Source organism: Mercenaria mercenaria, chromosome 11 (genome assembly GCF_021730395.1).
Source record: "Mercenaria mercenaria strain notata chromosome 11, MADL_Memer_1, whole genome shotgun sequence".
Lineage (NCBI taxonomy): Eukaryota > Metazoa > Mollusca > Bivalvia > Venerida > Veneridae > Mercenaria > Mercenaria mercenaria.
In genome coordinates, this window is record NC_069371.1 from 39,272,805 (window position 1) to 39,344,893 (window position 72,089).

General features: G+C 33.8%; 3 protein-coding genes across 3 annotated transcripts in view; 2 read left to right on the forward strand and 1 right to left on the reverse strand.

The window, feature by feature from the left end:
* LOC128546533 (uncharacterized) overlaps positions 1-156 on the forward strand; it is a 17,548-nt gene extending 17,392 nt beyond the window's left edge. The window contains exon 19 of the mRNA XM_053517196.1: positions 1-156. This exon is cut by the window's left edge and continues 1,532 nt beyond it. The gene's annotated coding sequence lies outside the window, so the exon portion shown is untranslated.
* A 16,034-nt stretch (positions 157-16,190) lies between these two features.
* On the forward strand, positions 16,191-39,988 carry LOC123532913 (cartilage matrix protein-like). Its single transcript, XM_045314525.2, has 15 exons — positions 16,191-16,329; positions 19,757-19,816; positions 20,668-20,756; positions 32,967-33,068; positions 33,395-33,496; positions 33,934-34,179; positions 34,590-34,745; positions 34,985-35,140; positions 35,315-35,350; positions 35,639-35,677; positions 36,705-36,844; positions 37,040-37,148; positions 38,242-38,418; positions 38,614-38,751; positions 39,900-39,988. The coding sequence occupies exons 1-15, from the start codon at positions 16,268-16,270 to the stop codon at positions 39,986-39,988; spliced, it is 1,701 nt and encodes a 566-aa protein (XP_045170460.2). The 5' UTR covers positions 16,191-16,267.
* A 22,092-nt stretch (positions 39,989-62,080) lies between these two features.
* Positions 62,081-72,089, reverse strand: part of LOC123530900 (uncharacterized) — a 10,939-nt gene continuing 930 nt past the window's right edge. Inside the window, exons 2-4 of the mRNA XM_045311677.2 lie at positions 64,354-64,436; positions 64,050-64,137; positions 62,081-62,332 (exon numbers count right to left, since the gene is read on the reverse strand). Of these exons, the coding sequence (XP_045167612.2) occupies positions 62,106-62,332; positions 64,050-64,137; positions 64,354-64,436 (398 nt within the window). The 3' untranslated portion in view covers positions 62,081-62,105. The remainder of the gene's footprint in view (positions 62,333-64,049; positions 64,138-64,353; positions 64,437-72,089) is intronic.

A 72,089-nucleotide genomic window follows, 5' to 3' on the forward strand; every position in this document is an offset into this window, starting at 1 on the left:
ACATGTAGCTCATATAACCCAAGTGAGCGATCCAGGGTCATCATGGCACTCTTATGTTTACGAGTTTCTTTTCATTTTTCCATTTCCTTCTATTCATATGCAAATTCGGATCTGTATCGTCGTTTCTTTTGGTTGTAAATAAATTTGTAAATATTGTACTGAGTTGTTATATCATTAGGATTAGCTATATTATGTATTTCGTGTCCTTCCATACTGAAATTGTCGTTTGAAAATTTTACGAAAACGATATGTTATTCGAACATTCAGAGGAAGGAGAAGTCAGAACCGAGAAAGTTTCTATTTCCAGTAAACTGTTTTGACTTCTGTTGTAATATTGTTTTTTTTTTTTTTGTTGTTTTCTTTTTCAAAATACGTTTTATAATAATGTATTTTATGAAAGCTTTGTGAAGAGCAAAGTTCCTTTTCGTTTCTTTTTACAGTTCGAAGAGCAAAAACAAACATGCTTGATTTCGAGAAATTGATCGATGATCAAGTTTGACCAGTAAATTTAAAGACTTCTTCACCTTAAACTTTACAAAAAGAGCTGTGAACGGGGTGCTGGTGTTTACGTTCGTAGCAATTTTTAAGTTATTATGTGCTAGGAAAAAGTTATTTTTTATTAAGTACAATCAGATAAAATTCTGCACATTTGTAATTGGAAACATAGAACTAATATGAAAGTGTGTACTTTTGACGTATATAAAGCAAAGATACTTCATAAATGCACATTCACACTCACAGATAAGACAGAAGCTGTATGAAATTATCTTATAAATTTTAAACGTTCAGTTGGTCAATGATGTTAAACCCTCACGTATTGTCGAAACTTCGTCTTATTTATTGCTTCTACTTGCGTTAAATACAAACATTACTATTTTGCCGTTGTCAAAGGACGTAACCTCATACATATGTCTTGATCAAGTGTGAAATTTATTATGAAATATTACAAGTTATAACCATTGTATCATTTTTTAATAATCTGTGTAGAAACCTGATATTTTGATGCATAGTATATTGATTTCCTGTTTTTAATATTTCTTTCATAATTGAAATATCTTCTACATGTATAACAATATTTTATACATTCCGTTTAATATCCGCTTCTCCCATAACTTCCGGTTAGTCCATTATTTTCAGTCAGAAGGCATTCCCATAATGAAAACGGAGCCTCCGCGGCCGAGTGGTTAAGGTCGCTGACTTCAATCTCTTGCCCCTCATCAATGTGGATTCGAGCTTCACTCGGGGCGTTGAATTATTCATGTGAGGAAGCCATCCAGCTGGCTTACGGAAGGTCGATGGTTCTACCCAGGTGTCCGCTCGTGATGAAATAATGCACGGAAGGGCGTCTGGGGTCTTCCTCCACCATCAAAGCTGGAAAGTCGCAATATAACCTATAATTTTGTTTGTGTGACGTTAAACACAACACAATAAAATAAATGAATGAAAACGCTAATAGTTTATTAATTTGAATACTGTCCAGCACAATGTAAAGATATATACCGTTGTAATTCTAACAAAAGGTTCTCATTCTTGGATGTGTCATCCATCGTCTCAGTACCTGCAAGTACGAAGTGAAATATTTGAAAGACTGAAGTCACTGTGGCAGTCAATAAAATGACAAACTAACATTACATTAAATGTTGTACACTGTAGATGTCAAAACATTAACATCTTTCCCTTTGTAACTGCCATGTCATTATCCATATCCAGATTATCTAAAAAAACAACAAGTTTTTATTACAACATTTTGGAGTGCGATGCACAATATATCGCTTTGATTTTAGGATGAAGTGAAACCTCATATATATAGCACGTCCTGTATAACCTTAATGTTTATCATTCCAAGTGGAGTTGTACTTGATTCCAACTATAACTGTATTTGACAAAAATAATTTCAGACCAGATTGTTTGATTTACTGAACAACATCTATGCTCCAGATTTCAATGTCCTAACTAAATCTATAAGAAGATTACTTTGAAACACGGTATGTGACCATTAAAAGTAGTAAATATCGTAGTTTGAATGAGTCTGTTCATAAGAGCTTATGAAAGGTTTACGACACCTAGCACTGGCAAAATGAAATTCTAATAAACATATGAATTAACTAGATTCAAGGACCCAAGAGAACCAGAGTCCAAGTTCCGGGTGACATTTTACTGCCGCTATATGGCATCTTAGTATTGTGACAGTAAAACAACTTTAAGAAGACCTTTTGGGAGACAATCACCAGTCATATGGAAATTTTTCAGCCTTTGATGGCGGCGAAAGATCCCAGGGGTACATCCGGGTATTATGGTAGGTACGGGCCAACGTTTCTCACTTGAAAGAATTCTACACCCTTAACAAGGTTTCGAGCCCACAGCAGTAGGGGCAAGAAATTCTAACTCAGCGAACCTAACCACACGACCACTGAGACCCTGAATAAATAAGTAGAGAAAACCTGTAACATTTATATCTGTAGATGCTGTTACATTTATTCAAACACAAAACTGCTGTTCTTGTCACTTTTCGAGGATGTTTTAACAGGAGAGAAAACGAGTGTTAACAGAGAGATTCCTGCGCGCGAGTGCTGTTAAACACTTTTTTCAATTGGCGTGGAAAAGCATAAACGCAATACGCACCCAAAACGAATAATTCAAAAGGGAATGACGTCAATGTGAAAAAAAAAACATCGCAGACATTCCCACGCGATTCACTAAAATTTAATGATTAAAAAAAAAATGAAAATGTTTATTCAAGCTAGACTCAAAGCTGAATTGTCCTATATTTTGGAACATTTTAGAGATTACATGAAATGTGTATATACCTCTACATATGACGCAATACATATTTCACAATATCTTTTCAAGTGAAAAACGTGTAGCTCATCAAAATCATCCACATAATATATATATATAGAATCTGATTATTCTCTTTTGCAAGAGCAGTCTAAGTCAAAAGCATACCTAAGTGCTGACTTAGCAGTTCCTTGTACAAACCTAATCCTGCAATACCAAAGAAACTATGGTGCCTAGATTTTGAGAAAAAGATAACATATCTGATCCACTGAGGCATTTATGTTTGAAGAGTAACCTTTAGTAATAAAAAGGGTATATTTGGACAATTCGCAAATCCTTGTGTTCTCAAAAACTCTATTGCGGACCCTTGAATAAAAGAATAATCGCCTTATTGATTACTATAGTGCATATAAACATTTTCGCAGAATAGAATGTTGTTTTCAACATAAACATCGGCCAAGTTTGGTCATTATGTCATTATGAGACATGCTCTGAAAAGTATAGGGTTTGATGTACAAAGGTAGGTACCTTCCAATTTTAAATGGGCCACGCCTTAAATTAACAGATTCAAAATTGGGAGTTTAATGTTGAAAACTAAGCTCGTTCAAGTTAAATTAAACAGTATTTCAAACAAAAGTCACAAACCAGTCTAGACGGAAAATCCTTTAGTAAAGGTCATTAAATTACAAACTCAAAAAACATTTAAATAGCAAGCGACCCAGGTATATGTACCCGCTGTTATTTGTTGGCGATGTTCCACAAGTAATTTTTGAATTCTTAACCAACTATAGTCTGTAGAATAGTAAACTGAGAATAACAAAATCAGAAAATAACAATTTCAGGTTAACTAGTCATTACTTAACAGACGTAACGCACGGAGATATATGCATTTAAAAGCTAAAAGGACTATTATAGAAATATAATTAAATCTAAACTTGAAAATATACCAAAAGATAAATTTATGAAACAGGTACAGTAGAACCCAACTAAACCGGGCAGATTTGGGCCTAACGTTTGGGCGGTTTAGAGGGGAATCCGGTTTTGAGGATTTAACATCTTTTCAAAAGAGCGACTATTCTAGACAGACTATATAAACTGCAATAATATGCTCTATTATCTCTTCTTTAAGGAAGTAAATTTTATATTAAGTCTTGTTTGTAACTTTAAAAATTGACAATTTTCCTCATTTGATACAATGTTAATCATTACTTTTAACGGGAGCGAGATTCTCTTTGCAAAGCTTGCATTTCATATAATTTAACTTAACCCATTCGTTTTTCAGAAAACAAATCATGCCTTCAAGCCTAAATCATTTTAGTGAAAAGCAATCTGTTATAACATAACTCAACATCCTATGTTATGCAACGGCTGCTGTGCCGTTTAAGTAGCAATTCAAAAAGAAATAAATGTGGTGTCTTCATACGTTCCAAGATGCTATTATATGAAAACATATTTAAATAAATATTATGGTTCGCGCTTACAAAGCAAATTATGTATTATAAAAATAATGATAAAGCCAAAATGAAGTTGCAAAAAGCTTTCCTATGACATGTTTGCTCAAAAGTCTCATCGTAATCTAACTGGATCTTTGTCCCATGGAATAGATAAATAATGATCTTTGTTTAATATTTCCTTCTGTTCTTGAGATGCTAAGTAAAACTTTGTCCCTAGGATGGCAAAGACTTATGAAATATTTGTATATGGACACAATTATTAAAACCACCCGTATATGTGTCCTTGGTGAGATGATACGATCTGCAGATGTTTGGGTCAGTAGGTCAAGAGTCAAGGTCATAATTAAACTGAATTATCGGTTGCTAGAAAAGTCTTCGACCAATCTATAAAACACACATTGTATGTTCATCAGTTATTTACAAAAAGTAAAAGAAAACCCATAAAATAATGTTCTATAGATTGAGTTATTAAGTCTTCCTTGGTTTTGTTTCTGAATAGATAAAACAACTTGTATATGATTAATTGACTCGATAGGCAGTTCTTAAAACCACTATAAAAGTCCGGAATAACATTAATATTTCCCCCAGAGCACGCCAATATCGTCAAATACTTATATAAATAGTTGTACTAAACACTGCGCGTAAATGTAATGAATTAAATCATCATAATTGAGGATATTTAAAGAGAATTTCTATAGTTTTCTTCCTTTCAAAGAATGTTTTTAAATTCACATATATGATAGGAAAATTTGTGCTGAAAACAATGAACAAATAAAAACAATAGGTCACCAGGCTTGTTTTTGTGAAAAAAAATGTTTTGAATACACCCACTGTTGCTGAAATGCCAGCGATTTTCAATATTTTCATAATTTTCTGCTTTTTTATAAATACCAACCAAAATATACATCAAGACAGCACAATACGTTTTTTTTTTCTTTTTACAGATTTTATAATATACTTATTTGATAACATAGTCATATTTCTAATGCTTAATCCTTACAATAATGGGTACAAATGAAAAAAAAAAAAGTTTCATATTTACTTTTGTGAACTTTTTTCAATGAAAAATACCCACAGTGAAGAATATTTTTTTTAAATTTTGAAAAAACTCTTTCATAGAATTTTTTCTTATTTTCCTTGTGTATAGATAATTGTATTATGAGCATAAAAATGGCTTAAAATGTATGGGTCACCAGGCTAAATTTTATGTTAAGACCGCTAGAATACAACACCTCTTCGGACGGAAAATGGCGCGAACCTGGCCAAATTGATTACATGTATGTCTGCTAGACGTTAAAAAAAAGTTATAAAAATTCTTAATTTTTTCTATAATTGAATACTAAGTAATCTGAAAGGCGATATTGTCTTATCAGTACTAAGTTAATTATCTTACATTATATGAACAACACTGTCTTTGTACTAAAATGCGATGTGAAAACACAACCATAAAAATAGCAAGATACCTGTCAGGCATGATAGTTGTCAATACAACATAAACTAGTATCAACATTTGATTACTGTTAAACTTATCAAAAATGTTATTTCATTCAAGATTCCTCATATTTAAGATTGTCTGTAACATGTTTCAACAAATGTTGACTTCAGTTCAGTTTTACATAGAAAGTGTCGGCTGCGCAGAAAGATGCGCATAAAAAACTATAGGAATTCCCTTAAAATGTCAAATAATTTAAGCTGTTGTTTACATCAAAATGACAATTTCAATACAACGAGTGATAAATCCTACAAGTTATATGATTTTAAATTAGCCTTGCAAGTGATCATTTTGCATACTTTATCAACATGTAGGTCACTTACCTTATTCATAAGAAATAGCCTAATATTATAACAAACACCATTGTTTACATGCAAATAATTAAAAGTGAGAAAAACAAAAACTAACTATTTACTAGTTGGAAAATGAATCTTCTAAACACCAAACACTTTTCACCTAATGACATCACTGGTTACATTTTGAAAGTATCTTTAAACGATTCAAAACATGTATAGTATGTTAAACGATTAAATTGTTTTTGCTTATGTAGGATCCAACAAAGAAGAAACATAAACTACTTTAGTCGAATTATTCATTAAAAATGGCGAATATATACCTTTATAGACAACGTATTGGCGAGGTTAAGTATGTATATACACGGTAATGAAACGTTGCCTGCGACACAAAATGTGCCCCGCTGAAATGAAGGCATCGCGCTTCCTGCGGTGCAGGCATTGAGCATGATGTTGACAGAAATAACGGTGAGTAAATATGAATGTTTTTGATTGTTTTCTTTTTACAGTAAAAACGTTTAAGAAATCGGGGAATACAGCGGGATGTAGTTGCATCTTGCCGACACATCCATGCCCAGTTTGTGAAGAAATATATAATATCGTTTTTTTGCGAGTGTTTTTCATCGGGTACAGTAACGTAAAAATTCCAATAGCAAGGAATATTTAGAGTCATTTTACCTCCTGCTAAAAAGGAATGATGTATTTTTGTCATATATTATATAAATACATGATATCTGATCGACTGAGATAAAATACATGTCCATGGAAAGGCATATCCCCTCGTTCTGTCGACTTTTTAGTTAAGTGCCGCAGGCATCTCGATGGTGTCGCAGGCATCGTGAGGGGCGCATGCACCTCGAATACTATTGTAGTCAATAGTACATGTAATTTCGTCCAACTAACATGTATTTAGGTACAAACAAATATATAAAATACACAGACATGTAGGTATGTATATACAATAAAACATGTAAATGGTCATTCAACGTGCATTATACGAGACTGCATATTCCACAAACTCTTCAATATATTTTAGTATAATACTGTTTCTGTAAAAGGTATATGATTTTATTGCTCTGTCATATATCAGATCATAACATTATAGTTCACTTATTACGATTTATTGTAAATGTACTCTACAGAGGATACGCTTCCCGCTGATCACGCCCACAGCAATCCACCCCAACCACCAGGTGAGTACCCCGAAAAATAACAAGAGCTGTCTGATGACAGCGCGCTCGACTTTTTTCAATGCTTAACACTGAATAAGAGCTTTGCCAGTAAAAACTTAATAAGACTTTAACCAAATAATTCTAAGTTAAAAAGGGGCATAACTCTAAGCTATTGTGATTGCCTCTCCTGGCGTAGACTTTGATAGTTAACAACTGCTTCCAGCTTCAAGTCAAAAGCTTTGATAGTAACTAGGATATTAGACTTTATCAAAAACTTTAACTAAAATATCTAAGTCAAAAAGCGGCATAACTCCGTCAAAATCCAAACAGAGCTATGGGGATTACTTCTCCTGGTGTAGACTTTGACAGCAAATAACCATTCTAAGTTTCAAGTCAAAAGCTTTGATAGTAACATGGATATTTAACTTTAAATCAAAAGCTATAGCAAAAACAAAACACTTTTAAGTTAAAAAGGGACATAGCCCTGTCAAAACTCAAATCAGAATTATGGGGATGGTTTTCTTGGTAAAGACATTGATAGTAAATAACTATTTTAAGTTTCAAGTAAATAGTTTTGTTAATCACAGAGATATTTGTCTTTATCAAATACTTTACTACTACTAAACAGAAAATTCTAAGTTAAAAAGGGCATAACTCCGTCAAAATTCAAATCAGAGTTATGGGGATGTTTCTCCTGGTGTAGACTTTGACAGTAAATAACTATTTTAAGATTCGAATCAATAGCTTTGATAGTAACTGGGATATTTGACTTTTGACAATGGCGACGCTGACGCTGGGGCGAGTGCAACAGCTCTATTTTATGAGAAGTTTGCAGTATGTTTTCTCTGTTTTGGGAATTAGGCCTGTAAAAATCACGTCATTTTGTGTCAAATTGGAAACGATTTACCTCCTAAAATAACAACATTTAATTACCAAACGAGCCCACTGGTAACCAATATTATGCCTACTAGATTAAAAGTAAGGTGTTAAAACTAGGATTGGAACACAAAAATTGTCTTAACTTCCCGGTGATAGACCGGTGAATAACCGGCTAGGGTTACCGTAACTGAAGTAAGAAGAAGGCCTTCCGCCGCACTCGGAAAAAATGTTTGGAAGCGACTCTTATTACCTTATTATATTTTAGTAGATTAGTTTAACATGATATCACATCATTAGAAAACTGTTGTATAGAAACTGAAAATGTTTGTCAAAGGTATCATTTATCTAAAGTTTATAAACTAGATGAAATGCTTGCCATGTGCGAGTGCTGTTTCATGATTTGTTATATAAAATGCTTCAAACTGCACACTGGCCTCGTCAGGTAACAATGTCATTTAATCGCATGTTTTATATCAAAGTAATCTTCATATTAAAGTGATATCATAATGAATCATTCTTGAAACCGTAATAAGTTTGATTAAGAACAAGAAATAATCCAACAGTAAAGTGATATGACCGTTTAATGTTCTGATTAGTGATAGTCTAAAGATATTTATCTAATACGAGTTTTCATTTTTTTTCTGAAAATCTGTTTTAGGGTGCAATGGTACATAATAACTAGGTTTTTACATGATAGTATGTGGTTGCTCTCAGTTCTAGAGAACATAGGTTTGCAAACTACCGTAGGCACACTACATGTAATTCCCAGAATCTATTTTGTACATTGTTAAGGTTTGCTTTCTTAAAGGAACTACCAAGATAATGTCATTTAAACGATATTCTAATTAACATATTTGAGTTGTTAACAGCATCATTCAAAACATGATCTGGTACTAAAACTAAGAGAGAAAAGGTAGATTTCCAGAAAGCGAAGAGCACAACAAACACAAAGAGAGCAAATGTCGCCAAGTAGGTCAGCTTGTGATTTTACGTTGAGAACCAACAAACTTTATTTCTGTGGTTGAGACGATCAGCTCTTAACCAATATTTTGGAATGAAAAGTTTCTAAAATTTGCACAATATGGAAAAATAATGACTGGCTTAGGTTCTAAAAAAACTTACTATCGACAAAAACCTAGCATTTCAGTTTTGAAAATACTGGTTCACTGGTTCTTAGTTGAGAAAAATGCGCCAACGGATTGTCATAGAAACATAGAAACTTTGATTCCAGTGATGCACCATTTATTATTATGATAAATTTCGGGGATTTATTGTGTGCTAAAAGATATTGACTAACATTGTGCAGGGACGGAGGAAGAGAGGGAGGTCCTGACCCAAAGTTTCTGTGGCTGAAATATTTGAAAAGACAATGCACTATCCATTCAAAAACGCGGTGGTCCAATATTAGCCGAAGATAAGACTTATCTTCCATGAACTGATCCAATCAAACTGAGTGAGCTTTATTTTGTGGTTGCGTACTATGCTTCTAAAGTATCTTAACTAGTTGTATAGCAATGTCTATAAAACACATCCAACTCATTTATCCCGAAAACTTCCCCGGGCCGAAATGCGCTATATTAAATGTGTTGCTGCTCACCAGCGTAAACGTGCTTTTCAATGTAAAAGATGTCGTTGGAAATAGCTTTGAATGAGGTAGACAGAGACACCTTCCATATGGGATAAAGCAAAAGGAAAATCTAAGACAAGAACCCAAGTTCTCGGTCTAAACACCGGTTTCTCACCTGGGAACATAGGTTTTGAGAATTATTGTGCAGATGGCCTACCATATTGTAACGTACATAACCGTACTTTTAACCACTTACGAGGGATAGTTTAAAGTCACTTTAATTTTCAATCAGCTAGTTTACAGATGGTTGTGATCTGAAATAATTTCCAGAGGGGCACAACTTGATATAAAAAGTGGAAACTTCACAGGACTCTCTACCTCAACAATTATATTAAGAATGTGACCATATGACGTATTTAGTTTCAATTTGAATTAAATCCAACAAACTCATTAACATTGTCATTTAGAATTTACAAAATTTTGCAATTACATACTTGAGAAAAAAAGAAGTAAAAATAGTATAAAAACAAGCAAAAAACACCACGTACGGTGCATGCTTTAAGCACATTTGATATGCAGACACTATTGGTAGCAGATATGAAATAATTTAGCACTTAGACACAATAAAATGTGAACGCGTTTTGATGCTCCAAAGAGAAGACTTATGCAATCTCGTGTGGCGTAAGTAAATAATTCGGTATAGATTTGTTGATTGTACTTACGTCTAGCCACAGCTGGTCGTTGCTCTTTTTCTGCATGTTATTTATCTTTAACACACCTGTGGTCTGTAATTAAACTTAAATTGACCAAACTACAACTCATGTTAATATATCTATTATTTGTAAAAAAAACTATATAAATGTGTATTTAGAATGTCATTTCCTCTAAACAAGACCCTTAAACATACATAAATTTACTTTTGGATTACTTCTGCTTCTTTAATCAACTTTGGTAGGGGTTAAAGGAGGTTATATTATGATATCGCTATATTTAAAGGAAGTATGCAACCCGATCGAATACTTCATACAAAACATTATAAAACTGTTACCTGACGAGACGAGGATAGTGTGCATTTTTTATATAGTATAAAACTTTTAGATAAATGATACCTTTGATTAACATATTTTGTTTCTATACGACAGTTTTCTGATGATATGATATCATGTTAAACTAATCTACTAAAATATAATAAGTTAATAAAAGAGTCGCTTCCGAATGCCTTATGCAGAGTATGGTGGGAGTTCTTTCTTGTGGGTGCGTATGTTAAAAGCTTACATCTGGCTGTAGTAGGGCTTAAATTAGAGACGGGCCTTCCAATTTGACGTATTGCGTTTTCCACTGTCGTAGATGGTGATAATTCTTGTGTGGCACCATTAGGGGTCTTAGCATCATGCTAAGTTTGTTAGAGCGTGTTCTAAACTGTGTGACGTAAATGACTATTTAGCTCTATTATAACAAAAGTTAAAACAACAAGGTTATCGATGTCATAAATTGTTTCACCAGTCTAATCTTTTAATTAAGTATACATTAGGGCGTTTCTTATGACTAAATACGTCATATGGAAGCGGGAATTGATGGAAGCATAGAGATAAGAAAATATGCACATTTTGATACGTTACTTGTAAAAACTAAAATGAGATTCAATTAAAGTGAGCTAAGCTCGGCTTTCGCCTAATGTTCGCCGGAAGTAGTTAGAAGTTAGAGTAATATCAGCATGCAGTTAGCTGATTCGAGTATCTATGTCATTTGTCTTTGAATGTCTAGCTCTTATTGAATATCAGGGTGTGTCTTTTGAATGTGTCTCTTTGGCGAATACCTGCTGTTTTAATTTAAGAAGTCACCGAACTCGGATTGTTTCGGGTATAATTTTAGGTAGACCTGTTTGCGATGGCGTTGTTTGATGACTTATGTATTCAAAGCAATAATATTCATCTTATTCTTGTATTAAAAAATGTAGAAACAGGTTGCTCGTGGAGGTTAACTAATTTTGTAGTGTAAAATATAATCTATGAAATATTACTTCAAATGTCTGAATTATATGTTATTTGTAATATTGTTAACACATTTACTAAAAACAAAACATAATGTAATTACAATCAGTCTATATTTCAAAGTAAGGATTTAGTGATTAATGCTTATGTTTTCACACATACACGAAATCGGATATGTAATTTTATCAAACTTGATGGGTTGTCTCAAACATTTTCATTCTAAGAAGGCTTTTTTAGGCCATAAATGCAAAATAGTTCCACTCTCTCTATTTCAGAATAGAAAGCGCTTCTTTACGTCAAAATGTTCAGATATATATCTAAAATAGATATGTTTACACCATGTGATTCGGCCTATGTCGAATTATGGCAAAAAATATTTGATGACATGCTTTGCAGACATTAAAGCAGTTTGAAGTATATATTTTTTCATCGTATTTAAGTCAATGATATTTTTTTGCAAAATCATTAATAAGTAATTTACAAAATTTCAATCGCCGGCTTACGCACAGGCAGTATTCGTCAGCGATGCTTACTAGTAAGTCACATAAAATGTAACGCTATTTCAATAAGCACCCATAGCCAATCATCGATACAACTGCACTCAAAAAATTTGTTGCTGTTATTATTACTAGTTTTATGGGCAAGTGACGCACTGCCACACATACACACATCTGTGTTAATTTATAACAGTAACAAGAACTCACAAATTCTGTCAATGTTAGAAATTACCATTGCAGAAACACATGTTCATAGACAATTTTAAAAATGATTTCTTTAAGAGTTTTCATTAAAACATCGGCATTCCTCATGAAAAAACACTACTCCTCATGACTGCGCCGTAGTAATAAAACATCACAGGAGGCTTCCTGTTAACTTGCTAATGCCGGTCATTACAGACCTGTATGGACTGAATGGCCGTATTGATATATCAAATAGTTCTTTACAATATGTAATTAAATGTAACCCAAGAGCAAAGTCGAACTGTCAATTTAAAACCACTTAATTATTGATATTACTTCATTTTTACACTTTACTTCTCAAGATTGGCCCGCATTCTAACCAGTAATAAAGTTTATGTCCCTTATTTGTACAAGCCTTGATGTTCTCATATTCACTCATTCTTATTCATCAGATGTGAGTCGAACCATCATGGTAAACATCTGGTATGCGAGCATGATATCCACTCAGCAAGGTTGGTATTGGTTCAAACTGCTTTGTATAAGATGCAGCCTACATTTGTTTAATTTTCTGTATTTGTTCTAGTTAACTACACACCCTTTCGTATTCTCCTTTTGCTCAAATGATTTCTGTACCACATGACTGCATTTAGCGAAGCGTTCCAACACTATTTATTATTGTTGTCTACCCGTTTTTAAACTTTGTAAAAATACAATGGAAGCTCAGACATCAATTACATAATGTCATTAATTAGCTGATTTCCAACTGACTTTGTAGTTAGGTTCAGGCCTGGCGAAAACTTTTAATATTAAACTGTGATGGGAATCACAGAAGAGAACAGAGAAAACTTATTCCTACAGTCCCGAATGTAAGCTTCTCAGTCTCAGATTTATAATCATAATTCCTTTCAACGAAGAGATATTTGATAAGACTAACTTGAATTCAAAACATATCGTCTTCGTGACGGAAAACATCTTGCAAATTCAGTCAATGTCAAGTTATAATCGGACATTCGTCAACAACCAAGTAATCATATAACTTGGTTTTATTTTAGAAAAAAAAGAGTTCCACAATCAGATAATGAATACCCAATTACTAAATAAGCAATGTGAATTCAACGACAGTCCTTCCTGAATCAAATTTTTCCAACACATTTGCTAGAAGCCAATATTTCGATTAATGGAAATGTAAACGTCCGTCTACAGTTAATTCCAACACCATGTGATAATCATAAGTCAATGTAGGATATAGCAGACTAAACGAGTTTCTAGGTATGACATAATACAATGTATACTAAATGATAGACTCTCTGTATTCGTTACCAAATCATATCAGTTAGGACAGTTAATGGTTGACGAAGAAAGCCAAGAGGGCGTGTATTGAACTAGTCAGAAGTTTTAAGCTTCCTTTCGCGTTGATTATTCAATTAAGTTAAATGAAAATAATATTTGCCGAGAAAATCCTGTATTGGAAGAGATGAAGCAAAATGTTCCAATCCTTACCCTCGAATAACTTCGACAGTGTAGTATTATGGACAGTATAATATGACTATAATTTACTTGCTTTTCCTCATCAATGTTGTAATTATTGTATTGGGTGTATGGCGTCAGTTCAAACGGAAGTTTCGTGTGTTTTGAAGATTGAGAAAATTGATAAGCGACCTTATTATTCAGATTAAAGCACGAATTTTTCTGTATTTTGCATATATTTATAATGTACTTGTTGTTGGGTTTTCGAAGCAACCCGTCTACAATATTTTTCCGTAACAGCTTCGTTTTGTTGTGGACCTACTTTGCGATGCATGGCTCTATGGCTGTGTGTGGGGTGCTCTGTGCTACCGGGAAATCTACCCTTACCTTTTATCTTTTTTACTCTCATTTGAATGAAACACCCTCTGCTTTTGAAATGTATATATCTTTTTTATTTCAGGAATACACTTATATTTTTGTGCCCTACACCCCACTCCCGACATTTTTGGGGGCACCCAAAGTTGGCCTTATCTGTCCGTTTGTTCGTTCGTTTGTCAATCTTTCTGTTCGTCTGTCCGTCCGTTTATATCTACAATATTATTTCAAACGGCAAGAGTTATGACCATTGACTTAGTCAAAGATATGCATAGAAAGGGCACAACATTTGTTTCGCATGTATCTCAATACCATATTTGACCTAAGGTTATGAAGCATTGCTGGAATATGAGGTTGTGCGCCTTTTAATTTGTTAGAGTTACCATACGGCCAGACCATAGTTATGGCCTTGATTGTCAAAACATCCATAAAGAGTATACTATTTTGTGCCGCATGTATCCTAAAAAGTATTTGCATTTAGAGTCATAAAACTGTAGAGGATTGTACTCTTCCAGATATGATGTATAGCCCTTTACTTAGTCAAAATAAGCATTAAGGGCATAAAAGTTTGTTTCCCTTGTATCTGAAAATGTACAATGACATAGAGTCTTTAATATTGTGCATTTTGTATCGATATGAAAGTTATACAGACGAGAATAGCTCTAGAAAGAGATGATTGATTTATCTTTATTTACAGTTGTTTTTATTTCGACGGCTTTAAGAAAAACATACTTATGTCATTTAAACGGTTAAATAGTTGAATTGTAGTACATCTTCAAGGTCAATAACAGCGGTTTTATACTAGGCAGCGACACTTGTACTCTACATTCTGCTCCTAATCGCATAGTTTAACCCAAACGGCATTCAACACGCTGGGACATAGTGCATGTATGACAATTTGCACTGCAAAATGCAGGATCTCCCTGATGATGTTGTAATGTTATCTTCAAGGGCCATTGAAATAAAGGTCAAGTATACATCTAAAAAGCATTTTACAGATATTGTTAAAGAGCTTAAATATCATTATACAGTGTGTGTTCTTAAATGTGTTTCTTTAGTTAGAATCAATTGTATTACCTTTCAACTAAATTCTAATCAAAGTAAAATAAGTTTCCTCTGGTATATAATGAAATGTATATAACTCCTCACACCTCACCCAATCATTGTCTTAATAATGAAAACACAAAAGAAATTGTCAAATGCAATTAACATATAAGGTATACGGTCAATATGTTGGAAAAAACTTACAACAAAACGATGTAACTTCCCTTTAGACGGAGACGAAAAATTCGTTCCACATTGAATTACAAATCATTATAATATAAGATCGTTACTTCTATCCAATATGGCGTTTAAGGAAGTCAATGTTTGGACTTTTCTTATGGTACTTAATATAAAACAAAAGTATCCCCTTGTATCATGTTATCTGCATATTTCCATATACATCTATTAAATAACATCAAACACGATTTTCAAAATTTCTCCTAGATCTTGAATTACAAATTCCAGAATCATTTATTCAGTTGGAAAGACTGTGTTGAAAGAATCAATCCCCTAAAACCTGTCCGAACAAAAGATGTAAGTTTGCTATTTTCCTTGCTAAATCCATTGCGTTTGCGTTTGTTCTGTTTGTTTTCAGTTGTTATAGTCATAATAATATCGATGGTAGAAATGGATGTACATGATAGTGTTTACGGATACTGTGCAAAGAGAAACCGTGATTAGTTTGAGGGAGGGGAATAGTTGCAAACCTTATAAAATAGAAACATTGTGTACAATTCCTCACCTGCAGTTTTTTTCAATCAAGTTTGTGGGTTTGTATGATATACTGAATTCTACGAATATGTGCATGCGTCCATATTTTCGGTTTCATGTAGCAGCATTTGCGAGTTATTAAAATTTATTGTAGTCGTTGCAACTTACCGCTCCAAGTCTTCTGAATATTCACATTAGTGTAGATGATATGCTGAACTCATTATCCGATTTGATATATTTTAAAATGGGTGGCAGATATTTTTTAACCAGTATGTACATATTCTGAAGCGATATATAAAATCAAAGTGATAAATAGCTGTTGTAGGTAATTACGTTCAGAAACCAAATGTATTTGTAACATTCAATGATGGGGTATTTTTCTCTGCTGATTTTCACTTTTGGATGCTTAATAAAGCTTTCATCAAGGTAAGTGGTTTTAACAATAACAAATACACATTACAAATATCACGTCCTAAATACCAGACAACTACTAATGATATTTCGGTATGTTTCTGAATTATTCTAGCTTGGTTGACATACTTTATGTCCGGTCAAAGAAACAAGATAATTATGTTAAAGTATTATTACATCATGTATTCTCGTACTGACATTATTTCACTTCTTCAAAGATATTTAAGATTTAACAAACTCTATAATAAATAGCAGTGCGGGGGTAAAGAAATTGTCAAATAAGTACTGTTAAAAGTTATCAAAATAGGTAGCATTTAACACTTAATGAAATTTAATAGAGTATGATAGTATGTAGATTTCATTATCGTATTTAGAAAGTTTATGAACTTCTATATTTTATGAAAGATCTTTTTAAACTCTTGACAGATTAAAATATATATTGTTCGAAACTTTAACAGGTGATTAAGCTAACGGTTGATAAACTTAAGGTTACATTTAAAAATCTTAGAAGACTTAGTAAAACAAATATATGAGTAAATGATTAAACTTCTCGACAGTTAAATCAAAACATACTGTTTCCCATCAAGATTTAAACCCAAAATTTAACAGGTGGTTAAAGTTTCCAACAACTGCAATAATGATATAGATCCCATCACATGGAATAAAATGTCTTACTCATCATTTTGAACAATGATTTAAGGCCAACCTGTATTTGATACAATGTTGCTTGCTTTTAGATTAAGTGGAAAACAATTGTTTCTGGCTTTTGTAAGGTCAATAGATCATTACCCTTTGTCACTGCACATATAATGTTATAAAATTAATTTGAAGATTGATATATAAATTCCTTCAAGCCAGCCAATAGTAAATATACTGCGATAAATGTAATGCGGGTACATAGTAGAGGCAAAGGATGTACATTCTTGAAACAGTTATGAGATGAAAAAGCATGAAACTGTCAACATTTACAGTTAGTTTTCCCATAAAAAATATTTTAGAATTGAGGCCCTAACATAGCTATTAATATTAATAAAATATAAGCTTTAAAAATATTGGGAATAATATCTTATTTAGATATTTATATATACAAACATAATAAAACTATGAAATGTTAAATGGAACTCATAGAACTAAATGGAAAGACTCTTTCTTGCAAGATTTAAAAGGTTTTATTTTTCCATATCAAAACATAAACCATACAATACAGTGTGATTCATGGACATTAGTTTTTAGAGGAAGGAATGAAAAGTAGGATCTTATATAAATGTATATCAGCTTAAAAATATACCCACCAAGACTGATAACCAAAAACAAAAGAAATACGGATGAATTTGTTAAGTCCGTCATATGTCCAGCATAAGGTGCAGATTTCATGATGGAATAACCCTATTTTCATGAAAAAGATGTGATTTGCTATCCCTTTGTCTCACTAATAAATACCTATGTACTGTGTTGATCATAACTAGAGAAATATGTGTGTGCATCTGTGTGATTCTAATCCTGGCCCATCGCCGACAGCATTTAGGTTTGAGATAATTGCGACATTACCCATGCACTCACCCATATCCCTTCCTAGCTTAAAAGAGTTGGAGATAGTACAGTTACATCAAAGTCGTTTATCTGGCAACCGTTATTTGTGCTATCATTTTAGAGGATTTATAGTCAGTGCAAAGTTTGTACCATCCTAGTTACTACTTCAGCCGAAACAACAAAATAATATCCAGATTGCTTTCTGCCTAGAGCATCCGGTTTCAGAAATGACTCAAGTATTTTCTTATTTTAACCCATACTCGTGTTTTTGTGCGTTTTTGCTGTGTCCATGGTCGTAACTTATACAATTTTTGTCATGATTTCATTAAAATAAAATGATTTCTTGTGTCATTATTGCTTTCTAGCTGCAAGTGTGCTAAAAATCCCCCGAAACATTTTGTTGTTGTCGCAAAATCAAGAGGTTTCAAACAAAAGGACGTTGGAGTACATGTTAAAAATTATGACTATTCAATATTTACTTATCAAAAGCCATTGTTATACAGGTACTTATATATGAAATTTTATCTTTATATAACCATATTGAAACATACACTTTATTTTTCAAGAAGTTAGGTTAATATTGAAAAAAATGATGTTGTAGATATATATAAAACAGATCGGAGTCTCAATAATAATAGTATATATTATAATGCATACAGCCATGCAATTGGTTGCTTGTAGAGAGCATGAAGTGCTACTGGGGGCTGATTTCGGCTGTTCGTTCTTTATCTTTAAGCGTTGTAAACTGTTGTTGGTAGGTAAGATATTTAACTACCTTTAATGCTTTATTGCTTTTAGTGATATATGCAACACATGTACTTTATTGTTATAAATTGTATCCGACGATGACTGAATGGTACCTAACATATCGTTCTACAGCTGTTGCAATAAAACAGTTTGATATACTTTGGTGTGTCTGTGTATGTTCCACTGCCAATGAATGTGGTGAATAAAATTTTATATAGCTCTATACACCGCGTTAACGTACAATTGGATTTAAAGACGTATGACACATAGAACTATGCCAAGTTTAAAACTTCGCGGGTTAACAGGAATGGTCGTGATATACATGTACTACATTTAAGTTTCCTGTACCTTCAGTTAAGAGATAATAAATAAGAATACGTCATGATTTTTTTGCAAAGTTACTGCCATTGTAATGGCATGGATCATTGATAAAGCACATTTTATACATTTCTTATATAACACTTGTTCTTATAGTAATCTAAATATATTTGAAAGTGTTTACGCTAAATATACTGTCTAGCCTCACATGCAGCAGCACATTGAATTTATACTTCAAAAAGATTTTTCAGAGTACTAAATAATTACAAATGCATTGTCAACATTAAATTTTGTTTATATCACATTTGCAACACATATTATGCCTTGTGTTTATACCTAGATTTTCATTTTAACACATAGACCTAAATATACATGAACTTGACCGTTGGGACTTCAAATGCATTTCAAGACAACCGAAGTCACATTATGTCGAAGTTGACAGATCAAATACATATATAAAGAAGAAATTTGACAGTACTTGGCAATCTATCGGAATTTTGAAATAAGCCAGTTCGAGATAATAATGAGTTTCAGCCGTATGTTCTGAACTTTATGCCGGTATATGGATATAATACTTAACAAATTCATTAATTTTTAACATCTCTAAAATAACAACAACAATGTACATAAGTGCTGTAAGATGCTTTTGTAAATCAGGTTGCTCTCTTTCTTTGCTTAGTTTAGTCTAAGCTGGATAATATTTGTCTTTACTGACGGTATTTGCTCCTTAGAATTTAGTTAAAGACTGTTATTTTGTTTATTATTGAATACATTGCATCTTGTCGATCATGTTGTAAATGTTTTATACACATTCTTAAGTTTAACGGCTTATTTATTATCTTGTCAGTGGTTACTGTTCATACTCAACGTCATGCAGCACACACGCCACTCGACATTGTGGAACATGGTATGTAATATTTACTAGGTTATTTAACATTATTTTACACTATTATACACATATTGTTTGAGAGCAGTGACGTGCCTTATGTGACAAATTGGCATAAGAGCACAATTTCAATAACCACTGAAAGCCCACAATTGCCGTTTCATCACTTGTTTATTACATACCTGTTATGAGCATGGTTTACAGGATACGTAACAATGATATTGCACGAGTCGAGGTTAAAGCTGGGTCGCTTTATTTATAAATGGGTTAGAAAATATAGAAGATATATTTATTTTACATTTCATACATATTTCATGTGTGTAATAACTGACTGGGTCTGATATACTATAAGACAAAGGGCTAGAATAGAAATGTAAAATATTTTCAATGTGTTGTATTCAATGCAAAATCGCAATTAGCTAAATGTGTATAGAACTTCGAAAATGCTAATTTCGTGGATTTGACTGACATTTTCAGACCTGGTAAAAGTAATATTAACCCTCTGATACGCCTTCGGTAGCTGTCATTTTTTCCACGTCGATATATCCTTAAAAGGCAATAATTTTATAATTAAAAATATATATTTAACTTTTTGAACGAGTATACCACCCTTATGGCATGCATTCACTTCAAATACGCCAATCTGTTTCTTACTCGAATTGAAACTACTGAAATGCAACTAAGTTGACAACGGTACTTTTTTAAGAAAATGAAACGTAATATATACACACACAAACCTGAAGATTTACATATCAAGTAAATAAATAAATAAAAGGAAATTAAACTGTTTCTAGGTTATTCAAAGTGAATTGAAATATTTGCAATGCATATACATATAGAATGCAATAATTATTTATCATATAATGTTATAGGGGATGGAGTAGATGTACGTACACGAAATATTCCACATGTTATCATCAACGTTGCTGTGGAGGATGGGGCGGATACCATTGCAGCTACCGTAAGTATGTTGATCTTTATGTGTAAAATGCATAATGAGTTCATTTACTCCATATGCATGGCGTAAAATTAAATAACTGCTATAAGAGGTAACTTTCCTCTTTCCCTGCGTTCAGTATTATGTAACAATACGGTAGAAACAATTAATTTAAAAGCTGAAAAGTCAGAGTTTTAATGTGTTATGAAATTATTGAAATTTCACTCAAATGAGATAATATATACATGACTTATTATAAATTATTGCAGCAGATTTATGTTCAGCAAACAAATTTTGTATTGATACTGTTGAAACTCAACAAAAACTGTTTTCCAGCAATCTGCAGAAACCCTTGCCGCAACGGTGGAACATGTATTAGTCCAGACACGTGCAAATGTTCAATATATTAAAAAGGATCTGTAGAATCTTAATAGAAGTGTTTTAGAGAGATAAATAATGAAATGAATAGAAGTAAAAGCCTTGCATGATAGAATATACCTTGAAAATGTTTCTCTAATTTTGATAAGATTTGACTGTATTAGCAGAAAATATTTGCATGAAAAGAACAATTGTGTTTGTTTATAACTCTATTTAAAGCATGTAACAGTAAACAAATGGAGTTATTCTTCCTTGTCGATTCATCTGGAAGCATCGGAAATGCAAACTTTGGTACTTGGTGCCGACCAGTAACCGGACAGAAATCGGGTTTTTTCCTTTGCCATTTTATGAAAAATGATCACTAAAACATGAAATCTGCCCTGTTAAATCTTCAGCTTATTTGTCATCTGAAAATTAAAAATCTCAAGCAATCGAACGTTAAACATTGGATGTTTTGAGGCTCAAAAAAGGGTAATTAAACGCACTTCATTAATCAACACGGCGGAATAGTCACCGGACACATATTTGGAAGACTGATAATACTATTTTACGATGACATTGTTACCGAAAAAAAACGTTGATATTTCCTTCTGTCCTCTGCGACTTATTAAAAAATGTTTTCAGAAGTATTCAAAGAGTTAAACTATACTCAGGGTTGAACTACGCAAAGCAGTGTTTTACCCATGTTACCAACTTATTCCACCATACTTAGCCAACAAAATCAAATCTATTTCAGTTTGTGCTGTTTTCGGAAAACCAAAAAATCTATAAATATGTTTTAATACAATTGACCCTATAAGTGGGGGTAAATATATATAAATCAATTGTGTTTTCTGGCCACTAGTTACCCCTATTTCAGTATTCAACACATGGCCAAGCAAATGCAGACGTTGAATCATTTTGTAAAAACGGTATTTTTACCAATATTTGAACCAACTTTTCTTTTGACTGTAAGAAATGAATCAAAAAGAAAAATGTCGTCTGCAGATCTAGGGATCTATGCTATGATTGTATGAGACCCACGTGGTGCCCCTAAAAATAATAAATATTGCGCATGCGCACTGCCATTCCAATGCCCCAAGGTCAGAGGACAGAAGTTTTGTAAACACAGGTGATATTTTGTACGATATTCCTCGTTGACACGTACTTGTCAGGTCAATGATGATATATGGCAGTCAAAACAAAATGCCGAATGTTTCCGATTAGCTAATAACTCCAATATAATCGAAATAAAGCCGTAATTACGTTTGTCCGGTATATATTCCTATCCGGGGACTGATCAGCACCAAGTATAGTAAAGGAATTTGTTAAGAACGTGTCAGCGGAACTAGACATAGGGCCCAGCAAAACAAAAGCTGGTCTTATGACATTCAGCCGCTACCCTTTCATTCGATTTAATATAATTGATACGGTGAATAAAAGCGAGGTTCTGAACGATGTGGATAATGTTCCATACGTTTCAGGTTAGTAACTTTTACAGCAATTTGTTTGTGAATATTATTTGATGTGACACAATTCGGACATACGCAATAAATTAACTGCATTAATTGCTAAACAAACTTTATGCGTTTAGTACAGTTCTCCCCCTATGTTAATTGTAACAAATATTCAATGTGTTAAACTTTCACTGCGAAAAAAGAGTTAATATACGGGAGTGTACGGGATCCCGTATATTACCCATATACGGGAAGAAATACGGGAAAACTAAAATACGGGCGTGTACGGGGCTTGTATATTTAAAAGTCCGTATACTAATAAAATACGGATTTCCGTATACTATGAAATACGGAATTCTTAGTATACGATACCCCGTATATTATTGAAATACGGGAAATTCTAAAAAGGGTTATTCTGATCGTATACAACACCGCATATTCCCGTATATGTCTGGTGTACGGGAATACATAAATCCGTATATTACGAAAATACGGGACGTATATTTTCCGTATATGTTTCATATACAACCCCGTATATTTCCCGTATATTCTGGATATACGGGATATGTATAGTTTGTATATTTCGAAAATACAGGGATTAAATTTCCCGTATAGTCTTCGTATACAACTCCGTATATTTCCCGTATATGCCGGAAATACGGGATTTAAATAATTTGTATATTTCGAAAATACGGCACGTATATGTCCCGTATATGCTTGGTGTACAACTCCGTATATTTCCCGTATATGCCAGAAATACGGGATTTAAATAATTTGTATGTTTTAAAAATACGGGACTTATATTTCCCGTATATTCTTTGTATACAACTCCGTATATTTCCCGTATATTCTGGATATACGGGGTATGTATAGTTCGTATTTTTTGAAAATACAGGGATTAAATTTCCCGTATATTCTTCGTATACAACTCCGTATATTTCCCGTATATGCCGGAAATACGGGATTTAAATAATTTGTATATTTCGAAAATACGGGACGTATATGTCCGTATATGCTTGGTATACAACTCCGTATATTTCCCGTATATGCCGGAAATACGGGGTTTAAATAACTTATATATTTCAAAAATACGGGATGCAATCAATATGTGTAGTGAAAATTATATTCTCCGGCCATTTCAAAGGTCAAACGTTTTGCATGTTTTCGAACTTGTACGTGTATGTAGAATGAATGCCAATATTGAAAGAAAGAAATGTTTAATACTAATATGACATGAACTGAAAAAAGCATTCACGGACCAAAACAGGTATAAATTTAAAATCAAACATGAATGAATCCATCATTTCATCTAGCGCGTTCCCGATTTATTTTAACATTTAATCTAAATAGCCGATTGAGAAAAGAAAAGGATTAATCAATTCATCCCTATTTATTTGTAGTGATAAATACATCCGTTGATCATCGCCATTGTAAAAATCTAATGCAAGCATAAATTAACTGTTTTTCTGCACATTTCCAACGCTTGTGCATACAATGCAAATATTTATAGAAAAAAAAAAAGAACTAATCCATTTATATTTTGTACTGAAAAAGTATATAAGACATGTATTGATACTTTACTCATGAAATCAATTCTAATATTTTTACAGACGAAAAACAATCGATATAATGTGTCTGCGTCCAAAGATTCGAACAAACGCCTTTCATATGAAATAGTTTACTTTTTCTGTGCGCACGTGTTAGCTACCACGTGCGTATGTGGTAATTCTCACGTGTGCGGGTGATAACTATCACGTGCGCAAGTGACAGCACGTTATACTACCATGTGCCCATGTGATAACTAACACGTGCGCACGTGTTAGCTGATCAATGAAAAAGCGTGAAAGATCTGCAATTTTTCTAAATGGATGTCTTTCATAAGGAAGTGTTATTTATAGTTAGCTGTAATTTACGAAGTAAGTGTTTCTTGTTTATGAAAAAAGGCTGATATCTCGATTAGTTTCGTTGGTAATATTTCACGTTCGAACGTGTCAGCTAACAACTGCGAACGTGATAGCTATCACATGCGAACGTGTTAGCTAAATAGTTATTACGTGCGCACGTGTTAATCAACACATTCTCACGTGGTATCTAACATGTGCGAATGTGGTGCTAACACGTGTGCACGTGATAAATAAAATGTTTCCTATGTCCCCTCTATTCCACTGTAGTATACACTGTGGCAGACTATTTTATTTCTCGTGGATGTAGGGTCCTTTTGTATTGACCTAGCACATGTGAATATTTCGTATATTTCCATAAATTCATTTTCAATGTCCAAACATAAATAGCGATACAAATATTACATATATAATTCTTAGTTGATATTATACTATCGCATGTGCAGGTAGCTGGGCGGCAAAGCGTTTAGCTGCCAATATCAGGGTAGTGGGTTCGAGTTTTGGCCATACCTTTTCCCCTAAATTTATTTGCAAACTTTCCACTTATTTGTCAAACGCACCGTGATATTTATGGTCCATTTATTAAAAGTTATCATATTCACCCGTTGTAAAAATGTCAATTATTTAAAATATTCTAGACAAAAAGAAAGACACATTACCAGTCACAAGCGTACTAAAAAATAAATACTTTAAGAGAAAAAATAAAATTTATAAAGATAAAACAGGTAGCGATAACATCACATTACTTTACTTTAAAGCAATGATAACCGTGGTAACGTGGATGGCGTGACACTGATTGACTGTATAAAATACAAATATTGCTTAAAATTAACGAAAACGCTCGAAAAATATTGGCAAAGATTAATGAGTGTCTTTCATTAAATCAAATGATAAGCATTTACAATGATTTACCCATCTCCACGAAAATAAACTGTACTTATAATTTCTGCCTAACAGTTTTACTGCAACATTAATTGATAATAAATGTATGCATATTAACTAAATCAGATAGATAGCCCATGTACCCTAAGCCTGGTAACCCAGTCTGACAATTTCTAACATTTTTCTACCTGCAAATTGACAATATCAGAAACTCGATGAATGCCAATTAACACAAATTAGCGCAAATTAATTGGGATCTTTAATGCATAGATATTAGGTATCCAATCAGTTGAGAACACGCTTCATCACGCTTCGCGCATTCATATATCCCGAAGCGATAACATCTGGCTCAAGTGACCGCACGCGATAATCTGTATTGCATATTTCAAAGGGAAAGGAAGTCACGAGTAAGTACTTATTTGATTTATATGTTTTAATTTTTAATAAACTGATTTTTTTTTGTGACAAACCAGACCATGAATTATATTTCAATTAATCGGAAACACGGGTTGCTTTATATTGCTTTAACAAATTCAGAAGCGTCAAAAAGGTCAGTTTAATTTTGTAATCTTAATATAAAAAGGAAATTCAGAATAGCCGTTAAGTAGTTCATTCATTCATTCATTCGATTGATCATTTCTTCACAATTAATCATTTAACTATTATTTCATTCATTCTTTCATCCGATAGTCTACAAGGATGTCAGTCACCAAATGTTGATGTTGCAAGTGTTTGAAATAAAAAAAATATCGTGCAAAAATCATTTGATGAATACCATTGGGGTTAAACGAGATTAAAGTTGAAAGGACAAAAACAACTTCAGATAGAAGTTTTATTTCGTAGAAGCTAGGTAGCCGAGGCTAGCTTTAAGAATGAATAAGGCGGCACGCACGTTCATTCATTCGATTAAAACTGGAATCTCGGAAAAGCATTAATAAAGTTAATAATTACAATCTTTTATTTTTAGAAAATGGGTACCGGTAAACTGACAAAATAACGCTTTTTTCTAGATGGCACTTTTGCAAAAAATTACAACATCTCTTGCCTCTGTCTAGAGAGAAAATGTTTTTCTCTGCGAAAATATCAGTGTCAGTATGAAGAAATTAATACTATTACAGATTATTTTATCTCTACAGACTTTGTAAGTCTATGTAAGCGGTTGTCATGCGTATTTCTTTTTTCCAAGTATTATATAAAAAAAAAGGTTGATAATAATAACAATCTATATTATGTAGAATTTGATTATTAATCTGAAAGTTATAAGAATTTTATAGTGACCTAAAATACATACATACTGTAGATCTTTTGCATTACCAATTTTTAGTAACATCTTTAAAACCGATAAAGCGGGAGAACAAATAATCCAATTTGTCGATTTCCGTACAAAGTGTTGTTGTTGTAACACGGGGGTGGGGGTGGGGTGAATCGATAACTAATAGCTTTGGTCATTAAATTTTTTATCTGATGCATTTACAGGCAAACGGTTTTACTAACGATGTACTTGAATGAAGTTTAAATTAATATTAAAGTGAAATGCGGAACAAGTCGAATATGTATATAATACTTTATTTATTGTCAAAATAAAAGTAATATTTAGTAATATGAATATGGTATCTAACATATTTAAAATCGTTACATCTAAAACAAACATTTACTTTCAGGACCATACATGTACAAACAATAAGTAATTGCTGAGCTTAGTCTGTTATTTTAAATCGATTTTCAACGGACCATTTTGACATTTTAACAAATTAAAGTTGACGATATTTCCGATTGACTGGTATTTTTTCAGTTCTCTGTTTTACGCCATTTTACAGCTGTAAATCTTCAAATATGACCACAAACGTCTTTTTTTTTTCAGCAGGGCGCAAAATGATGTACTTAACAGGTTAACCATAAAACCATAAAATTTAAAGTACCTATCACTTGTAGTAGGTGGGTTATCATATTTTTATGACCCAGCTTGAAACAACACTGACCGGATATTTCTTATCCCCAGGCAATACTGTAATACACAATGAAATTTAAAGGCTGATTAAACATTTGACACAATTAAATTATCTTATTTTTAGTGTAACTGTATGCAATCTTGGGGTTAAAATAAATTTAAGAAATAACGCAATGTTTAAACGAATACTAAAAAAAGGCACTGGCCTCCAGATCGTCCGACAAGAACAGAAAAAATATATAATTGAGCCGTGCCATGAGAAAACCAACATAGTCTTAGTTTTCGACGAGCATGGATCGAGACCAACCGGGATCCGGACAAAATCCCCTGCGGACAAAACCCCCTTCGCTCATTTTTGCATAGGCGGACAAAACCCCCTTCATGTTTTTTACAAGGAGGACAAAACCCCCTTCGCACTTTTTTCAAGGAGGACAAAACCCCCTTCACATTTTTTACAAGGAGGACAAAACCCCCTTTGCTTTTTATAAGGATTCAAAAGGGAAAACATCATAATACACTTTAAGATTTATCATTTTATTTATAGAAAAAGATGTCTTGAAGATATATTATAATATGGATAATTGATGTATTTAATCTATTATATACAATTATTACAGTTTGTTCCATAATGACTTTGAGATTAATCAGACTATACATAATTATACAATTATTATAGTTTGTGGAAAAAAAGTGTGAAATATCTCTTAATTAATTGACATGTTAATTTGTTAATTGTATGTTTTTTCTCACTGAACTGTTCATTAAAGTAAATTATTAAATAACTCGCAGATAGTTTGATTAATTAAATATTATTATATAATTTGCCCTTTTCATTCTAGGATGAAGGGGTTTTTGTCCTCCCTGTAAAAACCGCGAAGGGGGTTTTGTCCTCCTTGAAAAAAGTGCGAAGGGGGTTTTGTCCTCCTTGTAAAAAACATGAAGGGTGTTTTGTCCGCCTATGCAAAAATGAGCAAAGGGGGTTTTGTCCGCAGGGGATTTTGTCCTACACTCAGACCAACCTGCGCAGTCTGCTCAGGATCCATGCTGTTCGCTAACAGTTTTTCTAATTCCAATAGGCTTTGAAAGAAAAAAGTATGGCTCCTGACCAGACTGCACGGATGCGCAGGCTGGTCTCGATCCATGCTGGTCGCAAACCCACTATGTTGGTTTTCTCATGGCACGGCATTATATTTTTTAGATATATGGATATTAATGGTGTATAATTATGCTACGTATACTGACAGACTATAATGTTGCGGAAACACATGAGAATTAGATGTTTTAACTAATTTTTACGATAAAAATTGTATATTTAACGCGCATTAAACACTAAACCCTCCCTTGCGTTATAATTGGTAACGACAGTGGAAAACTTCTTTATTGCCGCTGCGGTCAGGGTTCGTTTCCCGGCGCGACCACATGTCATTTTATTCGTCATAATTTTCACATCATTTAATAGATATAATTATCAGTATCCATGAATTGCAAGAGTCCATTTTTTATAACTTTTAATGCGTGCATTTTTTTTATTCCAGGTTGACACAAGAGTTGTTTACTGGAATCAGAAAACGGGACGACTATTTATTTCACGATAGAGAATATACTTATGTGGAAGTTTCTACTAGTTTTGATCAACAGATGCAGACAGACAGCCCGGATGAGCCATTCGTTCTCAGTGACATTCGTAACAACAGATAAAAGCTTATACTTATTGAGATCAGGAAACTGAATATTTCCATGTGGTTCATCATTTGTAACCTGCTTACATATCGTGTTCCAGTACAGAACCAACATGCGTCTTTTTAAAGTACATCTTCGGACATTAGGAGGGGTGTACTGCTCTTTTTAGAAGACGGCAAATCGAAAAGCCTATAGCGGTAATCAGCATTCATGGGAATAACGAAAACATGCACAGACAATAGTAAAAGTAGTGATACTCAACTGATTTGTTGAGTCAACCGCGCAGAATTAAATGTGCGAATTGCTAGTTTTTCAATCAGAAATGAACATATAATAATATAAAGAAATGCTTGATGTTATTGATTACTCACATTTTAATTCTGCTTATTTCATTTGGACAAGAAATGAAAATGATTCATAACCGTTTGAAAAACTGATTTAAAAAGTATTTAAGTTGAATAAAATGTTAGTTTAATCTGACATGTCTCCAATTAATAACAATATGATTTTTTTCTTATACCCTGTCTTTGTCTTGCTTTTTTCTAACATACCGTATTCTGCTGTAGGTATCACCGACATTCATTTTGTCATCTTTCAGTGTGTGCCCATATACAAAATCAGTTTACATAAAAGAAAAATACGGGATTTGTATATTATACATGCATATACGGGAAAAGTCTGGTAAATGTATCTTTTAGAAATACTGGTCCGTGAATTCCCCGAATACGAAAACCAAATTCAGTCTAAATGTGACACAAATATGGAATCTGTATACTCTGCATATCTTGCATAAACGGGGAAAAACCTGGCCCGTATATAAAAAAATACAGGTTCGTATATCCGATGCAAATACATTCCGTATATGACACAAGTACGGGATCCGTATATTGCGTATACCATGCATATACGGGACTAGTCCGTAGCCCGTATAATAAAAAATACAGTTTCGTATTCTCCCCGTATATGACACAAGTACGGGATCCGTATATTGCGTATACCATGCATATACGGGACTAGTCCGTAGCACGTATATCAAAAAGTACAGTTTCGTATATGCCCCGTATATGACAAAAGTACGGGATCCGTATACTTAGTATATCATGCGTATACGGAAAAAATCCGAAGCCCGTATATTAGAAAATACAAGTCCGTATATGCCCCGTATATTAGATGCAATCACAGTCCGTATATGACAAAAATACGGGATCCGTATACTACGTATATCATGCGTATACGGAAAAAATCCGAAGCCCGTATATTAGAAAATACAAGTCCGTATATGCCCCGTATATTAGATGCAATCACAGTCCGTATATGACAAAAATACGGGATCCATATACTACGTATATTCGGAATATACAGGCTCGTATACGTGTTCCGTATATTCTAAAATACGGAAAGTATACGGGAAAAAAAGTCTCAAGACCCTTCGAATACATGAAAATGAAACTTATGTTAAAGCAGGACACGAATAAACACCATTTCTAGGGATTTTTTAGGAAAGTTCGTATATTGCATATATACGGGAAATATACATTTATGTATATTCGGCGTATACGGGATCCCGTATATGCATGACAAATATACGGACTTCCCGTATACTAGATGTTCCGAATACGGGATCGTATATTAGGTCCGTATATTTGTAATATACATCCCGTATACGCCCGTATTTTCGAAATATACGGGACCGTACACTCCCGTATATTGACCCTTTTTTCGCAGTGTTTGTCATAGCCACGAAGAGGGTCGTAAAAGTTATTACATTAGCCTTGTGATTTTGTTGCAACTGATCAATAGAGTGTGCAAGATATATAAAGAGATTGGTATGAATTTTGCTTCAGAATGTTACCATAAAAAGCAATAGCTCTTTGCCGTTTAAACTTTTAGAGGTACAAACAAACGGGGAACAGTCGATTACACAGACCATTTTGGCACTGTATAACACGGCTTTATATAAAACACTGTTGTAGTTTCATTTTTTAAAATTTCGTTTGAAAATTTACATGCTCTGTAATAAGATTATCCTTAATCAAAACCAATAATTGGAATTTGAGAATAGTAAATTGTTATATTAAATTTATGACGTCATCATATATGATTAAAGTGATATGACGTCAGTTGCAAGACTGCTGTATGAAAATGTTCCATATTGATTAACACTAAACTAAATTAGGCAAAGTTACAACCTGATAATTCAGGCCTACGGAAATTTTAAGTTTAACTCATAATTTTAAGTGATCCAAAATTTAGCATGCCAACAAAAATTATGTCGGAGATTGAAGTGCTTTGATATTTTACCTAACATTGTACATGTGTTGATAAACATCTTTATCGCATGCTGTGTATAATTATTCACTAAAATTGTAGATTATATAACCCACTTTTGACCTTCGCGTTGTATTCTACAGTACCACGATTGAATTGAACCTCTACATGTTTCTACGGCATAGAATATACACTATATATATGATATCATTTTGTGATAAAATATGCCTTTATATCGATTTATCTTCCACACAGTTCTGATCAGTAAAAGTGATAAGGCTACTTCAAGTTTTCCAACACCCCTCTTACAAATTTAATCTTTTGTCAAACTTAAGACAAAATGCTGCCATCAGTGAAACTCTGCCAAAATGAACAGTGTAATCGACTGCTCGCTTCACGTTTGTTTGTTACTCTAAAAGTTTAAACAGCAAAGAGCTATAGCTATATATGGTAACATTCTGAAGGAAAATTCATACCATTCTCTTGATATATCTTGCAAACTATATCGATCAGTTGCAACAAAATCACCTGGCTAATGTATTAACAACCCTCCTCATGTCTATGACAAAGTTTATAACATTGAATATTTGTTACAACATAGGGGGAGAGCTGTACTTAACGCATAAAATTTGTATAGCAGTTTATGCAGTTTATTTATTGCGTATGTACTATTTGTGTTACATCAATTAATATTGAATTTCACAAACACGTTACTGTAAAAGTTACTAACCTGATACGTATGGAACATTATCCACATCGTTCAGAACCTCGCTTTTATTCACTGTGTCAAGTATATTGAATCGAATGAATGGGTAGCGGCTGAATGTCATATGGCCAACTCTTGTTTTGCTGGGTCCTATATCTAGTACCGCTGACATATTCTTAACAAATTCCTTTACTATACCAAAGTTTGCTTGTCCTATGCTTCCGGATGTTATTAACTCTACCCTGCTAAACATGTAATTATTAATATATCTAAAACATTTATTTTAAGATTCAACGCGTCTTACAATTGGTGTTGTTTATGTCATTGAATACAGGTCTTTAAGATCGTCTGTCTAAGAACAGTGGCACATCGTCTTTTACATTTCTTACATTATTCATTTACTCTACATGCTCTAACTTGCACTGTCAAAGTTATCTTCGTCACAACAAAAAGAGACAATTTAGAAAATATTTGCAATGTGCTGTGTCAATATTTTATGCATTTCTTTATGATTTCCGTAATCTTCGTTTGCTTGTTGTTGCTTTAATTTCTACCTCTTAACTTTTAATTGTCTTAAAGTTTCTTTTTTTTGTTGGGGTGTTTGGGGTGGGGGGGGGGGGGGGGGGGGGGGGGGGGGGGAGGGGAGAGGAAGAGGTCACGTCACACCGGCAAAATTATAGCTCGTACGGAGACCTTCCAGAATTTAATGGCGGAAGACGACCCTTTCTGTCGCTCCAAGCATTATTTCAGGCACAGGCAGGAACCTGGTTACAACCTACCTTCTACAACCAGCAGGATGGCTTTCAGGCGTTAAAGGATTATACATCCTAAACAAGGTTTTGAACCTACAGCAGTGAGGGACAAGCAATTGTATGTCTGCGATCATAACTTCATGGTCACGGAGATCTGGTTTTTTTTTTTTTTTTTTTTTTTTTTTTTTTTTTTTTTTTACTTTATTGTGTTTGCCGTGATACTGTGCTTCATACTATATAAAAGGTATATTCTTTCCACAATAATATCATTCATCTATTACAGCAATTTGCTCTCCTTCGTGTTTGAATGGTGGAACTTGCACCAGTCCTGGAACATGTAAATGTGATGTTTATCATTCTGGAGGACGTTGCCAAACGGAACTAGGTGCGTTTGGCTTCATAATAATTGAACTTACAATATGACTATAATGTTCTTGAAATTTTGCAGTTAAACATTTGGACCCTGACATTTTACATTGAAGCATATTTCGTGTCAGCTTTCGTATACTACACTGTCTTTAAAACTTTCCCCTGCGCTCCAAAACTTAATTAGACTATGTTAGTTTTGATGTTATGTAGAAAGAATGACTGTGTTTTAAGAACTATTGAATTCTATATATGTCATGACATTTTCAGACTTAATATTAAATTACTTATATCAATTTTTCACATCTAAATGCATATACGTTCTTGGATGACTTTCCATTCCAGCTGTATGTATTCCTTCATGTGGCAGTGGCGGAAAATGTATAGGACCAAACACTTGTCAGTGCGATATCTATCATTACGGCCGTCTTTGTCAATTCAAGAAATGTAAATAATGATTTCTAAAGATCTTCTTCTGTAGTATCTATGTTACGAGAAAACATTTTCCTACAATATTGATAATTTTGCTTAAAAGTGATACAGAAACACTTTGAACGAATATGTTTTTACAATATGTAATGTTTTAAAATACATAATGACACTATATAATAATATATGAATTCTACTATAGTTACTTTCTGGACTTTTTGAAATAGCAGATATCCTGCAATTGTTTTGTTTTGTCACATGCTGCTTATCAATCAGCATACAGATTCTCGATAAAAAAAATAAAAAACACAACTATTTGATTGCATATCGCACTTTAACAATGTTATTAAATATCAAAACTAGAAAATAACTTGGTATGTTTAAAGACTTGTCTGTACATGTTACTATAATTCTGTTCTCGTAAGAAAAATGCAAAGCTTAGCTTTCATTTGCAGCTTGCACAAATAAGGCACTGGAGTTAGTGTTCCTTCTAGACTCCTCTGGTGGCATAGGGAAAGATAACTTTGAAACCCTGAAATCATTTGTTAAGACAGTTATAGAACAGTTTGACATTGCGGGTCATAAAACAAGAGTTGGCCTGATGACGTTCAGTCGGTACCCTTTCATGCGATTTAGCATAAACGACAACAAAAGCATGAGTCAGCTCCTACAAGAAGTAGATAACGTGCCTTATATTTCAGGTATTCAAATTTTCAAAACAAGTCTAAATAAAATATGAATTCTTAAAAACCATTTGAAAAAAAAAACAACAACAACATTGCAGCAAGGTAAAAATAAACTATATTGTATTAGATTTGCCTGTTTGAGTACAATAACAATAGCAAAAACAAAAGATTTACAATGACTCAGTAGAAAAATGGCATTGCTCAAGTGGTTTTTATGATATGATGTCGGACATCTTGCAGTTTAAATATAGCCATCACAGTAAATTAAATAAAGAACAAAAACATATATTTTAACAGTTTTTAAACAGTGAAATATTGTTTTGTAAAATTAGTTTCAATTCATATTTTAGTCAATTTAAGCTTGGATATTATTGCGCAGTGTTATAAGAATCTCTAGTAGTTCGGTTTCATGTATGTATCATTAGGTTTAACAGAAACGCATACAGCTCTACAACTTCTGCAGCAGGAAGGATTCCTGGGTTCTAGGTCCCGTGTGCCTCATGTAGCTTTACTGATCACAGAAGGGAAGTCATTACATCCAAATGAAACAAAGGCAGTTGCAGACGCCATTCGTAGACAAGGTAATGCGACATAACTTGCTCATTTTCATACAGTCTCTTGATGATAATATGTCATAGAAAAAAGTTTAGCCTATTTATTTATTGTTATCATCATTATTATCTAAACACTTATATCTAAGGACTTTCATAATACATTTAGGTAGATTAAATGATACTTCCTTTAGTTACATAATATCTGTATTTAAGCTTTCATGAGTACCTATCCAATGAAATAGATTTTCCTTGGCTACATTTTGTAGGTATCGTTATGTTCGTGATAGCTATTGGTGAGCGTGTTTCTCGGGATGAACTCCGTATTATTGCAACAAATCCGGATGATAAACATTTGTTTTTTGTAAATAATCATACAGCGATTGATGGTATCAAACAAAACATAACAACACTAATATGTGATGGTAAGTAAAATACATTTATTTAAGTAACTTGACCTGTAAAGGTCAATGCTGAAATGAAATTGGTATGTTGAAACGATTAAGACATCGTGATAAACACATATCACTATATATTGCCGGGACAACAATATAACAATTGAGTTGTATATGACGTAATATTTCAATTTCGTTTTCCAGTTTCTTCGCATGTGTATACGCAGCAGACGACACCTAGTAAGTAAAACATTTTCAAAAACGTTCAATAGTTAACTGATATTTATCGATAATTCAAATAACGTCCAGTTTGATAAAGTTTTCCTTAACAAAATGTAATAAAAATTTAAAAAAATGAACATTAGTTACAGTTACGATAAAATCTGTGTTATCATATATTGCATGCTTACTAAGCTTATAGAAAGTTTAAGATTTCATATAGTCGGAGAACAGAAGTAAGCATCAATTGTACCATTTCATGTATCTAATGCATTTTACATTTGTATAACACCAAACATTATTTTACAGAACCTGTAAATATCACGCACACACGTAGAAACCCGATTGGTACGTAATAAATATAGATAGTAATAAATTAATTATAACCTTGAAAACTTAAACGTTGTTAGATTAATTGTACCTGATATTAAAATGTACAGAATTTGTTGTACAGTAGAGCCCCGCAAATGGTTGCAGATGGTCTTACTATTTTGTTTGTTTTGGGTTTAATGCCGTTTTACAACAATATTTCAGTCATATAACGGCGGGCAGTTAACCCAACCACAGCTACTGAGCTAAGCGGGCGGATATTACTATAGAGTTATAGGAAATTTTCATCGTTCAATCTTAATTAAGTACATTACTCCGCGTAGAAGTTTTTGTTTTGCCATTAAAGGTTTAGTAATTAATATATAGAAATAAAAAAGTAGAAGTTTTATATAAAAATGGGCATAACACATTGAGGTTAAAAATTAAAATCCTGATCAAACCGAGTTAAAACGGAAAAGCGGAAAAAACTAGAGTCATGCTTAAAGAGTACCATTTCCAAGCACTTATATAAGACTTTATTATTACCAAGCGAAAAGTTCGAAATTGTCTTAAATGAATAGATTCATTAGATATTGGCAAAAATTATAAAATGGACCTGATCATAACTGGGGCAAGATTGTGAAATGAAAAAAGTTTCTAGGTATACATAAAAATATATATAGGCTTAACAATTTATGTGTTTCTTTTTTATGCATATCTACCCCTCCTTTGTGAAATAACTCGAGATGTCAAATGTCAGTTGAAATCTGTTATTAGGAGGTACCATCTTCAGTCATACATTTGTATTCAAACTTTCATAGGAAACAAACACAATTATGACAAAAATATGTCAGTATATATATATATTATAATATAAGCCAGTCAGCGAAATATTCGTTGAATCTTTAAAAAAGCTGAAGTTTGTTTTGAGTAACAACATCTAATCACCATAATTCTGTTGTCTCCGAAACCTGTAGGATTTATGTTGAAGGTACAGTTTTAATGTTGTCTGTTTCGATTAATTCTCATTAAAGTATACTTAAAGTTTAAACATTTCAATATATAGATGAATGCGATGGAAAGCTTGCAGATATAGTGTTCTTACTGGATTCTTCAAAATCGCTGGGAGCCTCACACTTCAAAAGTGTAGATCATTTTGCTTTGGACATAGTTAACGACCTTGACATTGGATTAAATGCAACTCTGGTATCTATTATCATACACACTTGATGTTTTGTAATTCTACGCTTTGTTAATTTAATAAACAGACAAGCTATAATAGTTTTACAGAAATCCTTAATATATTCATAGGAGTTTTATTTAAATTAGAAATTCAACAAATATGTTTAAATAGTTTCAAAAGTTTTCTTATTTCATAATTTATCTAATTTCTTTCAAAAGGTTGGCGTAATAAGTTTCAGTACATATCCTGTTCGGCGAGTAACTTTAGGCAGCTCTAGTGACAAACTCGAACTTCTAAACTCGATCAACCAAATTCTGTACTACCCAGGTAAGTTACATTAGTATTTCAGCAGTTTTAGAGCTTTTGTTATAAGGCACATTAAGGCAAGGTGATAACTGAAATTATGTTTAAACCAAAAATGACATACGGTCTGTAAATTTATTGGATGGCTTTGCAATCCAAAGTTAGCAAAATAAATAATATTAAATGTTATTCTTTTAAACCGGAAACAAAAGACAAAATGTTCACTTTTTTATTTAATCAAATCATTAGTTAATGACATATTTTGCATTAATTAATGTAAGACTGACGCCGTCACATTGACATAAAAATATGAAATAAACAATTTGGAAACCATGCTCTTAAATAATAGCATTAAATCAGTTTTTCTTAAAAGAACAGGATAGACACTAATGCGGCATATGAGTTGTTATGGAAACGGTATTATACATATATCATGCTGTAGAACTGCATAATAAGGTTAAAAGCAGCTGTAACTCTATGTCTGAACAACTATGATATTTATATACTGATCAGAAGAACGAATCAACCAGTTGTTGGTATTCTCACTGAAGACATTATGCGTATTTTATGTATTCTAACCAAATATCTTTCTCAACATAGAAATTAAAACTGTCCGCTAGCTTTAAATGAGTAACAAAAATAATCATAAAGGTGAGATTTGTCTGGCGCAAATAATGCAAAATTAGAAAGATGGGTAGGCTGACTTTGTCGATATGTATAAACCTGTCGTATCAGTCAACATTCAAAGTTTAGATAATAATATTGTTTTCAGTTATTTTGAAAAGCTAGACGGTTTTAATCTTACTGAAATTAACATTATACTGCTTCTTTTATTTTGTTAGAGAGATGGGGTGATACGACTATATTTATTATAAGTTAAGGCAGGATCTTCAACCTTCTCATAGAGGCAGATATTTGCAAGTCGAGATCTGTATACGGATTGTATTTATTTATATTTTTAAGAGCAAATTCCTTGTCCGTCAGCAGTTACGTTAAACAATACACTTGTGCTATAGATCAACAGAATAAGAATGATTTATGATGACTGCAGTCATCTTCATTATTGCTTTTGTCGATCTATATTATTTTATTTATTAAAACTAAACTCATTATTCAGGATTACGAGAAACGGACAGAGCTTTGCAAATGCTTCGTCTTGAAGGATTCGAAAACGACAGACCTGAAGCACCAAATATCGCTATTCTGATAACTAACGGACCTTCATCAAATTCGTTTCTCACACAGAGAGCTGCTAACGAGCTAAAGCAAAGTGGTGTTGAAGTTTTTACAGTTGGTGTGTTTATCATTTTCTTAATTTATTTTTATTTAAGTTTAAGTACTGGTTTATAAAATGTATTTTAAGTTGTTTGAAATTGACATGCCGTACCTTCTAATTGTAAATCGAAAATGGTAGCTAATCATTATTTATTTTATGTTAAGTTTGCTGTAAATGAAAAATATCTCCTGATTAAGATTCATTTTCAAACAGGTGTTGGAGATGATATTGAGGAGACAGAGCTGGAACTTATTTCAACCAGTGGGGGTAACCATACATTTACAGCTCCGAATTATCTAGAATTCGACTTGTCTAGCTTTGAAGGAATTGTTGCGAGTGCAGTTTGTCAAGGTAAATAATTCGTATTGTTTTAAAACGTTAAAAATGAATACAATTGTAACTATAATTTTTGAATTTTCTACATGTGGTATTATGCATTCTTGGAACCAAATTCTGCCTATACTTTAAAGAAAGGTATACTGTCTAATCATGCTAATAGGAAAAGTCATGCAACGCAGTCTCCTCAAACTTCAACCTCGTATATGTGCATGTAAAGATGTGGTCGTGATAACATAAACAGAGAAATACAGTAAATAAAGTAGAACATATTGACAACGCGTACGAATAAAACAAATTAAGAAACATAATTCGGCACCGTCTGGTTATTACATTGACATTACATTATAGGTGTTTATCACATACATTAACATACTACGCTTTTTAAGAATCCATTAACATGATTTTGTACTTTGTATATAATTTTAACCATAGTCAGCTGCAGTTTAACTTTCCTTTTTAATTGCTAACCATGTTGTTAAATGTTTTATGCTCTCGATACAAAATCCTAATTACCTTTATGGTATTCCTTGTTTATTAAACCGAAGTTTATGTTGGACGATAATTTTTCAATGATTTTGTTTTGTAATAAAGCATGTTATTAATAGAATAAAACACTGAACTGGTTGTACCTCATAATGTTTGCTTCTAGAGTATAATTTAGATCGGATGCAGTGGTCCAGTTATAACACTGCACTGTCTAAGAAACCAGGGGTCGCGAGTTCGATCCCCTACCTCTAACTAAACTAAAAAAATACTGATATTGGTATAAGAGTCTCGTGTATTGGTGATTTACACCTACCGCGCTAAAGAAAAATAAAACATTTAAAGCTTTTTTAATTAGAGCGTCTTCTGTCTCTTGCATTTCCTCAAACTGAAATAACTAACAGTCTTCCGGAGGAGTCGCCCAGTAAGGCATATAGATTACCAGTTGCGTCTATGAATAGGCTTTAATCAAACTATATTTTATACATTTAGTACTTAAATCATATTTAATAACTTCTATTTGATCACTTCAAGAACATTTCTTAAGTTTATATAACTTATGATACAAATGCTACCTGAGTCTCCAATAAAAATATCATTTTCAGTGTTGACCAAAAATATTGAAAATATGACTGCAATAAACATTCTATCACGAATATGAAAAACGATCTTTTTAGGTCTTCCGGTACCGACAACACCTACGACAACCACGACTACAACGACAAGCACTTCGAGACCCACGACTCGCACTACTACGTACAGGTAATCATCAAAATTACATCAATACAGATGTAATATTTATAACTCCCACATAATGGCTCAAGTATATTATAGAAGTTATTGAATAATGTTGACTGGGCTTTATCCAAAGTGCAATAACGATAAATAGCTCTCAGACAGGAAGAAAATTAATTCACAATTCATTTCCTGATAACTTTTTGCGACATTATTGTTTTACTTAACACGACACTGATTCCTTTCACACTGCATATTTAAATGAAAACAACACAATCATTTTCCTCTATACGTGATGAAATATTTTCTTTACAATCATATATTTACATTTACCTTATATTCACATGACAAGATTACAAAGAAACTTTTTCGCATTTGAATCATAAACATCATGCTTTTAAAGGAATATTAAACTTCATTAATACATATGTTACTATATATAGTAACAAAAATGAATACGTTTTAGCAGATTATTTCTTTCACGCACTGATTATCACTTATCGGCCTGGGCCGAAAACTCATGATCATAATCGGCCCGGTGAATACATGCGCGTGAAACCGGTGGCCACATATAACGTCATTATGGTCTATGTGCTTTTAACATGGCGGGAGAGCGGACGTTGGAGTCGTTAGCAAACCGTTTGTAAAACTTGAATGCTGCTATAAGCGTGTCGAAAAAGGACACATATAATTTTATTGAATTACAAGAGAGGAAAACCATTTAATGAGCTTGATAGATACATAATTACAAATTTATGTACGTTTCACTCCTTACCGTCAAGAAAGTATTAACGTCATGAGTTGTAATTATACTCCCCTTGTGTAGTGCAACCAAACATATGCATTAAAGACATTAAAACACGCCAGAGCCGGGCCGGGAGGTGATAATCGGCTAAAGCCCTTGGGCCATTATTCATTTTCCAGACCGATTATCACCTCCCGGCCCGGCTCTCTCGTGTATTAACCTCTAATTAATAGCATGTATCTTCAAAGTAACATTAAAAGCTTTGACCAAAAGTAACCCCCCAAAACGCTTGAGACAAACAATGTGCTTTTTTTAAGGTTATCAGTGATAAGCAATATGGTTATGGACATGACCAGAAGTTTACATGAATTTAGCGCGCGGTTAAATCAAAGCAGTTAAAGTATTTTGTTATGATAACCTTTTAATACGGTCAGACCAACGATTATAGTTGTTGTCAAAAGAACCAACCATACGTTTAAATCATTGCTTGGAATCCTCTCGTTTCCCCGCTTCGTTTCTTCACCGAACAATACACTGTTGCAGTTTTACCAGTTTTGTAGGTTTTTTTTGTAAAACATATTAAAAGGATAGAGGACAAAGTCAGCAATACTAATAAAATTATTTGAACACGGATAGTAATGTAATTTAAAGGTACATAATCGCGTTCCATTAAAGATACGAATACATGCTAAATACGGAGATATATTTTACGACAGCTAGTCGGTTCTTATAGGGTTTTAGATAAACAGTAATGGTTTACCGGTATACCATCCTCGAGTTTTTAGCGTTGTTTTGTTTAACTAATTAAATTTCATGTAGAGATAACTCTTTCCATCTGAGGGTAGAAATCTATAGAGTATTCTTTGGAAGCAGAGAACCCTCCAAACAAAGCACCCCGGTTTAGCTGAAATGTCCCTCCTATTGAACATTGGTTACAGAAACCGATCTATTGATATATTGAATAGACACCATGATCCAAAAGCAATGGGTCTAAATGTAGAAATACCACATGACTCTTGAAGCGATTATAGACGTTTGTAAAATATCTCATTCTCAATATTTATTTTCTCCCATGACAGCGAATAAACCATTCTTGTACGATATATCTACATCAAAATCTAGTGTACAGTATTATCATTTTCTTTATCTAAGTAACCATCTGTAGGAAATAATTGAACTTACACTCAAATTCACTATGATGAACTGACTTGCTTTGCTCAACTGACATTTTCTTTGTATTTTTATAACATTATACACATTAATCTACTAGGCAATTTATGGTGTAAGCTTGTATCTCAGTACTCACTATTGGAATTGGATTGGAACTTCACACGTTTGTTTACTGTGAGGATTTTACATGCACTACTTAAGTTCCATATGACTACTTTGCCCCATTGTGCTTCATTTTCAAATTAGCAATTCCTTATTTTGTTTTTGTATGTCAGTACCCACCAATAGGAATTAATAGAATCTTCACCCATACGCAAGCTGTTATGATCTGACATGCACTGTATAGGTTTTTATAAACTATGTTTTCATTTATAAATATTATTCCCCTTCATTGAGTTTGATAGTCATTCAGTTAACTTACTTTCATGACAAGGCAGTGGAATAGTCAAACGGTACTGTCGTCTGACAGCTCTACTTTCCTAAATACTTCGTAGTAAGGTTTGGGCCACAGATGAAGATACGCATGTAATGGCCGCCAATTTTAATTTGCCACGGACAATAATTGGCAAAAACGTCAAGTACTTCTACAAAAGCTTTGAACTTTTAAATGGTACTGAATGATAGCCCATATCATCCATATAGCAGCCAACAACTTTCATCATTCTAGTCTTATTCTTTTAATAAATATTGCTATTATAATATTCTGTTTCCCATGGGAAATGGCCGATTTCCTATGGGAAACGGTCATTTCCCATGGGAAAATGGCTTTCCCATGGGACGGTGTTTTCCCATGGGAAACATTTGGGAAATCTTTCCCATCGGAATTTCCCATGGGAAAACCTTATTTTTTTATTTTCATATAAACAATCAGAAAAACATCATAGCTGTTTTATAAAAATACTTTTATAGCACTGGCTAGTTTATTTGTTTGAAAAAAAGATAATTTAGTTTTCCCATGGGAAAGAATTCCTTTGGGAATCCCATAGGAAATTGTTCCCTTGGGAAAAGTTTCCCATGGGAATGCTTTCCTGTAGGAAACTGTTCCCAAGGGAAGCGTTTCCCATGGGAATGCGTTCCAATAGGAAATATTTTCTGTATGAATTTTTTCCCTAGTGAAGAGTTATGCAAAAAAATGTAGCCAGCCTGCTTAGTTCAAAAGTGACAGCGCAAATCTACAGATCGCGTGGTCGTGAGATCGGTCCTCGGGCGAGGCGCCATCCGCACTATCTTCTCCATGACGATTTGATTATAGACATTGTGTCTAAAAGCGGAAGTGTTATAAATTTAATCCTTTTTAGGCTTACTTAATAAAACAAATCGTTGACGCTTAAAGATATAAATTTTCTATTGGGGTAAAATACACTTTCACTTTCAAAAATTCATATACTAAGTTCATATACTAAGATTGATCTGGTAGTCGGATCATCTCGGTTGATGATTCACTTCAGAAAATCTAACAAAGAATGCACAGTGCATAACGTGTAGGTTCGAACCCATGATGATGTTTTAGAGTATTAGCAATTATAATTCAATTAATACGTATCATATTATATTGTTTTGAATACTATATTCGAACCCATACCTACAACAAAGACATGGTGTTCGGCGTTCAGTCTAAATCACTGCAACAAGTTTAGTACATTAGATTGGTTAATGTTATTTTAAGTATAAAACATGTATTCAGATAACTATAGCACCCCTTAATTACACAATTTGAATAAAATAATAAAATGAAAGGCTCTATGGGAAGAATTTTTATCACAGGCAAGATTTGTTATGCTGAAACATCAACATTTCTTCTTTCTTTGTAGGGATAACGCATGTTTTTCGTGTTGCAACATATGCAGAATCCCCAGGGGTTCTAAAGATGTTATTACACGAAATGGACATGAGTTAAAACTATTTAAGCATAAAGTGCATAAACGAATGCAGAATGAATATATAAACTCTACCTCAACGTAATTTAATTTCAATGAAATGCGCAGGAATATCTGTTGATTTTTTTCACGTTGACGTTATTTCCATTGAAATATAATTCCGTTATGGGCCGTAATACCTTAGCGCTTTACCACGGAACGTGCATATATTAGAATGTTTTATAACAGCACGTGAATCTCTCTGTTAACACATGTTTTATGCTAGAATATCTACGAGCGACCAAGTAAATCCGAATTAAAATGACGCTGACGTCAGAACTGTATTACACTAGTTTATTTAACAAATAATCAAGGCCTTCGAGTTGTTTATCGTCTGATTTACCACGGTTCAGAGTTCAGATGCGTAGGAATTGAACAACGAGGGCGTTAGCCCGAGTGGTTAAATACTGAAGCATCTGAACGATGACCGTGGTAAATTAGACGATAAATAACAAGAAGGCCTTGATTGTTTTCATTCTGACATGCTCATTGATATATTTTAATAGATATTATACTGGACTTCGTTTACCTGAGGAGTAATGTATCGAACGTCATGTGGCAATATGACGTCACAATTGACGTCATAATGCTCTTTTACCGGTCCGCGCGTCAACCGTTGTTTATCGCAGAATATATAGAGCTTGATTTTCTTCTTTGTTTAACTGGAAAACAAATCGAACCATGTTAGAATTATGTTTTTATTTCATTTGTACGACGTCAAACCATCAATAAAAATGTATGTGTAATTACAAATGTGTAGGTACATACTTATATGTTAATTTACTCGTGTACGTTCATATGTGCATGCATATTTGCAAATATACAAGCACTCAGAATAAAGCGTGCATGCATAAAATTAAACGCCCATTATGGAACATGTATATGCGCACGCGTATATATATACAAGCACATAGAATTTCGCATGCGCGCGTTAAATTATACGCGTGTGTAGATATAAATTTACGCGTACACTTATTAATGTATAAGTAAACGCGTATATCTAGTGCAGTTAGAATGTGCGTGCACGCTTAAAAATAATGTGTCCACCTGTCCACCCGTGCGTTAAAATATTGGTGCACGTGAACATGGATATGTCTATATAATTTCGGATCCAGGGCCGGTCCCAGAAGGCTCGTGTCCTCCCCCTACCCCAGTCGTTTGGGGGGTGGGGGGTAAGTATAATCATTAGTGTTGCACTTAAAATTGAGATCCAAAGGCACCAGAAGCAACCATTTAATACTTAATTTCAAATAAATTCAGGAGGGGGTTGGCCGTTGGGGTACCCTTTCATATCCCGCCGATGATATGCGCCCATAATTTTTCTGGAACCGGACCTGGAAAGCATCCTATAAAATGAGTCTTTCCTTAACGTTTTAGTGTCAGTATTTGATTCCCAGCATGTGTGGTAGTACATCGTGTTCATTTTGAGTGATACTTCTGTAACTGCAGATCGATAATCGATAAATATATTCTTAATTTTCAAGCTATAAAAAGTAAATTAACGTTTACAGCTACCCTTACATCAATACCATAGCATTCTATTTCATTATCTGAAATGCCAAACTATCGTCACATCAGTTGTATATAAACCTGTCATTTTACATGTTTTTTCTTTCTTAATAGTTCAGCAAATAGACACAGACATTTTTATTTTCCTATGTGACTCTCTTCATACCAAAATGGTACGTATAAGAAATGTTCAGTATTGATATGTTTTTAAAACATTGACTCAGAAAAACATTTTTACTAATAGTGTATTAGTTCGTAGAAATCCCAGTGGGTTCGCTCCTTTGAAATTGCATTTGAATCACATTTTAAAATGCAAAAAAAAAAAAAAATCGTTGTCGTCATTCTGTATATTAATGTTATATAAATATGAATTTAGATTGCTATATTTATTTCTTGTGTGCACACGATGTATTTTCGAAAATCTGTCACCGCCCAAAAAGAATGTATGAATGTATTAGTGGTTGTTTAACTTTAAGTATTAAATTTGAACAGTTACGTTAAATAAGAAACCAACACAAGCATACAAGTAGTTTTTAATTGGAATACGCAGTTAACAGAAGAAAAGGTAACCCAGTTCAATTAATATTTCCTATACTTGTTTTAATACAGTCATGTACATACAAATTAATCGTTCAGCTCTACCAGCATTTGTCATAAAAAAAGGATTCTTTTCTTACTAATAGGCACAAACCACAAGTCAGCATGTAAAATCAAAACACCTAGCTACTGATATGGAATTATAATGATGTCTAGTTACGTTGAAAACAATGCTCGATACATTATGGAGTGCTCAGCTCAGGTTTGCTGTCATATCTTACGTCAACTTAAATGCAGAGATTTGCAGAGAACTTTGTTGACATGTCTTCTGAACATATCATGTCGCAACATGACAAGTAAGTGAGTATTTTTTCTTTGTTATTGGAAATAAATTGAGAAACTTGGAATTTTTCTTTCTTGTATTCATTACACATAATCTTATGACTACATTAACGGAACAGTTATTTTCTTAACATCACTACTGCATCAACCCTGTAATACAGCGGCGACATCAATCTATCGTCTTTACTTCTTTTTTCGTTTGTTCAAACGTGGCAAATACATTTTCTAAACCTTGGTAGTAGAATCTACAGTAATCCGAAATATAGGGGGCCAGTAACTGGTTCTTTGGACAAAAAATCCAGCTCATGTTTCGTGCATTAGAACATAAATTTAATTTTATCTATTAAAGAATACATTCTGCTATTTTTTAATTTAAATTTTAGGTCAGTATACACGGGATGCATATGTCTACAAAGGACTCATTTTTTACATGGAAAATACATTTTGATATCAAACTAGGACAAATCATATACCTTAAATCTGAGTTTTTCTTTCCTTCTATAACAGGGACAGTCAAAAGCTCTCTTTTTCTCAGAAAAATTAATATTTTATATCAGGCAGTTTTTTTGACTTTGTTCAAATACTGAGCACTATATACCCAAAATACAGTCATCTTGTTAGAACCATCACATGCCTATGAGGGAATTTATGTATTTTCGAAGATTTTTAAAGGTAGTAGAGAATATATAGGTACTGAAATTTGGAATACATTTGTAATTATAAATCTGCTCGTAGGATTTCGCCATTTTCCTATTGTTTTTAACCATTTATTGTTGCTTTTGATTCATTAAAGATACAGTAACAGGTGGAGGTAAAGGCAAAGGTGAATTTCATTTACAGTCGCTTTTTGAAACAGTTGATATAGATCATGCTCTGTAGAGCTCATGAAAGACCCTATTTAAATTACAGTTAAAAACAATTATACCTTATCCCCAGCAAATTGCCGATACTCATTCACAGCTGGATCGACTGAGCCTCAAGCAATCGAGATAAAGTGCCTTACCCAAGGACAAATCGCAATAGGAGTAGCCAAGATTTTAATACGGACGTTGCACGTACGCATTTTTCAACATCACTAACAACAAACTAACCACCGCTCTGTGTGTGTTTTAACCCTTTCCCTGCTAAATTTCTATAATTAACTTGTCCATCTTTCAATTTGGGCAGTAGGCCTACCATTGACTGTTAAAACGGATGCTTACCAAAATTATATCGACTGAATGGCGATTAACGCAGACCATAATAAGGCTGATCTTAGTCTGCACTGGTCGCAAAGGTAGAATAACTTGCCGCCAGCAGGCTAAGGTTATAAAGCTCGCTTCATCGATAATTCAAGCTCTTGTACAACTACAAATATTTCAAAACTATTAACATCATGTCTAACTGCTGTGAAAGCCCTCGTGGAAAGATACTGCGATAAAGTATACGAAAACTCTGATATACACTTATTTTGGTCGATTAAAAATTCTGGCGAAATCCTGGATAAGTTTAAAATTAATAATTACAAGGTATCTACAGTCAGTACATACGATTTTTCTACTTTGTATACCCCTTTACCACATAACTTAATAAATGACAAACTAACTGCCCTAATTCAAAGACTTTTGCCAGAGAGAATGCTACATTTCTCGCTTGCAATTTTGATAAAGTTTTTTTACTAGTAATATTATTAAACATTATACAATGTGGACCTGTGACAATTTTCTTTTTATTGAACAACATTTACATCAGGTTTGGGAATGCAGTTTTTAGACAAGTAGTTGGTATTCCCATGGGAACAAATTGTGCACCCCTTGTCGCAGATTTGTTTTTATATTGACTGTTATGAAAGAGACTTTATGTTGAGCCTTTCTCCAGATACGCTGGCAGATATTATAACTGCATTTAATAATACATCACGCTATCTGGATGATATTCTTAATATGGATAATCCGTTTTTTGGTCAATTGGTGGGTACTATTTATCCTAGGGAGCTTCAGTTAATTAAAACTAACAATTCGGATACTGATGCTTCATTTTTAGATTTACGTCTCTCTGTTTATGACAATATTATACATACCAAAATTTATGACAAGAGGGATGATTTTAATTTTAGTATTGTAAATTTTCCCCATTTGGATGGGGATGTACCTCAGGCTACATCTTACGGGGTATATATTTCTCAATTAATTCGGTTTGCCAGAGCGTGTAGTCATGTCAAGCATTTCAATGAACGTAATCAATATATTACAAGTAAACTTCTTCAGCAAGGCTACCGTTATTACAAATTGCGTAAATATTTTGCTAAATTTTACTATCGTAATTCTGATTTAGTTTTAAAATAGTTCCAATAGTAATTTAAAGACACTTCTGCGAGAAGGTATTTCTAAACCCGTTTTTATGGGGATGTGGTTTACAAACTTCGTAAGATCTTGGGTCATGGTAATTTTCCAAATGTATTTGGTAAAATTATAAAACGTTTTATTAAAAGAGGTTACGACCCAACTGTTTTGAGACATACCGCATGTTTAGTGTTCAACCCGTTTACAGTTGGACACTACGCTTTCCTCTTTGATTGTGTCTGACGGAAGAGGGGGAGGACTCTATGATAAGCAGTTTTTAAATCCTACCAGGACTGAACTGTTTTGATATCTGTCTTCTGGCCTGTTTCGCCGGGCCCTTCAGGGTGTTTCTCTTGTTGCTCTGTCTTCTGAAAAGGCATTGAGTACATATGTTTTGGTTCTAAAGGTTTTCTTTTTATATATTTATACAGGAGCATTTTTGTGTTTTACATGCCATGCCTTTTTGTTTCCATTACGTGTGTTAAAGATTCACCTGGCGGGGATTACTTTTATTTACACTGTCCCGTGTCTTTATAACATGGTAGGGGGTAAGAGTGAGGTTGGGTGCGCACCATAAACCGGTTTAAGCTCCCCGGTGGTGTTTTTGCCACTGACCGTTCCAAGGCGGTGCCCCACTGGATTCCTTTGTTTGTTCGCTTTGTCCTAATGTGTTGGCTTTGTGTGTGCGCGTGTATGTGTGTGTGTGTGCGGGTGGTGTGCACGTCTGCGTGCTGTAGGTTTCGTTTTGAGGAGGCTGCGTTTTTGGTGCGTGGCATTCCCTGTTTGATATTTGTCTTTGTTTTTTAATCGTACACACTGCGTATAACAGGTGGGGGCGGGGGTACAGACACCCTCGGCCAGACCCTGGATCAGGGCCTGTGTAAGAAAATAAAATAAGCATAGTATTAAACGTTGAAAATTGGAAGCCTGGAAGAGCCGTAGGAGTACAATCAATTAAATTTATAAGGGTAATACCGAAACGCTGGATAAGGACGAGTGTGAATGTATTTTAAAAATATATTTCGTTTCTAAGTTTTTGGTTCGCTTGAAAGAAGACACTGTGAAAATTAAAAAAAGTGAACTTTTAAACTGGTGTAGATTTAGTTGAATCCCATGAAAATTATTCTAAAGAACTGATGACAGAGTTCCGGAAAACATAACTCAATATATCTACCCTTACTTGTGTTACGGACAAAGGTATGATGTGACAGTAATGAAAGCCGGTACATTTAGCCAATGTAATATCAAAAATAAATAATCCAGACATATTTAGTCTCTAGATCTAGCTAATTTGAGAGTCAAATTGTTGTAACATTCAATATAGAGATCTATTTTTCAAGTTGATCTAGTCTTTTAATTCATTTTAATAAGTGTACCAAGAGTATTAAGACAACTAAAACATTACCTTTGATCCCTTTCTTTAACTGATTTTGAGCATTACTCTTGGCTAGTGTAATGCAATATTGCAATCTAAAGTGCAAAGGATAGATCTACGCTAGGCCACATTCATGACGTAATTATATCTCATAGACGATGACGTCATTTCCATTTCGTCACACAGTACTTGAGCGCGCTCTTGTAAAAGCATTTCACTGTTCAGTTGCACATTATTCTTTAAAAAAAAACTTCTTACAACATCGTCGCGGAAAATTAAAAATAGAGCTCTATATTAACTACAATTTTTGGGAAAGGTTTCGATGCTAAATAAGATAAAGTGTCATGACTTAAGATCTCACAAGGTTTCAGAGTATAGACAAAATTCGATAAACAGTTGTAAGTTTATAGATCTAGTCATCGACGACATTAAAGTAGATCTAGACATCTTTTGACGAAGTTTTAATGTAAAATTAAGTTATTTGCACAGAAGAAAGACAAATTTATCGGCAAATTCTAAATAAAAAAATATATGACATCCATGGATGACTCGCTACACTTAGTCATCCACGGATGACTCAACTACTATTGAGTCATCCGTGAATGTCATCATACAATATTGTGCGAGTGAGACATCCGGGCATGACTAACCTCTAACAATGCTACTAACATATTTGTAACGTACTGTCTTCCATTATGTAACGTGGATAAATAATACAAATGTAGGGATAATACACGTTGTTTGTTGTATTAACGTCTGCAAAAGCCCGCGGGATTGTTTGTCACAAACATATCCCAAGGGCTTTTGCTGACGTTAATACACAAAACAAACGTGTATTATCGCTATTCTTGCATAAAAACAATACACGACGACTTTATGTATTGTTTTCATATGTGATGACTTGACGATTCCGGTACATTTTTTATTTACCATTCTTGTTGTTCTTGGAAACGGTAAACATGTTTTAAACATCCGTATCCAGGGCCCAGAAATAAACAACACTATCAAAAGCGCATCTTGAAGGTTTTTAAACGATTTTTTTATCTCTCGTTATTACAAACATAAAATTACCAATAATTGTTCATATCACTTCACAATTTGGTGCACTCGAGCACAATTTCAAGAATAATAACCTTACATTCGAGTTATATTGAGTACGGACACAGTTTGGAGTACGGATGAGTACGAACGTTGTGTCAAGCTTCGAAGCTGTTTATATAAATTCTTCGAGAAATTAGATAAAAACATACCGACTGATACTTACCAAAATCATAAATATGATTCCTAAAAACAAAGAATCGCACAGGTTACACGCGATTCTTTAATATTCACGGTTGTCTACAAAATCTGAATCGACGCCGAGTTCTAAAAGGTGAGTAAACAAGGGAAGAAACGAGTACGAACATTGTTGGGGGCAGCGCATTTGGCGTTAGTTACTGATACAGCAAAACATTCTATGGTTTAGATTGCAATTTTTATGCTTCAAGAAGAGGTTTTTATGAAAGAAACAAGACGCAGATACCTGATGTCAATCTGCGCAGAAATACATATACGTCCCTGGGAAAGCATTTCAAAAATAAAAATCGGGTATTAACAGCACGTGAATTGCCTTGTTTGCACACGATTTTTCTCCCGTTAATACATGGGCGGATCCAGTGAAAAAAGTAGTTTTTATGCAAGAATAAAGTACAAAGTATGGTCAAGATTTATTCCATTCGATGGCCGTACACATAAAAGTTACGTAACATCAAAAAAAAAAAAAAAAAAAAAAAAATCAAAATAAAAAAACACCCGTTTTCTTATTTAAAACCATATTCTGAGTTCAGATAATTCCCTGTTGGACAATCAGTTGTTGCTCGAATAGTCTAGTTGATATTTTTATGCCAGGGAGGTGCAGTCATTAAATGTAACTAACAAATACTACAATATTGCATCACTATATATCTCCATATTTAAAATTGATTTAAGTACACTGAATTACTCAATCTTTTATTCTATTTAGATGGGATGTGAGGATGTTCCCTATACAATAGTTTGAAACATATCAGACCAGGTAAGTATTTGTTTCATAATAGCTGTAGGTCATGTAGTCTGTCGGTTATACGCGACGTTTATGAAATACCTTTTCCTTTATCTGTATATAATCGTCATATCTTTGCGAGGGCGACTTTCGAGAATTCAGTGAACGGTATCAATATGTTCTTTGCAGAAATACCGTTATCATCAACTCGTCCGTTCTACAGATAGAGGAGCAACTTGGACAGTAGAAGTGTGCCCACATCTAAAGTTCCCAAATATAATCAGATTTGTTTTTATTTAGTTGTTTCATGCCTTTGGAGTACACAAATCAAATCTTTTAGTTAACTATCGACAATTTTTCGTTATTTTATTGGTTTTTCAAAGAAGGCTGTAAAACTGCGACAGGTACGTTACACTGCGAATTTTCATTCAAAAAATATTTAAATATAACACATAACAATATTTGTGTCCGTTATTTACCTGTTCACATTAAATACTCTTTATAGTTTAATAAGAAATAAAGTTATCTATATATTATGATTGATAAAGTAAATCAAATGGCATAGAAAAAATAACATAATTTACACAAATATCAGTTGTCTTAAAACGCATTTTATATTGGATTATGAAATAAAATCTATATCATCATGTAGATTAAAGTACTTGAAGTGATGAGGGAAACATACTATATGAACAATATAACTGTTGTTTCTTAGATATATCCGAAAATACAATCTTTTTAGTGAGGATTGTCTACCCATTTCGTATAAACGTATCAGTCGCATTTTTTAAACTGATTAATTGGCGTTACATTTGCTTTATATTTCATACATTTTGATATGATTCTATTTGAAAATAAAGAAATATAACACAAAATGTTAATGTTTTGTATAGAAAAACTTTAATACGAACATCTAACATAAAAAATTGAAATTGTAACGTATCTGTTTTATTCAATATTTATGAAGTCTTATTAACTTCAGATATCAATAATAAAAACGCCTTTAACCTTTTTCTAAAACTTTAAGTTAAGGTGATGATTATTCAAACAATTCAAACATTTTTACACTTTTATAGCACAGTCGTATAACGTATCTGTTGTTTGTAACGTATCTGTTTTTAACATGTTTTCTCAAGTGAAAAATATGAAATCTGGACTGAAAGTTAAATACTTTAACTCGGATAAAGTTAAACACGTGTTCTACTACACTGTTCAGTAACATTTCTACATAAATGCAATATAAATGCATGCTGAATGAAACACTTAATAACGTATCTGTTCAAAACAAATTGAAAGACGGTGGCAGTTGAACATCATCTTATCTTATTTTCTATAATATGTTTATTTTGTTAATAAATAAATACTTTTTGATAATCATATCATGATACATTCAAACTGTCAATAGTTATTCCGGAACATGCATTACGCACCTGAGTATTTGAAGTGAATAGATGTTGTAACGTATCTGTTGTCGAAATTGCCGACACAAAAGGTACGCGGTCAGTATATAAATGATTGACACATATTGAAAAAGGCGATGTTTTGTTCAAGATGTATATCATTTGAGCATAACAGTTTAGTAATTGTCCCGATATTTAAATTTCATTACCATGCAATTTAATTTAACCCTAGATCGCCGACACAGATTTTTGATCTCATGTGCATGTGTTAAACGTCTGATTTTGAAAATTACTTATCTCTAGTGGACATATCAGTGCAATTTTAGACAGTATTAAACAGCCTCCTTCATTTTGAAAGCAAAATAGTAATACTACCAAAAAGTGTAAAGAGTTGAACTGTGCTGACATGTTTAAATTGAGTTGCTCCTCTATCTGTAGAATGGACGAACTGCGAGAATATTCTAACAAGAGCTCATAGAACACGAAATGCCCGCCCCCACAGTCCCTTGATGCATTCAGCAATTGCACAAGGAACAGAAATTATTTGGTCAATGTACACAAAAGTTCTACTATTCTGGGTCAATGTGACTTTGACCTTTGTCTTACTGACCTTAAAATCAATAGGAACCATCTGCTGGTCATGATCAACCTCCCTATTAAGTTTCGTGATTCTAAGTCCAAGCGTTCTCCAGTTATCGTCCTGAAACGGTTTAAGTATTCTGGATCAATGTGACCTTGACCTTTGACTTACTGACTGCAAAATCAAAAGTGGTCATTTGCTGGTCCACCCTACCAAGTTTCGTGATCCTAGGACAAAGCTTTCTAAATTTATCATCCTGAAACGGTTTAACTGTTCTGGATCACTGTGACCTTGACCTTTGACTTACTGACCTCAAATCAAAAGGAGTCATCTGCTGGTCCTCCCTATCAAGTTTCCTACTTATCCTAGGCCCAGGCATTCTCAAGTTATCGTCCAGAAAAGGTTTAACTGTTCCAAGTCACTTTGACTTGACCTTTGGTCTAACAATCTCAAAGTCAATAGGGGTCATCTGCTGGTCATGGCCAACCTCACTATCAACTTTCATGATCTTAAACTCAAGCGTTATTGAGTTATCATCCGGAAACCAACTGGTCTTTCAACTTTCATGTTCCTGGGCACAAGCGATTTTGAGTTATCATCTGGAAACCACTTAACTGTTCCAGGTGTGACCTAGACCTTTGACAGACTGACTTCAAAATTAATAGGGAACATCTGCTGGTCATGGCCAACCTCCCTATCAATTTTTTTGATCCTAGACCCAAGAGGTCTTGAGTTATCATCCGGAAACCGTTTAACTGTTCCAGGTCATTGTGCATTGAATTTTGACTGACTTACCTCAAAATCAATAGAGATCATCTGTTGGTCTTGTCCAACCTCCCTATCAAATTTCGTGATCCTAGGCTTAAGCGTTATTGAGTTATCATCAGGAAACCAAATGGTCTACATACCGACCGACCGACCGACATCTGCAAAACAATATACAACACGCTTCAAGGGAAGGTGGGATAGGGAGGGAGGGGGGAGCATAATAAATGTCAGTATCGTAATTCAGTGTGTATATTTTTTACGTTTAATAGCTATTTAAGACACTTCTATTATTATCAAGTTAAATGGAAATTTTCCCAAATGATGAAATGTTTTATCATATGCGCTTTTGACCCACTTACTTCGAGATATAGCATATTTGTTGTTCAGTCCTATGTCAGCTGGATGCTAGACTTTCCTCTTTAATCGTGTCTAACGAAAGAGATGGACTGCGCCATGATATGTAGTTCTTAAAGAGAATTCCTATAGTTTTTTTCCTTTCATAGAATTTTTTTAAATTCACACATATGATATGAAATTTTGTGCTGGAAACAATGAACAAATAAAAACAATAGGTCACCAGGCTTGTTTTTGTGAAAAATTGTTTTGAACACACCCACTGTTGCTGAAACTGCCAGCGATTTTTCAACATTTTCATAATTTTCTGCTTTTTTATAAATACCAACCAAAATATACATCAAGACAGCACAATAAGGTTTTTTCTTTTTACAAATTTTATTATATACTTATTTGATACTATAGCCATATTTGTAATACTCTATCCTTACAGTAATTGGTACAAATAAAAAAAAATATTGTTTCATATTTACTTTTGGGAACTTTTTTCAATGAAAAATACCCATAGTGAAGAATATTTTTTTAAATTTTGAAAAAACTCTTTCATAGAATTTTTTCCTGTTTTTCTTGTGTATAGATAATTGTATTGTGAACATAAAAATGGCTAAAAATGTATGGGTCACCAGGCTAAATTTTATGTTAAGACCGCTAGAATACAACAACTGTTAGGACGGAAAGTGGCGCGAACCTGGCCAAATTGATTACATCTATGTGCGCTAGAAGTTTAAAAAAGTTTTTAAAATTCCTAATTCTTTCTATAATTGAATACTAAATAATCTGAAAGGTGATATTGACTTATCAGTACTAAGTCAATTATCTTACATTATATGAACAACACTGTCTTTGTACTAAAATGCGATGTGAAACACAACCACAAAAATAGCAAGATATCTGTCAGGCATGATACTTGTCAATACAACATAAACCAGTATCAACATTTGATTACTGATAAAACTTATCAAAAATGTTATTTCATTCAAGAAACCTCATATCTAAGATTGTCTGTAACATGTTTCGACAAATGTTGACTTCAGTTCAGTTTTCCATAGAAAGTGTCGGCTGCGCAGAAAGATGCGCATAAAAAACTATAGGAATTCCCTTTAAAGCCCACTAATACTGAGCTGCTTTGATATATTTTTGCTTTCCTGATTCGTTGGATTCTTAATAATATTCTACTGTTGTTCTGCCATCTGCAACGGTATGAAGAACATGTGCAAATGGTTTGTTAAAAGCTTTAAGAAGATTCCTTGAAAGTATAAAACTCATATAATCAAAATAATAGAAGACTCGGTTTGACTAAGTTTGTTCATGAGAAGTTTAAAAAGGTGACGTACCCTCACGCCCTTTAGCACCAGCTTAAGCAGAATTCTAATGTGATTTTATTAAATGAACTCCATTGAACTAAATGACCAGAGGTTTTTCATATTTACCCAATCATTTTTGTGTTTCACATAACGCGCCTTAAGTTTCCTTGCGTGAATAAGACATTCAGCAGTCGAGGGCTTAATTTTATGTATACTGTTTTAGCAACATTCAGTGGCAGAGAAGGAATGATGAAAAAAGATAAGAGATGACTAACCCATGCCGCTGAAGCCACTCCTTCTGCAGTTAGCTGAACGTTATTGCGGAAAGGCCCTTTTAAACTCAGAACGTTTTAAATGCAGGGGTAATACTGTTTGTAGAAAGCTTTGTTATCGCGGGGCTGAAGACGAATTAAGTAGAACACATCTGTGTTGATGTCAAGTCTTAATATCTTAGTATAATTAACCAGTAATTTTGAATAATTAAAAAGACTATCATGAATTTAACATTTGCATTAATTAAAAGAAAATCTGTTAAACCTCTACTGGCATAATCGTCTTGATCATGCTTAAATCTGATCGAAATGAAATTGCAAACAATGCATATAATTTGCACATAAGCTTATAATAGAGTATAGATAACTATTTGTGCCGACATTGATTTGTACTGCATATTAAATTCCTTTCCGTCTAAGTACTTATTAAAAGCAGATATTGGTAACATATACTCCCTTATTGTATGTTATATATCTTGTAAATTTCGGAAATAAACCTATTGTAAACTCAACACCATAAGAATAGTCAAAAATAGATAATATCAAGAGTGTGAAGCGACGTGTAAAAATGCATTGTAAATTAAGTGGGTGGGGTCCAAATTAAACAATTAAAATAAATTAAATATATTTTTTCCTGAGAAAGTGTAAAAATAAATATTTGAAATGTCCCATTGGCTTGTTTAAGGACATGATTATTGACATTATAAGCAATTTTCATGATTTTTTTTTTTTTTTTTTTTTGAAATTTCATATTCGGTCACAATATTGATGGTATCGTTCCAGGATCCAGTCGCGGTCCCCAGAAGAGATACATACATATTGTTTTTGTCTTAGACCAAGGAATAATTTAGTATATTTGGCTATATTTCTCAACTACTTTCGAGCGGGATTACAAATGACCGTGGACTACTTGACCAATCTTTTAGAGAAACATTATTTTTAGCCAAAATCTAGAGGAAAGTGCCATTAATTTACGTGAGCCTAAGAAATTTTCCTAACGAGCGAACAATTTGGCAGCAATAGTTGTGGGTCACAAGCTTTATACATACTAGATATATTTTCATTGCAACAGAGCGACAAACACTTTAGTCACCGCAGCCTAATGTTACTAAGACTTGTTTAAGTGTGTGGTTCCCACATTGTCCGGTGTAAAGTTTCAATTCCGAGAGCATTGAACAAAACACCTCTAATCATAGTTCACAAACTTAATATAAAGACATGTTGTCATTGCAACAGAACGACAAAAATGTTTAAATGAGTTTTATTAAGAAATGTTACGTTTTAAGAAAGATATTGACAGTTTACTAAAGCATCCCCTGTCGATTTACATGTCCAGATTCAGACTCGTCATCGTATTTCAATTTTTCGCGTAAGTTTAAGTTATATGCATTGGATTTTTCTTGGAAGTTGAAATATGATTCATTTCAAAAGAAATTGAAGTAAAGTCTATGAATTTTATCATTCTCTGACTTTACAGAGATAACAAGTGAATGAAGTTTTGCCATACAATGCAAAGTCCACTACTGGAAGGCACCTTATTTTCTACTGCAGTATAACATAATGAACTGATATCTATCAATGATTTAATTAATATTTTACTATATATACAATATGTTAAAACAAAAATCTTGGATTAAAATTTGCATATATGAAAACCCACAGTTGCTTTCATATTGATTTTTTTTAGCCGATAATCACATGGGTTATTTATAGTACATGTAACAACAATGGGAAACTAATTCTAAACAAAATGAAAATGAAAAAATTCGGTATAATATAAGTCCACAAGAAACTCTTTGCCAGGAAGAGATAGGTCAAAATACAACTAAAAATTGGATGTAACATGCATGCACAGAAAAGTGGTCTCGACTTTTTCTCTACGGCCAGTAATAAAAACAGTTACAATATAATCTATTTATAGTAATAAAAAAGGGACGTTATTCTAAAAACAAGGGTAACTCAAGGTGGTGGACATTTGTGAAAAGTTACATCAAAATCCCTCCATGCATGAAGAAGAAATGCTCTGGACAAAGTCATTCTTGAACTTGACATTTGATCTCTAAATATGACCTTGACCTTAGACCTAGGGACTGGTTCTTGCGCCTGACAATCCACCTCATGTTGGTAAATATTAGTGCCAAGTTACATCAAAATCCCTCAATGAATGAAGAAGAAATGCTCTGGAAAAAGTCATTCTTGTATCTGATATTTGGTCTCTAAGTGTGACCTTGACATTAGACCTAGGGCCCTGGCTTTGCGCATGACATATTGTTTCATCCAGAGGAATATTTGCGCTAACTGATATTTGAATCCTGTTTTGCATAACAAAGTTCTAGACCGGACAGAAAAAAAAAACCCTATTGACCTTATATCTCAAAGTGTGACCTTGACCTTTAAGCTAGGGTTTTTGGTATTGCGCATGACAAGTCACCTCATCATGGGGAACATTTATGCCAAGTAATATTATAATGCCTTGATTGATGACAGAGTTCTGGACAGGACAGGAAAAAACCTTATTGACTTTTGACCTCCAACTGTGACCTTGACCTTTGAGCTAAGGATCTGGGTCTTGCGCATGACATGTTGTTTTATCGTGGGAAACATTTTTGCCAGTTGATATAAAAATCTCTTTATGTATGTCAGAATTATGGACCGGACAAGTCACAGACCCTGTTCATGCCATTTTAATATTTGACTGCTAAATGTGACCTTGACCTTTGAGCTAGGGATCTGAACGTTGAGCATAACATGTCATCTTATTATGAGGTACATTTGTGCCAAGTAATCTTAAAATCCCTTCATGGGTGGGAGAGTTACGGACCGGACAGGAAAAAAGACCTGTTGACTTTTGACCTCTAATTTGTGACATTGACCTTTGAGCTAGGGGTCAAGATGACACGTCGTCATTTGTGGCGTGTAATATTAAAATCCCTTGATAAATGACAGTTATGGACCGGATACGAAATTGCGGACAAACGGACGGATGGACCAGCGGACGGACGGAATGACAGAAAAGCGCATTCCTATAGTCCCCGAAACTGGTTTTCAACCAGTAGGGGACTATGAATTATCCGTTTGGTCCAACAGCTCAGTAAAAATGGTCACAAGGCCAAATTAAAAAACAATCAAATTTCGCGCTTATTTTTGCAAGAAGACTTTTTTTTACATCCATTTACAACACATTTGTGACTATTTACATCACCTGTGATTGCTTCTGACAAAAGTCATGTTTTTGCTCTAATATAAGTTAGAGACCACCAATTGTTTTTCCCATATACTTCCATTATAACACAAACTTAATATAAAGACTGTATTCATTGCAACAGAACGACAAACACTTCAGTTACTGTGGCCAAATAGTGTACTTTTCTTTCTCTGTCCGGTAAAAAAACCCTAAAATTTGAAAGAGTTGTTCTGTATAAGGAGTTTTGTAACAAACGATATATATTTCACATGTTTATCATCTTTTGCTATGCAGAAGTTATATTTTTGTCCAAATTGAGTACGTCAGCCAACCTCAACCATTGATCCAATTCAACAGCAAAATGCCATAATTGTTCTTCACAAGCTTATTTTACGAACATTTACTTTACATTGGAGTGGCAGATGGGACATGGGGTGTTACACTTTCCATTACCTCTCTTGAACAGACTCAACCAAACCGAGTCTCCTATAACTTTGTATAACTTTGCTTGCTTGCCCGTAGCTCGATACTACTAAGATTCGAAATTGGATGCGAACCTCATATTATCCAGAGAAAAGTTTTAGTTCGATTTTACTAAGGCTGGCAAAAGTGGGCGGTTTATACTTTGTCCGTTGAAAAATGTCAACCTTGAGTGAGGGTTAGTTCAAATACTAACAGAAACAGTATATATTGCAGAGGCCATATTTAGTAAATCTTGCTATGTAAATTTTCATTTTATGTTGAAATTGAGCCCTTCATCATGCTATAATCACTAAAACTTTTCGGCAGCAAAACACTTCCGATTGTTTTTCCTAACCTTAATACACATTTATACACAGACATATTTTATTGCAATACACAACTACCAAAACCCGGCTTTGGGAGCAGCTATCGCCGGTTTCAAGTTGTAAACAGTTAAGTAAAATCTACATTGTTTTTATATTTTAATTGACAGAGCTTTTTTTCGAATACAATGTTCAAAATGATAGTTTTGCCTTTTTTCTTTGAGGGGGGTGGGGGGTGGGGGGCGGGGGGCAGGGGGGTTGGGAGGGGGTAGGTGGTTATAGGAGGTAAATATCACACCAATACAGTTATATGTCATATGGCGACATTACATCGGTTGATATTGGTGATAGACCCCATGTTGCCCTCCGTGCGTTATTTTATTACGGGCGGGCACTAGGGTAGAGCCATTCTAAAAACAAACCGGATGGCTTCCTCACGTGAATAATATTACAACCCATGGAGGCACGAACCAACAATGGTGAGGATCCAAGTGATTCAAAGTCAGTTACCTTAACCACTCTGTCGTGACAGACCCTCCAATTGTTATAGAAGATATATAAAATTGCACTATAAACATGTGGGAACTTACCTCCTTATTAAAAGACTTTTGAATTCATACTATAAAGATACAATGTTACAAAGTTGCAATTGTTCTTAAATTTAAATTTCAATTTACAAGGTGAACTAACAATGTGATGTTGTTTTGTAAACATTCCATTAACATTTAGAAAAAAAAACCTTTTCATAACACGAAAAAGCCAAAATATCGTCGTCTTATTATTGTTATTTTGTAAAATAAATTTAATCAAATTAACAAAAGACTCATATATGTAAAGTTACAGATGCTATATAAGAGTCTAACCTTCATTAGCAGCCATCTGTATATAGCATGACCGCGCTGAGACATGCCATCATTAGGCCCGACCTTTGAAATGAACCTTTATGCAGTGTGATACTCTCTAAAAACGCGGACAGTTAAATATTTATATAAATGCGCTTAAACTGTCATCAAAATCCTTATGTTGCAAAATCAATGCATGGTTTTCTTACTGTTCCAATGTAACCAAAGTCTCAGACGATAACAACAGTCTGCATCACCGAAATTTGTGTCAATTAATGATTTTTTTTATAGTAAATATGTCGATAACGTCAGGTTTAGTTTGTTCAAAACATACAATAATAGTTTATTCATTGCAGAAGGCATATTTGAGCCATCGTTAGATATTTCAAACATTAATTAAAAAATTGATAGTATGAGTTAGTACTTATTCCTGAAGAAATAAAAGAAGTCATCATATATTCTAGAAAGGAAAATTACAGATGAATTTTCATTAATACATATGTAGATAAATATTTTCAAACGTTGCATCTGTTTGAAGAGGACTTTTGCGTGCAACAAAAAAATCTACACCATTAGAAACGCAAACAATCTTGTGAATATAGCTCAAAACAGATTTGATGTCTAACGTCAACAACATTGATATAGTGGTCACCTATCCGCAGTTGACACTTTCAGATAGTCCATTCGGTGGCCAAGTGAGACTGTATTGCTATTTCTACCATTTCTATTCAAATTGACAAAGACCATAATAGACCGTATTACAAAAGTTATCGCCCCACTGGTAATTTTTATGTTCAAACATCAACATGCATACTGTCTCTTCAACGGGATGAAAGGGTTGACCACTAATCCAGTTTGTATATCCATCCGCCACTTTTGACCCATCTAGCCACTTGAAAGTATCTGGCGATTCATTTGTTCCATTTCCACCAATCCAGATATTGCCATTAACTGTAATTATATTGTTACATAATTTATCATATAAAACAAGTATCCCGTTGCGAAAAGAAGATTTTCTGATTCATGTTCTGGTCAAAGAACCAGAGTTTGCCGGGCGTTTGCGAATAATATGGTTAAATGTCAACCTGGCCATTCAAATGTAGGGTATTGCTACACAAAAATGACATGTGTACGAAAGACCCGTGGTGACATTTCAACTTCATTATTTCACGCTTTCTGCTTCATGATTTCCGCTTGATGAATTCACGATTTTTGCTTCCTGATTTGACGATTTCCACATTATTAATTCACGATTTCACAAATTCACGATTTCATGATAAAACTTCACGATTTCACGATTTCCGCTTCACGAATTCACGATTTCACAATTTCACGAATTCACAATATTACAATTTCCACTTCACGATTTCACGAATTCACGATTTCACCATTAAACTTCACGATTTAACGATTTCCACTTCAAGAATTCTCGATTTCACGATTTCATAATTTAAGTACAATTTCAACTTTTTGCGACTTTATTAGTCACATGAATATTGTATGACGTAGAAAACCGCGGGTGATATTCGCTGCATGTAAGATGGCGTGTTATATATTTGTACAACCAGGTTTAGGTATTAAAAGTGGAAACTGGCCGAAAATGCCTCAACTGATGAGGAAATAGACTTACAAACAATACTTTTAGAATGCATTATTGCTTTAAATGTTGAATTGTTCCAGTCCCTTTTTTCGGTTTTAGTAAGCTCCCCATCTTTCTTCTATTAAATAAAAAGCGATACATCTTATTCATGTGTAAGCTATTGCCACCTGTTGTGTAAATGGTATGCAAACTGGGTTGATCAAGAGAATGGCCTTACCACGAGGGCCGTTTAAAACGTAAACAAGCGGCTTAGACGTTTTACTACATTACAGGAAAGGATATACATACAAAATATCATTTCAATCCATGCAAGCATTATCTTTTAAATGAACGGAAACCAATGTGTCTATGGACGGAAAGACGGATTCCAAAATATCGGAATGACGGACGAACTGCAGGGCTTAATGCTCCGTCGCCATAGATGACGGGGGCATAGTAAACATACTTATATTTTTTGGAATTGTCTTAAACAGTAAAGCTACTTGGGAATCGTATTTTGTTCATACATGTTTTTGTGTTTAAAGTACCCAATACTGTGGTGGTACAGGCACCATATCCCTCCCCAACCTCCACACAAACGTATGCATGAGTATAAACTCTTCCGTATCCCAGACCATAATTACGTATACACTTCATTGAATGTAGGGTAACGGAATGGATTGGCCATGAAATCAAGAAATCATGAAATCGTGAAGTTTAATGGTGAAATCGTGAATTCGTGAAGTGGAAATCGTGAAATCAGGAAGCAGAATTCGTGAATTCATGAAGTGGAAATCGTCAAATCATGAAGCAGAAATCGTAAAATATTGAAGTTGAAATGTCACCACCACGGGTCTTTCGTACATGTGTCTGGTACAAGATCTTCCATCAGAGCCTAAAACTGTGAGTTTCCAAGGGTATCAATTGCATGAGATACTTATCTAAATCTTGGACTTAACTACGTATACGAGAGGCTGAACTGAGAAAATGGATCCATCGGTTTACCTCCCTGAATTATTTAATACAACTTTAAAACATAGATAATTATTAGTGTTTCCACCCTTTGAATGTGTGTATCAATATACTTACAGGATGCAAGAACAGTGTTTACCACGTATTCATTTTCTTCCTCAGATTTGATGCTTGCCAGATATCCACCTAAGCCTTCACAGCTTTGCTATAATGCGATTTGAAATAAAATATTTTTATATTAACAAATTAATTAATTCTGAATTGCACTTATGAAATACATGTAGTAATATTGAACGAAATAAACTGAACTGAAGTTAAATAATTTTATATTCAATTTAAACAATTTCTTCGAGTACTAACGACAAGAGACCTAAATGAACTAAAACCAAAACGTGGCAAAATATCAAGTAAGCAAAAATACCTTTGACGTGACCCAGTACAATCTTTGCGTCACAACGTGGAACACGGAAACTCCTGAAGTGATTCCATCATAAGCCGAACTGTCTGTGAAGAAAATTACAGAAAAATTACATATGAGCAGTGCCATGAGAAAACCAACATAGTGGATTTGCGATCAGCATGGATCCAGAACAGCCTGCGCATCCGCGCAGTCTGGTCAGGATCCATGCTGTTCGCTTTTAAAGCCTATATTGGAATTGGAAAAACTGTTCGCGAACAGCATGGATCCTGACCAGACTGTGCGGATGCGCAGACTGGTCTGGATCCATGCTGGTCGCAATCCAGACTACGTTGGTTTTCTCATGGCACGGCTCACATTGAGTTATTAATGAATTACTCGCAGAGTCAGTGTCAGAGTCTTAATATAAAGGTTGAATTGATTTATTGCACGGTGAATGATAATACGTAGGTGATTTGGATAATTCTAAACAGTCCAATTAAGACCAGTTTTCAATTGCTAGGGGCAGACAAATAATATTATATGCATTTTATGTTTTCAAACCTTGCTTAAATGAATACATTGTTGCATACCTTCGCAGTTATAGTTCTGTAATGACAATATCAGTACCCTGCGGCGGCTGTTTGAATAATATGAGTTCTAAAGTAATGTCCAAATGTACAATGTATACATGGTTGACGTCCCGTCACATGCACGTATCACAAATTACAACGTGATGATGCATGGAACAAATTGTAACTTATCAAACATTGTGACTTCCGGAATGTTCGCCATTATGTGACGCCATTGTCATGTGAGGTCATTGAAAATTGTGGAATAGAAAAGCAATGTACATGTAATTATATATTAACTTTATTTGTTTGTTTTGGGTTTAACGCCGTTTTTCAACAGTATTTCAGTTATGTAACGGCGGGCAGTTCACCTATAGTAACCAGTGTTCCTGGATTCTGTACCAGTACAAACTTGTTCTCCGCAAGTAACTGCCAACTTCCCCACATGAATTACCAGAGGTAGAGGATGAATGATGTCAGACACAATGACGTTTATCAAATCGTCACGGTGAACATACGCCCTGCCCAGGGATCAAACTCACGACCCCGCGATCCGTAGACCAACGCTCTCCCTACTGAGCTAAGCGGGCGGGTATATATTAACTGGGTAACATGTCCAACATCGATGCACATGTATTAACAAATCAAATTTATGAAAACAATAACACATTCAAAGTACATATGTACATCAATAAGTTTTTTGTCCACGGTAATACGAGGGAAATTCAGAAATTGTTGAGACTGTCGATATGAAATACAAAAGAAACTGTATTTAGTTTAACACATCGCTTACATCAAACGCTCAATATATTTACCCTTGACAGAAACACACATTTTCACACAGGGTATCCATGACCTAAAAGAGGCCGCTAAGTAGTCTGCCTGAGACACTGACACACTGCCAGACAGAGGGCACTTCAAGAATTGTAGCAACGCCCTGCCAGCATCTACTTTTTTCGCAAAGGAAAGAGAAAGAATGTGACAGGGATTTAGGTCCGGCGAATATGGGCGCGGCTATTGCTTGACCTGCTTGTCATTTAATTACTGCTGTACGATATTGCTCTTGTATGCAGATGCATTGTCATGGATAAGGCAGATGCACTGTAAACAATTTTGTTGTCGAAGTTAAGCATAGTTTTCTAAAAAAATTTAGAACCTTGTCCCTGTACAACTTTCCAGTAATAGTGGGTTTGGGTGGGTAATAATGGCCGTTAACAGTTTTAAATTCGTGCAGAATCTACTTGATTGGTATATTCAGAGAACAGAGTATCTTTATGTAGGACCTAACACCTCTATGCTTATGATAAAATGACATCAGTGTATACGCGGGTAATGTGTTAAAACGCTAGTAACTCAGCCTGAACAAATCCAATTGTGTTGAAGATTATTTCAACGTACATCCTCTAGATGCCCATGAAATAATCGTGCTTGTACCTGTAATTGTTTCTACGGAAGCGCTTTTGTCTCAACATTTCCTGAATCAAAGTACATTCTAACAGTGAGGGAAATACAGATTGACGTAATAGGCTACATAAAGTCGATACACTATAAAAGTACTAGTATAAGACAATCCTCATCAATTTCAAAAATGTCTTCCATCAAACACAACGTGAAATTCTTTCTTTTATAACTCTTCAATTCATAATAAACATATTAAGTTAAAATAGTCATGGTTTGCTGTTATGTATTTGTACTCCCCGACAACAAAGTTGTAAGGGGGGGGGGGGTGGGGGGAGAGTATACTGGTTTCAGGTTGTCTGTCCGTCTGGTCGTCTGTCCGTCTGTCCGTAGACGCAATCTTGTGCGCACCATCTCTCCTTATCCCCTTGACAGAATTTAATGAAACTTCACACAAATGATCAGTACCAACAGTAGTTGTGCATGGGGCATTTTAAGTTCTTTTAGAAAAAAAATTTGCAGAGTTATGGGACTTTGTTTTTTTGTTACTATACTATATACATAGACACAATCTTGTGCGCACCATCTCTCCTCATCCCCTTGACACAATTTAATGAAACTTCACACAAGTGATCAGTACCAACAGTAGTTGTGCATGGGGCATGTAAGGTTCTTTTAGAAAAAAAAATGGTAGAGTTATGGGACTTTGTTTTTTTGTTACTATACTATATATATAGACACAATCTTGTGCGCACCATTTCTCCTCATCCCCTTGACACAATTTAATGAAACTTCACACAAGTGATCAGTAACAACAGTAGTTGTGCATGGGGCATGTTAGGTTCTTTCAGAAAAAAAATTGGCAGAGTTATGGGACTTTGTTTTTTTGTTACTATACAGTATACATAGACACAATCTTGTGCGCACCATCTCTCCTCATCCCCTTGACACAATTTAATGAAACTTCACACAAGTGATCAGTAACAACAGTAGTTGTGCTTGGGGCATGTTAGGTTCTTTCAGCGACAAAAATTGCAGAGTTATGGGACTTTGTTTCTTGTTAACATACTATGTACATACAGTCTGCATATGCAATCTTGTGCGTGCCTAATCTACCAAACCCTTACACACAATTTAATGAAACTTCACACAAGTGATCAGTACCAACCCTAGTTGTGCATGGTGCATGTTACATTCTTTTAGATAAATATTCTGCATAGTTATGGGACTTTGTTTTTTGTTACTATACTGTATACACACAGTCTATATACATACAGTCCACATAATTATGCAATCTTGTGTGCGTCAAATTGCAATGTACTGTGTCAGTGCATGCGGGGGGTACATTCATCACCTTTAGTGATAGCTCTAGTTTATATTCTAGGGAAGACATATATATATCTACATATTTATATTTTTATATATTGTCGGGCAATTAACAGCTTTTTCTGCATCGCGGTACAAATAAAGCTTTTATTCCATTTATTTGAAATATAACAATAGATATAGATCTATATATTTTAGTAAGCAGTCCCGTAGTCCTTACCTAGCTTTCTTGTTGAATACTCGTGGGATTTAGCACGCCTCATATATTTTCTCGGCTTCACCCAATATACAGAAATATCAAACATGAAATGCATTGATTGTAACGCGGGTTCAGCCTTTGTTCCATCATTTCGAAACGGAAATGTGCATTATTTAGAAGGTGTAATTAAAGCGGCGTATCTCTGGTAAATTATGTTAAAGTATAATATGTTTCAGACTGGCATCTATAGACTAAATAATTTTAAATCCCTTTGATTTAATAGCAAACAAATAATTACTATTTTGCATGAAACTATGTATAAGCAATTTTACTATTTTTGAAAACAGTGTAAAATGTTTTTTTGAAACCTAGGTTCAGAAGATATAATCCTTAACAGACGTATCAGTCCCAAAGTAACATTTCTGTCTCAAATTTCCTTCAATAAAATTACTTCGCGTAGCTCTACATACTATGGTTGCTTGTTACCAACATGAGATTCAATTTTATATTAGTACGTTACTAAATTGACATTAAACTGTCCGAACAGAGGCATTTTAAAATAGTTTGAAATGGCTTTCATGGTTGACTGATTTGACTGTTCCATATCCAGAAATTCTTTTTTTTATATTGTCTTTAAGACATATAATATTTCAAGCCTCCACCTAACTTTGTAAGGCTAACACTTTATGAGGATTTTTATTACTTTTATAATTACGCACAAGGTATATGAAAGGTTATTTTACACTCTTTCTGAGACTTAAAGTTCATATGCTTATTTTGAAATTTCACTCACATATTGTAAGTCAGTTTGGGAAAGTTATTTAGCAAACGGCTCATCTGTAACCTCATTTACCATAGTAATTATGACAGAGATGTTCTAATGAGTTTAGCTTATGAGACACCAACAGACTTGATCATGAAAAACGTTACTTCCCGATTCCTATTAATATGAAATAAAGCAGTGCCTCAATTGGGAATCGTTACAATTCATTAGCTTGCCCAGAAATATGCATTAATTTTGTATCAATTTAAAGGTAGATTTTGGAACAAAAACAATACTGCACATATTTGTACTAATGTGCAAGACGTTGCGGTTCGGACATTTCAAGTTATGTGGACGCTTATTACGCATAAAAAAGTGTATTCTTCCTAAAATTCCGATGTCACGCGCTCTATGCACGTGCCGAAAGACCACATTTTTTAATTCGATAGTATATCTCATTCGATATATATCTCATGTTACCGCAGAGGGATTGATCCCTATTAATGCCAAGCATCAACCAAGTGACCAATCGATAGCCATTATTGAACTAGCTGACGGTCCATTAAACAGTCTCGAACATTTTGAATTCCCGAATGCGGGTAGGGACCTTACTTATTAGGCCATGCGTCGCGGCTGTATGTGTATGCACCAAATTAGTATAAAGTTCTTAAGAAATAAATGAAATAAGTATGTAATTTTGAGAAACATAAAACCTTCACATGGTTCCAAATAATTTGTTTTTTAAAACTGTGTCGAAATATTGCTTTTGTTACAAACAGCAAATGCCTCGCTCCACATTGTGCAAACATTGTGACTGGCCACCTTTAATTTTACTTAGCTTCAAATTAACTTTAGCATAGACGTAGTTCGTGTGATTTGATATAATACTTGTACTTTACAAGATGTTGTTTTTTTTCCGCTTAACAAACAAATTACCCTAAATGGTCAGCAGTAATATGAATATAAAAAAAGCCGCGCCATGAGAAAACAAACACAGTGCATTTGCGACCAGCATGGATTCACGCAGTCTGGTCAGGATACATGTTGTTCGCTAAGGATTTCTCTACTTACAGCAGTTTTGAAAGCGAACAGCATGGATCCTGACCAGACTGCGCGGATGCGCAGGCTGGTCTGGATCCATGCTGGTCGCAAACGCACTATGTCGGTTTTCTCATGGAGCGGCTCAAATGTTGATAAAACTACACATATTTTGTATGCACCTGACAACATGATGGTGAACATAAATTTGATTTCTTACTTTATATCGCCAACTTATCAGTTTAAGTGCTGTATAATATAAACACTGAAATAATATTTAATAAATAAATCAATAGACAATCGATTCAAGGAAGTGATAATATGTCATGTCAAACGTTGCTAAATTATATATGTATGTTATTATTATTGTATGTTTGTTATTGTTATTCAATGTCGTGTAATTCATATTCTAAAATTTGCTATTGTTATTGTATATGTCGTTATTCTTATGGTAAAGCTCGGACCCGGCACAAGGAAACGTATATCAAACCACAAATGAATTAACCTTTACCCAGCTATATTTCTAAAATAAACCTATCCATCATTCAAGTTGGGCTGTACCACTTATTATTCGAAGGGGTGTTCACTGAAAATTTACTGACTGAATAGCGAACAATGTAGACTATGATCAGCCCGCACAGACTAGCGGATGGATCTTGGTCTGCACTAGTCACAAAGACAGAATCACTTGCCGCCAGCAGGCTAAACGTTAAATGAGTAACTGCACGGACCTCTGTTTTTTATTTGACTAAGACAAAGATAATAGAGTTTCAACTGTGAGGTGTTTCATTCAAATCTCCGTTGACCATTCTTTTCTGTACGTAAAAATGTCACCAATTTCGTGTTTTCCCATAGACCGCCATTATGAAAATGTTATTGAGATACAAATTTTTCAAATCAGTCTAATACATGACCCCATCATTTTTATGGGTTACATGTTCATAGTATATTTTAATTTTAATGTTTTGACAAAACATGGTTTAATCAAATTCTAAATTGTAGCAAAAAATTTGATCTGAACATGCAGAACTATCTTTTGCGTGATTTATGTTCCTCTTTTTTTTTTTTTTTCGATTTTCGTATTACAGTATGTCTGTCCATTACATTACTGATCCATGTACCAAAAATTAATATTCACCATTTTGTGAAATACCAGCGTTAATTCAAACGCACGGGACAAATCAGGTCCAAAACAGTGAAGTTAAAATATAAACTTTATACATGTATGTATATTAATGACTCTTCACTTAATGTTAACACAAGGTAAATGTGTATAGTCTACTAGTAGCAACTGGTATTATCATTTCACCCATGTAAGGTTCCAAAGGTCTTAAAAATCAACAAAAAAAGTAGATTAGGTGTAAATTAACAAAAGCATAGCACCTTGTTCTCATCTGAGAAAAGGAAAAAAAAAAAAGAAAAACACACACAAAACAACAACAGATTTTACAACAGAAAAAAATCATGAAAATTGAAAACGGAGTTGTATAATATGTAAATCCGCAAATACCAGAATTTTTATGTGATACATCAACCCCAGATCTTAAAAATAATAGTTATTGTAAAACATTATATATTTGGACTATTATATCTTTCATGTAGTTATTACATGTCTGCTGATTTATCGCCTAATCTTTAGGACGAACACCACTAAATCCGGCTATTCTTTTTTTCATACGAAACTTACTACTTGATAACGTTATTTCGAAATTTTAGAAAATCTAATTTTTAGAGAATTAAATTCCTATTAAAAGCTATTTCTCTCCAATAGAAAAGGAAAAAGAAAGCGGGATGTTAACTTTTATATAAGAGAGCTTCACTTCATTCAATTTAATCCTCTGAATCTACTCTTTCCCTCCTTTAATGGCTTAAAGTTCTTACGCTGCCAGTTTGCTACATGTACATATACGTATGAGCCGCGCCATGAGAAAACCAACATAGTGGCTTTGCGACCAGCCTGTGCATCCACGCAGTCTGGTCAGGATCCATGATGTTCGCTATTGGTTTCTCTCATTACAATAGGCTTTGAAAATGAACAGCGTGGATCCTGACCGGACTGCGCAGGCTGGTCTGGATCAATGCTGGTCACAAAGCCACAATGTTGGTTTTCTCATGGCGCGGCTCATTTATATTTCGAATACTTGTGTGATTAGACCTGCGTAGGCTTTGATTTGATAGATGTTTCGTAGATTTCTCATTGGATATAGAACAAAACCAATTTAAAATTTTAAAATATATTTCTAAACTATCATGAAAATACAATTTTCAATTTAAAAAGATTAGAATGAAGGATACTTTCTACCATTTTTATTAATGCACTGATATTGGTTCACTATTAAACTTTCAAACTTGAAGCTTAAAATAGCGTGCATGTGTATATTTAAAATTTAAGCTGAAAAAAATTGTAAAATTTCCTAAAAAATTATACAGTTTTCCTATACATTATTAAAAGAAAACAACATTT

Bases quoted from the DNA above. Each gene is read 5' to 3' on its own strand.
- LOC123532913 (XM_045314525.2), top strand. From the start codon at position 16,268: ATGATGGGGTATTTTTCTCTGCTGATTTTCACTTTTGGATGCTTAATA. The intron at 16,330-19,756 runs GTAAGTGGTTTT...TTATCTTGTCAG, and splicing joins TTAATAAAGCTTTCATCAAG to TGGTTACTGTTCATACTCAA. The intron at 38,419-38,613 runs GTGTGTTTATCA...ATTTTCAAACAG, and splicing joins TGTTGAAGTTTTTACAGTTG to GTGTTGGAGATGATATTGAG.